Below are 72,089 nucleotides of genomic sequence, written 5' to 3' on the forward strand. Positions count from 1 at the left end.
GACACAGATAACAGATTCAGATAGGCACTCAAAATTGGCATATGGACAGACAAGAGAACGAGTGTGATAAAGTACACCCTCGTCTCCAACAATTAAACAGATTGCAGAGCAAAAATCAAGTTAAACAGCAATGGAGGGGAGTGGTACACTCACCGGCTCAACTTCAAAAGTTTTCACTTCAGATTGGCCTTAGTCGCCAAGAAACCCTAAAATAATCAAAATAAACCAATTGAAGGTTTTACTTCCAGAATCGAGTAAACAGAATGCACATGTGAGGCTCGACTACTAGTCGTATGCCTCGTCAAATAATTACTAATGCAAGGGTGCAAAACATGATTTTCTTGGAAACGAAAAGGTAGCATGAAGACTTAGGCGCAAACAACCCAAAAGCCTTTCATTCTACCAAAAGGCAAATCCAACTTAAAGGAATCAAACGGCCTAGAAAATCGGGCAGCACTTCCCCTAAATTTCTTACTTTTCCAGCCATTAAGGCTTCATTATATCCTCAAATCAGTCCCAACATCTCACACAAAATTCATCTCATTTCCCAAAAGCCGTTCACTAAGCTCAAAGTGGTACAAGTACAAAAGTTAGCTAGGAAACAACCGAAATGAAAGCAAGCCCTAAAAGAGACTCGATAACGAGTCATATAGCCATATCAATTATAACCCTACTAGGGTTTCATATGCATAAATAAGTATCATAGGTAACCAGAAATTAAGAAATGGCTTTAACTTAGGCCTTAACAAAAAAAACGTATTTGACCTCATAATGCGGTAATGACACCACTTTCACTACGGTTATCGGATGGGGGTGCAAGATGCACGGTTTCGAAGCTATGAAACAGAGCTACAACAATGTAGAAGGCCACTCAATCCAGTTCCTAGCACAACTAGGTCAAATATGCCAAATACTAACCCAGAATTCCCAAAACAGGTTTGCAAAACACAGAAAACTGTAATCGGTATATCTCAGTCCATACAAGTCCAAATGCCGAAATTCCAAAGGCATATGTTAGCTAAGACATTCAGCTACATTTCATCAGAAGACACCAACTTCAAAATCCAAACCAATTCCAGTCAAAAGGGCCAATTACTATCGCAGTTTTCGCATTCTGATCAAAGCAGAACAGCTACAGTAAAAACGGCATAACTCACTCTACACTCATCCAAATGACCTGAAATTTTACAGGCACCTCAAACACATCAATACCTACAACTTTTATGTTTTGAGTAAAGTCTAATTCGGCCTCTAACCACATGATATAAAACCGGACAGAAATAGGGGATGATAGAACCCTAACTTTCACTTTTCCTTCCAAATCCAAAATTGGTTGCAATTATCTATCATTCACACCTACCATAGTCATTACCCCTCATTATCAACCATCATAAACAACCACAACACCATGATCATATTAAACCAGAAAATTCCTCAAAAAAATAAAAACTTCACCAATTCATCACAAACCAAGAAATAAATCACATAATCCATCACTTTAGCTCCCATTAGGCACAAATTAAACATCATTAAGTGTAGAAGGAAGTTCAAGTACCACTTACCTAGTAAACAAGAGAGAGATAGTGGTGGAACACCCTAGCTTCTCCAAAAACTTCACCAAGTCACTTACTAGCACCTAATGGAGTGATTTTATGGAGCAAATCTAAGTTTAATTGGTTGGAATGGAAGATTGAGATAGTTTGAAGCTTGTAAATTGAAGAAGTTTTTCTTCCTTGCCCAAGAGAGAGAATCGGCCAACAAGAGGTAAGAAAGAATGAATTTTTAGTCAATTTTTGAGATATTTAATCCATGATAAGAAAAGTCAAAAATGTCCAACAAGTGGACCAATCACATAGTGCCACTTGGCACTTCATTTAATGCCTTCCTATCACTTGGTTCCTCTCACATCAATGCCATGTCACCCTCTACTTATCTCTTAACACCCGATAAATTTCCACCAGTATCCGAAACTTAACCTTATTGGCCGAATTTTTCCGTACTTTTCGCACTAGTGGGTCCCACGTCCAAAATATATTCTTAATTTTCTAAAAACTCACCAATACTAGAAAAATCATCTAAAAACTATAATTACTCATAAAATCTACCAGAAAAATATTCCTAGGCCCGAAAATGCAGAAAACATGCAATTAAGGGGAAATAAACCCTAGGAAAAATATTAGGGCAAAACGGGTTCTCACACTCTCTCCCCCTTAAAAGAATTTCGTCCTCGAAATTCCTTATTAGCGGAATCCATCAAATCTAAGGTACCCAACGGATCGTACCTTCTGCGTCCTCAGACGAGTCAGGGACCTGATGCTACTCTAGAGAATATACTCGAGCTGGTGCCTTCGATCCCGTCCCTTCTCCTTTCGTCTGTCCAGGGTTGCTCTTGACGGGTTGCTGAGAATTGGGCTTGGTTGGTGGCAGAGTCCCTCTCCGCTCGCGCAGGCGAGCTGGACAGTTAGCAATCCGATGTTCAGCGCTTCCACAGCGCAAGCATTTTCCTTCTTTCTTCCAGCAATTTGTTTCCGTATGACTTGGCCCTCCGCAGTATCCACAGGGACCTCGAGTAGCAGTGCCCGATCCTCCCGATGAGACACCACTGGCCACCCCCCGGTTGTCGTACTCCCCCGTTCCCTTTTCCACTCTTAGGGGGTGTGCTCTTATCTTCCTGTTCCGAGCTGCTCCCAGGAAAGCCCCTTTTCTTGGTTTGGAAGTTTCTAACTTGTAGCCTCGCATCTTCAACCCGTTGAGCTTTCTCCACAGCGTCACTAAAGGTACTAAGTTGAGCTACAGCCAAATCCTTTTGAATCTCAACATTTAGCCCCTGAATAAAACGCCTTATCCGTCTTTGTTCGGTTATGATCAGTTCAAGCGCAAACTTAGACAACCGAGTAAATTGACTCTCATACTCGGCTACGGTTTGTGTTCCCTGGCGAAGCCGAATAAATTCATCTTCCTTCTTTTCTTGAATGAGAGGAGGGAAAAACTTGGCATTAAATTCTCTCATAAAGTTCGCCCACGTCCTCGGAGTTTGTTCTCTTTCCCATTTCATTCGAATGACATTCCACCAGGAACGGGCGGCTCCCTCTAGTTGAAAGACAGCAAATGTCACCTGTCTCTCCTCGGTATAGTGTAAGGCAGCGAAAATATCGATCATCTTCTCCAGCCACTTCTCAGCTATGTCAGGATCAGGGCCTCCAAGAAATTTGGGTGGGGAGAACTTCTGAAATCTCTCAAGGGCTCTATCCTCGCCCTCCATGTGATGACCAGGATTCCCAGGGTTAGGGTTAGGGTTTTGACCTTGTTGGTGCACCACTTGGGCTAGCAAAGCAGTCATTTGCTGCATGGTAGCAGCTATTTGGACATTGGGGTCAACCCTAAGTTCAGGGTTTGGTCCAGATGAGGTTTCCCCAGTACCCCTTTCAGGCGTAGGTTGCCTATTTCCACGCCCACGGCCCCGTCCACTCCGTGTACCTTCCATGAGTTTTACTTGGTCTAGGCAATAATACTAAACCAAAATAAGCACGATGCATGTAAGTAACACTCAAAACTTTTATGATAACACACATTTATACATTCCAAACAAGATCAAAACATGTATATACAAGCCGGTCAAAATTAAGCCACACACATACATACAGCCAGTTAAGTCAGGTACAAACATAGACGATCCACCGAGGAATGGCCTTTCTAGTTCACCAAATCCTTTCTAACCTAGGCCCTCATATCTTTTGTATCCGGGCACAAGAATCCCATCTAAGATAATTCACAACTCGAGCCGGCCGGTCCCAAGAGTAAACCATCTTTATTAAGGATTCCTACCCGACATACATACCTAGCTTCCTCGAGTCCCATGGTAATGATTCGTACACTTATCACATGCCCGGTTCATAACTTATGCTCAAACGAGCACTTAGACATATTCATGAAATTAGGACCACAACACCACTTGGCCCAGTCTCACTCCGCGCAGAGACCACGCGACGTGGCTCTGATACCACTTGTAACAGCCCCACCTTCCCCTAAGGCGAACCAAAGGGGTTAGCGGACTGCCTGCCCAGCTCTCGCCAGGACTACGGATCAGATTAGAGCTATCTATAGCGATCCGGAACTTACAAATGAGCGTAAACAAGTCAAAATGGTAAAATAACCCAAAATAAAAAAAATGAAATCCGGAGTCGGCCATGAATAGTAACCGACCCGTCAGAACCCAGCCGAAAAGCTAACAAACATACACAACTGAACTTTAGCGTTTACAAATCAAAATGACATACAAAAGCTTTCAAAAGTTAATACATATACACGGTTTGCCAAATCAGAAGAGAAAACGCCCCAAAAATACACTTAGGGTTTTAATACATGAGCTATACAAAAGATATGTTCAATTAGCTCAATTTGGCAGCCATTTGTCAAGTCCAGACCAAAAGTGTTTATTTTCCTGTAAGGAAAACAAAAGGGAACAGAAAGGGGTGAGCTTGCGCTCAATGAGGTACCAAACATATAGCAGAAAAATCATGGCATTTCACATTTAACAAATCAGATACACATGCCAGATGTAAAGCAAAGGAACCAATGATTCAAATCAGAAGGATACGGGTGGCTCTCAGGAGCCAAATTTCCAGCGCAGTACTTGATCCAAACCGGTTGACTCTCCGTCAACGTATATAGAACCAAACGTCCGTAGACCCCTCTTTACACCGAATTCCGTCCACCAAACACCCCTTTACCGGGCCCGCTCACCGTAACCGAACAGAAATGGTAATACTCGAGTATACCCGGAATCAAGGGTCTCAATACCCAAAATCCCCGAACAGACTACCGTGGTTCGTTATCTAATCGTCCAGGCCCTTGCCGGCCCGACTCGAATAACTTAGCCACAGGATTGAGCTCATAGGTCATAGAAATCCGAACAGATGCAGACACAGATAACAGATTCAGATAGGCACTCAAAATTGGCATATGGACAGACAAGAGAACGAGTGTGATAAAGTACACCCTCGTCTCCAACAATTAAACAGATTGCAGAGCAAAAATCAAGTTAAACAGCAATGGAGGGGAGTGGTACACTCACCGGCTCAACTTCAAAAGTTTTCACTTCAGATTGGCCTTAGTCGCCAAGAAACCCTAAAATAATCAAAATAAACCAATTGAAGGTTTTACTTCCAGAATCGAGTAAACAGAATGCACATGTGAGGCTCGACTACTAGTCGTATGCCTCGTCAAATAATTACTAATGCAAGGGTGCAAAACATGATTTTCTTGGAAACGAAAAGGTAGCATGAAGACTTAGGCGCAAACAACCCAAAAGCCTTTCATTCTACCAAAAGGCAAATCCAACTTAAAGGAATCAAACGGCCTAGAAAATCGGGCAGCACTTCCCCTAAATTTCTTACTTTTCCAGCCATTAAGGCTTCATTATATCCTCAAATCAGTCCCAACATCTCACACAAAATTCATCTCATTTCCCAAAAGCCGTTCACTAAGCTCAAAGTGGTACAAGTACAAAAGTTAGCTAGGAAACAACCGAAATGAAAGCAAGCCCTAAAAGAGACTCGATAACGAGTCATATAGCCATATCAATTATAACCCTACTAGGGTTTCATATGCATAAATAAGTATCATAGGTAACCAGAAATTAAGAAATGGCTTTAACTTAGGCCTTAACAAAAAAAACGTATTTGACCTCATAATGCGGTAATGACACCACTTTCACTACGGTTATCGGATGGGGGTGCAAGATGCACGGTTTCGAAGCTATGAAACAGAGCTACAACAATGTAGAAGGCCACTCAATCCAGTTCCTAGCACAACTAGGTCAAATATGCCAAATACTAACCCAGAATTCCCAAAACAGGTTTGCAAAACACAGAAAACTGTAATCGGTATATCTCAGTCCATACAAGTCCAAATGCCGAAATTCCAAAGGCATATGTTAGCTAAGACATTCAGCTACATTTCATCAGAAGACACCAACTTCAAAATCCAAACCAATTCCAGTCAAAAGGGCCAATTACTATCGCAGTTTTCGCATTCTGATCAAAGCAGAACAGCTACAGTAAAAACGGCATAACTCACTCTACACTCATCCAAATGACCTGAAATTTTACAGGCACCTCAAACACATCAATACCTACAACTTTTATGTTTTGAGTAAAGTCTAATTCGGCCTCTAACCACATGATATAAAACCGGACAGAAATAGGGGATGATAGAACCCTAACTTTCACTTTTCCTTCCAAATCCAAAATTGGTTGCAATTATCTATCATTCACACCTACCATAGTCATTACCCCTCATTATCAACCATCATAAACAACCACAACACCATGATCATATTAAACCAGAAAATTCCTCAAAAAAATAAAAACTTCACCAATTCATCACAAACCAAGAAATAAATCACATAATCCATCACTTTAGCTCCCATTAGGCACAAATTAAACATCATTAAGTGTAGAAGGAAGTTCAAGTACCACTTACCTAGTAAACAAGAGAGAGATAGTGGTGGAACACCCTAGCTTCTCCAAAAACTTCACCAAGTCACTTACTAGCACCTAATGGAGTGATTTTATGGAGCAAATCTAAGTTTAATTGGTTGGAATGGAAGATTGAGATAGTTTGAAGCTTGTAAATTGAAGAAGTTTTTCTTCCTTGCCCAAGAGAGAGAATCGGCCAACAAGAGGTAAGAAAGAATGAATTTTTAGTCAATTTTTGAGATATTTAATCCATGATAAGAAAAGTCAAAAATGTCCAACAAGTGGACCAATCACATAGTGCCACTTGGCACTTCATTTAATGCCTTCCTATCACTTGGTTCCTCTCACATCAATGCCATGTCACCCTCTACTTATCTCTTAACACCCGATAAATTTCCACCAGTATCCGAAACTTAACCTTATTGGCCGAATTTTTCCGTACTTTTCGCACTAGTGGGTCCCACGTCCAAAATATATTCTTAATTTTCTAAAAACTCACCAATACTAGAAAAATCATCTAAAAACTATAATTACTCATAAAATCTACCAGAAAAATATTCCTAGGCCCGAAAATGCAGAAAACATGCAATTAAGGGGAAATAAACCCTAGGAAAAATATTAGGGCAAAACGGGTTCTCACACTCTCTCCCCCTTAAAAGAATTTCGTCCTCGAAATTCCTTATTAGCGGAATCCATCAAATCTAAGGTACCCAACGGATCGTACCTTCTGCGTCCTCAGACGAGTCAGGGACCTGATGCTACTCTAGAGAATATACTCGAGCTGGTGCCTTCGATCCCGTCCCTTCTCCTTTCGTCTGTCCAGGGTTGCTCTTGACGGGTTGCTGAGAATTGGGCTTGGTTGGTGGCAGAGTCCCTCTCCGCTCGCGCAGGCGAGCTGGACAGTTAGCAATCCGATGTTCAGCGCTTCCACAGCGCAAGCATTTTCCTTCTTTCTTCCAGCAATTTGTTTCCGTATGACTTGGCCCTCCGCAGTATCCACAGGGACCTCGAGTAGCAGTGCCCGATCCTCCCGATGAGACACCACTGGCCACCCCCCGGTTGTCGTACTCCCCCGTTCCCTTTTCCACTCTTAGGGGGTGTGCTCTTATCTTCCTGTTCCGAGCTGCTCCCAGGAAAGCCCCTTTTCTTGGTTTGGAAGTTTCTAACTTGTAGCCTCGCATCTTCAACCCGTTGAGCTTTCTCCACAGCGTCACTAAAGGTACTAAGTTGAGCTACAGCCAAATCCTTTTGAATCTCAACATTTAGCCCCTGAATAAAACGCCTTATCCGTCTTTGTTCGGTTATGATCAGTTCAAGCGCAAACTTAGACAACCGAGTAAATTGACTCTCATACTCGGCTACGGTTTGTGTTCCCTGGCGAAGCCGAATAAATTCATCTTCCTTCTTTTCTTGAATGAGAGGAGGGAAAAACTTGGCATTAAATTCTCTCATAAAGTTCGCCCACGTCCTCGGAGTTTGTTCTCTTTCCCATTTCATTCGAATGACATTCCACCAGGAACGGGCGGCTCCCTCTAGTTGAAAGACAGCAAATGTCACCTGTCTCTCCTCGGTATAGTGTAAGGCAGCGAAAATATCGATCATCTTCTCCAGCCACTTCTCAGCTATGTCAGGATCAGGGCCTCCAAGAAATTTGGGTGGGGAGAACTTCTGAAATCTCTCAAGGGCTCTATCCTCGCCCTCCATGTGATGACCAGGATTCCCAGGGTTAGGGTTAGGGTTTTGACCTTGTTGGTGCACCACTTGGGCTAGCAAAGCAGTCATTTGCTGCATGGTAGCAGCTATTTGGACATTGGGGTCAACCCTAAGTTCAGGGTTTGGTCCAGATGAGGTTTCCCCAGTACCCCTTTCAGGCGTAGGTTGCCTATTTCCACGCCCACGGCCCCGTCCACTCCGTGTACCTTCCATGAGTTTTACTTGGTCTAGGCAATAATACTAAACCAAAATAAGCACGATGCATGTAAGTAACACTCAAAACTTTTATGATAACACACATTTATACATTCCAAACAAGATCAAAACATGTATATACAAGCCGGTCAAAATTAAGCCACACACATACATACAGCCAGTTAAGTCAGGTACAAACATAGACGATCCACCGAGGAATGGCCTTTCTAGTTCACCAAATCCTTTCTAACCTAGGCCCTCATATCTTTTGTATCCGGGCACAAGAATCCCATCTAAGATAATTCACAACTCGAGCCGGCCGGTCCCAAGAGTAAACCATCTTTATTAAGGATTCCTACCCGACATACATACCTAGCTTCCTCGAGTCCCATGGTAATGATTCGTACACTTATCACATGCCCGGTTCATAACTTATGCTCAAACGAGCACTTAGACATATTCATGAAATTAGGACCACAACACCACTTGGCCCAGTCTCACTCCGCGCAGAGACCACGCGACGTGGCTCTGATACCACTTGTAACAGCCCCACCTTCCCCTAAGGCGAACCAAAGGGGTTAGCGGACTGCCTGCCCAGCTCTCGCCAGGACTACGGATCAGATTAGAGCTATCTATAGCGATCCGGAACTTACAAATGAGCGTAAACAAGTCAAAATGGTAAAATAACCCAAAATAAAAAAAATGAAATCCGGAGTCGGCCATGAATAGTAACCGACCCGTCAGAACCCAGCCGAAAAGCTAACAAACATACACAACTGAACTTTAGCGTTTACAAATCAAAATGACATACAAAAGCTTTCAAAAGTTAATACATATACACGGTTTGCCAAATCAGAAGAGAAAACGCCCCAAAAATACACTTAGGGTTTTAATACATGAGCTATACAAAAGATATGTTCAATTAGCTCAATTTGGCAGCCATTTGTCAAGTCCAGACCAAAAGTGTTTATTTTCCTGTAAGGAAAACAAAAGGGAACAGAAAGGGGTGAGCTTGCGCTCAATGAGGTACCAAACATATAGCAGAAAAATCATGGCATTTCACATTTAACAAATCAGATACACATGCCAGATGTAAAGCAAAGGAACCAATGATTCAAATCAGAAGGATACGGGTGGCTCTCAGGAGCCAAATTTCCAGCGCAGTACTTGATCCAAACCGGTTGACTCTCCGTCAACGTATATAGAACCAAACGTCCGTAGACCCCTCTTTACACCGAATTCCGTCCACCAAACACCCCTTTACCGGGCCCGCTCACCGTAACCGAACAGAAATGGTAATACTCGAGTATACCCGGAATCAAGGGTCTCAATACCCAAAATCCCCGAACAGACTACCGTGGTTCGTTATCTAATCGTCCAGGCCCTTGCCGGCCCGACTCGAATAACTTAGCCACAGGATTGAGCTCATAGGTCATAGAAATCCGAACAGATGCAGACACAGATAACAGATTCAGATAGGCACTCAAAATTGGCATATGGACAGACAAGAGAACGAGTGTGATAAAGTACACCCTCGTCTCCAACAATTAAACAGATTGCAGAGCAAAAATCAAGTTAAACAGCAATGGAGGGGAGTGGTACACTCACCGGCTCAACTTCAAAAGTTTTCACTTCAGATTGGCCTTAGTCGCCAAGAAACCCTAAAATAATCAAAATAAACCAATTGAAGGTTTTACTTCCAGAATCGAGTAAACAGAATGCACATGTGAGGCTCGACTACTAGTCGTATGCCTCGTCAAATAATTACTAATGCAAGGGTGCAAAACATGATTTTCTTGGAAACGAAAAGGTAGCATGAAGACTTAGGCGCAAACAACCCAAAAGCCTTTCATTCTACCAAAAGGCAAATCCAACTTAAAGGAATCAAACGGCCTAGAAAATCGGGCAGCACTTCCCCTAAATTTCTTACTTTTCCAGCCATTAAGGCTTCATTATATCCTCAAATCAGTCCCAACATCTCACACAAAATTCATCTCATTTCCCAAAAGCCGTTCACTAAGCTCAAAGTGGTACAAGTACAAAAGTTAGCTAGGAAACAACCGAAATGAAAGCAAGCCCTAAAAGAGACTCGATAACGAGTCATATAGCCATATCAATTATAACCCTACTAGGGTTTCATATGCATAAATAAGTATCATAGGTAACCAGAAATTAAGAAATGGCTTTAACTTAGGCCTTAACAAAAAAAACGTATTTGACCTCATAATGCGGTAATGACACCACTTTCACTACGGTTATCGGATGGGGGTGCAAGATGCACGGTTTCGAAGCTATGAAACAGAGCTACAACAATGTAGAAGGCCACTCAATCCAGTTCCTAGCACAACTAGGTCAAATATGCCAAATACTAACCCAGAATTCCCAAAACAGGTTTGCAAAACACAGAAAACTGTAATCGGTATATCTCAGTCCATACAAGTCCAAATGCCGAAATTCCAAAGGCATATGTTAGCTAAGACATTCAGCTACATTTCATCAGAAGACACCAACTTCAAAATCCAAACCAATTCCAGTCAAAAGGGCCAATTACTATCGCAGTTTTCGCATTCTGATCAAAGCAGAACAGCTACAGTAAAAACGGCATAACTCACTCTACACTCATCCAAATGACCTGAAATTTTCCAGGCACCTCAAACACATCAATACCTACAACTTTTATGTTTTGAGTAAAGTCTAATTCGGCCTCTAACCACATGATATAAAACCGGACAGAAATAGGGGATGATAGAACCCTAACTTTCACTTTTCCTTCCAAATCCAAAATTGGTTGCAATTATCTATCATTCACACCTACCATAGTCATTACCCCTCATTATCAACCATCATAAACAACCACAACACCATGATCATATTAAATCGCTACAGCCATCCAGCGGATGGCCGAGTTACTAGAGCGATTGACGAATCAACAAGGCCAGGGGAGCGGTATGGGGAATCCTGGACATAATCCGGGACATAATCCGGGTAATCACGAGGGTGAAGACCGTGCCTTGGAGCGATTCCAAAAATTCGCACCCCCAAAGTTTATAGGTGGGCCTAATCCTGACCTAGCCGAGGGCTGGATGGACCGTATGCTCGATATATTTGCCACGCTTAGGTATTCAGAGGAGCGGCAGATATCCTTTGCTGTCTTTCAGTTTGAAGGGGCCGCTCGAGCCTGGTGGAACGTGGTGAAAACCAAGTGGGAGCGCGAACAAACCCCTTGGACCTGGACCAACTTCACACGGGAGTTTAATGAAAAATATTTACCACCCATCGTGCAAGAGAAACGGGAAGATGATTTTATCCGCCTGCGTCAAGGTGCATTTAGCGTGGCGGAGTACGAAACTCAGTTCACTAAACTTTCTCGCTTTGCCCCAGAGCTGGTGTTAACGGAGCAGAAACGAATCCGTCGATTCGTTCAAGGTTTAAATGTGGAAATCCAGGAATCGCTAGCAGCTGCTCAGTTGAACACGTTTAGCCAAGCGCTAGAAAAAGCACAGCGGATTGAGACTGCTAGAGGACAGGTTAAAGCTTTCCACGACCGGAAAAGGAGGCAACCCAGCTTGAACAACTCCCCGGTTGGACAGAGCTCACGAAGCGAGCCACCCGCTAAGGCGAGTAAAGGCGGAGACGGTCCACGACCGGTAAGAACTTTAAATAATTTTGGGCGAGGTCAGATGGTACAAGAGTCCCAGAGGAGTGCCCAGCGTGGAGGGCCAAGTACGACCACTAAGCCAACCTGTGGCTTCTGTGGGGGCAATCATACTGATGAGAATTGTTGGAAAAATAGTTCAGTCCGGAAATGCTACAAATGTGGAAGCACCGAACACCTGATTGCCCGGTGCCCTAAAATGCAGAAGGATGGACTCAAGTCACCGACTGAAGGGACCACAACTAAGCCGTCAACTGCAGGGGAAAATCGACCCAAAGGGCCAGCAAGAGTCTATGCGATGGGTCAACCTGAGATGACGAATCCTTCGGTGGATTTTGAAGGTACGCTTTGACCAACGAATTAATTTCGAGGACGAAATTGTCCTAAGTGGGGGAGATTGTGAGGCCCCAGTCCGTTCTATGTTAATATATTCATTAGTTGGGCGGTAACGTTTGGTTTCGGGAGTATTTCGAAAACCCTAAGTAGGGATTTAAGATTTAAACCCTAGTTATGTATTGGTTACAAGTTCGAGTGGTGATTAAAGTTAGTAAGGTTAATGTGTGTCTTAGTGTGGGTAAGAATAGGTTTAATCCATTTTGTATAGATTAATTAAGTTTAAGAAGGTTAGAAACCCTAAGTGAGCAAAATCCCTAATGTTATGATTTATTAGAAGTTTTAAGTGGGTTTAAACCTAATTTTGCCCTTGACAAAAAGGTTATTGTTTAACTACTTTTATGTGGGATAAAGTATGTTTAAGTGTAAGTGATTAAGATGAGAAAGTGATTAGTGAAATAATTAAGCGTGATTATATGTTTTAGATTAGATTAAGTTATGACTTATGGAGTAAATTGAAAGGTTATCAAATGTTTGAGGGAAAATGTATATGAAAGAGAAAGTTGAAGTGCAAGGGTGAAAACAACAAATAAAGCATTTATGTGATTGGCTAGCCATAAGAAATATCTTCCAAAGCTTTGACTAATATGTTGTCTTACAACTATAAGAGAGACAAGAGAAATAAAACAAAACAAAAACTAAGAGAATAAGAGAGAGTGAGAGCCGTGAGAAGAGAAAGAAAAAAGAAAAGGAAAGCTTGCTTTGGTGCATCATTTTTGCTCTTCAATCTTGAGTTTGGATCTTGGAGAAACAACTTGAGCACTTGATTGTTGTGGGTGATCATCTACAAAGCTTGAATCAAAGGTAAGAAAGTCTATTTGAAGACTTAAGTTGATTATTGTTTGATGAACTAGTGGTTATTTTGGCATAGGACCTTAGTTGTGCTTGATTGTGGTACCTCTTATGCCTATCACTTGTTTTTATGGAGTACTTTGGTTAATTTTTGGTGATTTATGCTGCTGAAAATTTCGGTCAAGAGAAAGAGAATTAGGGCTTTTTATTGTAATGCTTTCCTTACTTGTTTTAGTTGAGAAGTGGACTTGTAGTGGTGGTGTTTGATGAATTGCCTCATGTGATTGGTTGGTTACTTGTAAAAAATCTGATTTGGGTTAAGAAACCCTAGACTCTATTAGACTAATTTAGCTTAGCTTATGGTTAGTGAGATAGAGTTTGGTTAGTGAGAGGTTGGATTAAGTTCATTGGTGCAAATGAAATTTGGTTAGGGATTGTGGTTGATGATTGTTAAATTTGGACTGTTTTGGGAAGGGAATTTCGGACCAATTAAGAACTAAGTTACATAAGGTTATTTGGTATCAAAATGGATGGAAATCTGGTATAAAAATCGTAGGAACGGACCGTGCGACTTCGGCGTGCGATAACGGCAAAACTGGGAAAACAGGACAGTTTAACGACTGAACTTCGGCTTCATTTTTCTTAATGCTATGTACGGATTTAGGAATTCATCAAAACATGAAAGTCGTAGCCCCTTGAGTCCTGAGTATGCCTGCAAAATTTCGGGTGAATCGGATTAGCGTAGCCTGAGTTATCGACGAAATGCTCAAGCCTGTTTTGACCCTCTGGTTCTGCGCGTTTTCTGATTTTGTTTCTGCCCATGACTTTTCGATTTTTATAGAGTTCGATCTGGGTGCCGACTCCTTCATAAGAAGTTTAGATCTTGATCTCAGCTTCGAAATGGTATAAATTACGTCGAAAACCGAGTTCCGTAGCTCCGGTTATGATCAAAACAATATCGCTCGTCAGAACTGCCTTGTATTTGGACAGTTCTGACGGGTACTTTGGCACTCGAATTTTGTTTTGTTCTGAATAGATTCAGGTCTTGGCCAAAACATGAAAGTTTTAGCCTTATGTCTCAGCTTTCTAATGCCTTTGGAATTTCTTAATTTCGATTTCTGATCCGTGAGTTACGGCCTTGCAAACAGGGCCTGTTTGGTAACTCGCAATGAAACAGCTGGAACTGTTTCACGCAATTTTCACCTATACCCATTGAGATCTGGGTTGCGATGTCTTCATGAACATTGTAGCCCTTCCTCTTAGCTTCTTAACGGTACCTTGATCCGATATTCCTAGCCTAATTTTTGACCAAAACAGTTTGAGATGGCCGACTTGGCCATTTCCGTTTGCCGTTCCGCGCGGACGTGTGCGGCCGTTTTGCCGTTCCCGCACTTGCGCGTGCCAATTTTGCCGTTTTGCTTGTTTTAAGTACGTTAGTTGCCGTTTATGATATATTGTGACATAATCTTCGATTTCAGACAGTGGTGAGCTAGGCGGTGCCGGTGGGGCCCACTACTAGCCAACACACAAAGTGAATTCCGCCTTTATACTACTTTTGGTATTTTGAGTAAGTATTCAGGCCGCTCTTATGTGTTAGTTGTTTATGTGTTTCGTTATGTGTAAAAAGGGTACCTAGGCGAGGGTGTACTTTATCGCACTCGATTTAGACCCTGATTTACGCACCAATTTGTACATGACATATGTATGTGAGAAATTTTGGAACAAAAACCCTTGAGCTTGTGGCTCGGGGTGACTTTTGAATAATTTTGTGAATTTTGTGAGTTTGCGGTTGAACTCAATACCTAGATGGACTATTCGAGCCGGTTAGGGCTTGGTCGAAGTCAGTCCAACTTGGTTTGAGGTCACCAAGTTTGTGACCCGAGCTTATGATTAAAGCTCAAGTTTGTGATTTCGTTCGCTTGGGCAAGTTTGTGAGGTGACTGGCCAGTGAGGGTGATAAGGTGTCGGTGGGTGTACAAGTGAAGTTCTACGGACCTTATTTATGGTCGACGGAGTGTCGACAGGAGATCACGCATGGCAAATGACTTGGCTTTGGAGCCACCCGTATCCTTATTATGTGATGTTACTTTTCTGCTTTTGCTTTACTCATACTGTGTAATTGATGCTACGTGAAATTTACGCTTTTGTCCCTGTTTACTTACTAAGCTTTTAGCTTACCCCATTCCTTTTGTTTTCCTTAGCAGGGGCCGACGCGGGTACGTTTGGGCACACACACTAGTATAGTAGATTGGCTTGTAATAGTTGAACCATTAGGATGTTTGTTTTATTTCCGGTGGTTTGTATTAGGATCCTTCTTAGGGTCTACATTTTGATTTTGGTTGTAACTATACGGATGTAATAGTAAGAGCAGGTATTTTTGGAGAATGTAATTATAACTCTTTTGGGATTGTAAATAGTACTCTTTTGAATTTTCTGGCTTTTACTGTTTTAAGTTTCGAGTTCTGGCGCGAGCTAGGCAGGCGGCCCGCCGATACCCTTGGGTTCGCCCTTGGGAGAAGTGGGGTCGTCACATTTTTCTTAGTCTACAATTGATCATGCTTAATTCTCCAAGACCACTGTACTTTAAAACCAATTATTACCTCGAAAAACGTATATTCACTAATTTTCACTAATCAAGCGATTGAAAAATTAACTTTAAGAGAAAACGTGTTAAAAATATAAAATGAGGCAGCGTAAATGAAATAAATTAATTGGAACAAATAAATAGATAATTAAATAAATAACCCAGTAAAATAAAATAAAAATAAATAATAAATAAATAAAATTCGGGTCCTCACATCCTACCCCCTTATAAGAATTTTGTTCTCGAAATTCTCACCTTTACTCGTATAAACTTGATGCTACAGGATTTTCCTCCAATTCTCAAATAGTCTTCTCTTACTCGTAGTACTACCACAACTTATTTAGAGGGAAAATCTTACCACATAAAGGCTAATATAATATGTTAAGGAAGTTTAACAAAGATGTCAAAATGTGCAGGGTAATATAAGCTTAAAGACCTAATGAAAAGTGAAAACGATAACTACGAAATTTGGTTACTACTTCTACTGGATCTTGAAATCAAACATAGTACACTAACCACATACTATCTTCTCTAATTGCTTTACGTTTCCTTTTAGTATCATGGGAATTTCCTTCACCCCTTTTAACTTGATTACTAGGAAGGTCTTGAGGTGCTACTTAACTAGGTAAATGCACCAATTCAAACTTATTCCGCACCTCTTCTGAGATCTCTTTGTATTTCTTTTCCAATTTCATGTTCTTGTGTAGCAGTTCAATTTTCTCTGCATATTTCTGTTTCTATCGTCCTTCCCAGTAGTCAGCCAATTTCTTTTGAAATTTTACTTCCATTCGAAGGATGTCTATTTCCTTATGCATATCTCCCAAATTTATTATATTACCGATTCTCTTAAGGTCAAATGATAGCCTGTCAAGAAAATCAAAGGATTGAAATAAGTAACTAATCACACTTGGAAACTGTAGCCATATAACTTTTCCATCCTTTTGCTTACAGGTCACCCAAGAAACATAAATCCTAACTATTTCCTGTCGAGGTAAATAAGAAATCTAAACACAAGTACTTACTCTTATTTTTGGGGTCTCCCCATAAAGATTACTATCATCGCTTATACATATAACAAGATATGGAATCATACTCCTTAAAATAGATGTTCAGGGCCCTAACTCACTTTCCATTATACACTCACTTTTAAATTCGTTCAAGAAGAAATTATAACTTCTTAGTCTCACTAGTGCCTAGTACCATCCTCTATCAAGACGTTCATCCTAATTCTATCAAAATTCATATATAAGAATAGAACATATATCCTTCATTTGACAATGCTAATACAAGTGCTTTAGTCAAACACTTCTTCCAACCAAAACTCGTACTTATTGAACTTAGCAAAAAGTTGGTGCTCTCTCAAGGTTTGCAAGACTATTCTCAGGTGTCTTTCATGATCTTCTTGAGACTTAGAGTACACAAATATGTCGTCTCTGAATACCACCACAAATTGATCCAGATACGACTTAAAGACCCGGTGCCTCAAGTCTATAAATGCTGCTGGCACATTAGTTAACCCAAAAGGCATAATTGCAAATTCAAAGTGTCCATATCTCGAATTGAAAGCTGTCTTAGACACATTCGCTTCTAAGATCCTCACTGGTAATAGCTCTGCCTCAAATTCAACTTGAAAAATACCTCGGCCTCTTGCAGTTGATCAAATAACTCATCTATGTGAGGTAAAGAGTATTTGTTCTTAATTGTCACATCGTTCAAGCCTCAGTAGTCTATGCATAGATTCAAACTTCTATCTTTCTTCTTAACAAAGAGTACTGGAATTCCTCACGGTGAATCACTTTTTCTAATAATGTCTCTTTCTAATAAATCTTGCAACTGTAAATTTAACTTTTTTAATTCAACTGGAGCCATCCTATAAGGCGTCTTAGAGATAGGTGCTGTCCTGGAGTTACATTACTCTTAAATACTATTTCTCCCTTTGGAGGTAGAGTCTCTAATTTTTTGGAGCAAAAATCGAAAAATTCCTTCACTACTGGCACGTTTTTCAATTTCACATTATCCCCAAGTGTATTTATAAGAAAGACTAGATATCCTTTAACCCCAGTACTCAATAATTTTCTAACTCGAATCTCTGAAATTAGAGTAGACGATGCTAGTCTACCCCTCATATCTAACTTCAAAATTGCTTCCCTCGGAATACGCAATTCTATTAATTTCATCTTATAATCTAATTGAGCATGGTATTGATCTAATCGATCCATCTCAAGTATTACATCATATTCCTTAATTACTAGACTCACTAAGTCTGCCAACAATTTCGTCTCAGCAACCCAAATCTCACCATTTCTATATACCTTGTTAGCAATTAAGCACTAGTTCTCCGTAGGAGTCTTAACTTTCAAGTCAAAAGATAAGAAATCACACTTTAGATTTACAACCCTAACTAGATGCTCAAGGATATCAGTTATGCGATTAAGGGCCGTAGCCACTTGGTCATTCCTCTCAATCCTAGAATTTTGGTTCGGACCAGTCTTTGATCTCTCATCTCTCTCGAGAGTGTGGGGTTGCTGAAACCCATACCCACGACCCCGTTCACGTCCTCGCTGATGCATTTAGTAAAAGTATAAACGTATAATTAAAAGAGAAAAAATAAGCATAAAAATTTAAAAGCATATGCAAGTTGCAAGAATACTTGAAATTAAAACATAATTCTTTGCATATATTAAAAGTCATGCTACAAATCAAGAGTTCACAAAACAAGTTAATAAGATCAAGTACAGGACATAGGCATCCAAGTGCCACAAAATATAGGGGTACATGCAATAAAATACAAAAGGCCGCAAGGCGAGGATCACCCTTTCTAAATCCTTAGCAAAACTCAAAAGATCAGAAGGTCACTAGTATAAGTGGACTGTACTAGTAGACCCCACATCCTCAAAAGGATCCTTCTCCACGGGTCCATCTCCACCTCATCACTAGGGGCAACATCCCCTGGTCCACCTCCACTCATGGTCTCCTCGATGCGATCGGCCATGGTCGTACACTCCACCATAATGCCATCCACACGGTTCCTTACCTCCTCGACAATCCGAATGAGGTGCCCATCGGTCGTCTGAAATTGAGCATGGGAGGTGTTAGCCCTCTAACGCTCTTCAAAAACTCTAGCCTCCAACTCCTGAATCCTGACAGTCTGGGCCTCCATAGTGGCCCTCATCTCTTCTCTCTCAGCTCGTGTTACCCTGAGGTCATGGGTCAACTGTCTCCTCTCCTCAATTACCCCTAACACCACGTGGTTAGGGTAGGAGAACCTATCTTGGTACGGGCACGTCCTAACCCGCTTGGCGGATGACCACCGAAGGGGGGTCCGCCTCCGACCATACAATATCGGATCACTCGAAGAGATCCCTCGATCCTATCACCATCATTGCCACTGTCCATATCCTACAAACAACCTACAAGGCTCAAGGTTAAATCCTTAAAATCACCGGTGCCACTCAAAAATTTAACTTAAGATTATCACAAATTTCTATGATCGACAGTTCATGACTAAAAATTCCTAACATTATTCCAGGTATTTCAAACTTAGCGCTCTGATACCAACTATGACGCCCCCACATCTCCCTAGGACGAACCCTAGGGTATCAGCGTAACGCCTGCCCAACTCTCATCAGGACTCATGCACTCATTCAAGTTTAATAACGATCCACAAGTCAATCATAGGCTTAGAATTAAAAAAATATTGCAAATGTATAATCCAAATTCTTCTAGGACTACTATTTACAATTACAATCCAAAATTTTCAAATATAACAAAATTTATAATTCAAATGTCTCCAATAACCTACAAAAGGTTCACTAGTTTCAACCAAAAATAGTAGTCTAGAGTTCCCCACTTTCACTTCTAAAATCTATTAAGAAAAACAAACTTAAAGGAACGAACTAATACTCAGTGAGGCCAAGAAAGTCAAGCAAGCAAGCAAGTAGCACAAATTAAATTAAATATCACTCTTAAAAATGATCAATATGAAATTTCATTTATATGCACAAATAGGAAGTAAAACACATGTAAAAGGATACAGGAACTCTCAAGAGTTATTTTCACGTTTGGACCGGTTCAAACCATCTTTGGTTGACCCTCCGTCAACTCAAGTAACAACATGTCCGTAGAGTGCCACTTACTTCCTCCATCCATTATAACACCTTCTCGGATCCGGAACTAAACAAGCACAAGATGACAATACTACTCGAATATACCAAGCAAGATCTCAAAAGATTAAACTTTTTAATTTTTCATAGTTCACCAAACTTCTTGACCAAGTCCTTACCGGCTCGAGTTACGAGGTTAGCCAATGGGTTTAGATGTCCTCACAAGCTTGAGTGGTCGATGAGACAACGCTCCAATCAACTTAAAATCGGTCATAGTACTGAGTCGGTATGAGAGGCACCTCCCACCTGAATAGAGTGTGGTACATGCTGCCGCTCATTACTCACGAGTTACAAGCATGTTTGAGTACAAGTGCAAGTCACGCCATATACAAGTAATGAGTATGTAAAAAGGAGGGGACAAGGGCGATAAAATACACTCTCGCCTCGGCAAGTTCACAAATCATAACAATTTCACATAACACTTGTACAAATATTATTTCAATCATAGTACATGAAACATCACTAAAAAAATTATTTCTTTCGTGACAACTAACCTATTCGTTAGAAAAACCATGCCTTTTTATGATAACCCGTCAAGCAAATGTCCTTAAAAAGGGCTGCTATTTTAAACGTGTTTTTTTATTTATTTCATTGTCTAAAGTTACTTTTCCCATGTCAATTCGTCAGGAAAAGTTTTCATTCTCCCTCCATTTTTTTCCCACCAGATTTTTTCCCCTTTTGGACAGAAAAGGAATTTAGGAGGACATCTTGTCCTTATGACATAGACACCGGGAAACAAGAAGCACTTTTCCCATTTTCATTACCTTTGGAACAACAACAACAAAGTAACACTTTCTCCAAATCTGTAGTTTGTCTTCATCTCCAACAACAAAGAACAACAACTGAACTTGTCTTCATCTCTTTCAACAAGAGAGACAACACGATGGTCTAAGGTGATGTAAAAATCAAATAATCCTTCAATTTTGTCTTGAATCAGCTCCCTTTCTCCAAATCCCCCTTCAATTTTGTCCTTAATTGGTTCTATTTTTATTTTTATAGTGGGTATTTTATTCATTTCTCCCTTTCTCTGTTCGTCAAAACCCAGGATAGGTTTTTGTTCCTTTTTTTTTTGTAGTTATAATGTTGTTTTCTGGTACAATAGCTGCAAGTCTTTTTGTAAGTTTTGTTACTTTGCTATTTAACAGAAAAGTTACAATTTTTAGTTTACCCGTTTGATGAAAGATTTTTTTTTTTAAAGAGAAAAGAACTTTCTTGATTTGAATTAATAGGAGCAAGTACCAAGTTCTTTGAGTAAAGATTCTATCGTGAGATACAGAAGAATGTGTAGCTTGACTAGTATTTAAGAAACAACTGAAATTGATTGTTGATGCAAGGCTAACATGGCTTGAGCAATTGCATCATCCTCATTGATCGAGTCAGCATTGTGTTGGCCCATCCTTTCCTATCACTTCTTTCCCTTACAAGGTGGCAAGGGCCTGCCACATAAACACAGATTATGAGCATAAGTTACTGGAGGAAAGATGTTCAATGGTCTTTCTTGTGGGATCTCACTGCATAATCTGTTGGCCCTAAAGCTTGCGTGTCTCAGCACTTCAATATGTAGCAAGCTGTCAGGGATTTTCCCGGAAAGTGTGTTGATGGACAAATTCAACCACTGCAACTTGAGCAACAATCCTAAACTGGTTGGGATTGTGCCTCCTATTTGGTTCCTTGAAATGTCCAATCGTTCAACCTTAGCAAGGTTGGAGATTGAATTGGGAATGTAACCTGTAAGTTTGTTGCTTGCTATGTTGAGCACTTTCAGGTTCAAGCTAGTGCTGAATTCAGGAATGGTACCTGAAATTTGATTGTTTGAAATATCAACTACCTCCAGAAACTTGCTTGTCTTGTTGCTTAGAATACTTGATAGAGAACCGTAGAGTTGGTTTGAATGGAGGTCAATTCATGAAAATCCATCTGGCAATTTGATTGCAGATACATCAGACTTCCGTTGGTTGTTTGAAAGCTTGGCCTGTTCCAAGGTTGTCATCCTTGTGAAAAAATTTGAAATACCTTCAGTGAAATAGTTATCTGACAGGTCCAAAGAGCTTAATGAATCAGGGGTTGTGAAATTTGGGAGAGTCCCTCGAAGCTTGCAGCCAGCTAAATAAATGTTGGAAAGTTCCCAGCTTCTCATATCCTATGTTCTAACACCGTGGGTAGACTAATTAGCAATTTACAAACTTGTTGAATTTCTTTTCTTTTGTTTCTTTACATTCTTTTCTGGTTTAGTTAGCTCTCATAATTGTCATTATGGGTTGCAATTTCAATCAACATGTGAATGGCCTTTATGTCAAAGAATAATGTGTATATTTTATCTTGTACCATCTTTTGCTCCTTTCACGATTTTAGTTATATACATTGCCAATCTTTACTCCATAAGTTGATGTGTGTTTTGCCATCCCCCTCCCTCGTCTTTTTTTGTCTAGAAAGGGATTGGTTCGAATAGAAGATCAATGGGATAGTTACAATTCTAATCAGGCTTTAGGAAGGTAATTTTGTTTTTTTGTTATGTTACTAAAAAAGTTTTTGATTGTTGTCGGTTATGTATGATGATTTTCTTAAAATATCTAATTTCACATTTCTTCACATTCAGCTGAGCAGACCTGCATACTCACTACTTTGATAGAGAAGAAAGGGTACAACCTGAGAAAAGATTGCATAATTTGAGGTATGTGGTTATTTGGTAGCTTACCATAAAGAATGAAAAGTGTTTATCATGACTGCTAGTTTCGGGCAAATTATGTTTTGGTTTAAATCCTTATTTGTGTAAATCATGTTATGGGTTATGATGTCTAATGTTTTCTTATGTACTATACAAGAGCATATACAATTAAACAATAGGAGAATAGTACAATCAGGAATGTGTATTTAGTTTTATTGAGTAGTATACCATTTGGTGTAATCAGTGAATAATCTAATGTGTTTTCAGTTTTATTGAGTAGTATAGCATTTGATGTATTCAGTGAGTAATCTAAGTAGCTTGGAATTCATAGCTAAGCCGTAAAAAGTAGGTGAATTATGAATAATTCGATGTCTTTTTGCCTCCTTTATCTTTTTATAGCTAGAAATTGTCTTTCCTCCTTTTTGAGTTATTCATTTTGACAATGCCTTGTGCTTAGTAAGTTAAGACTTTTCTTATTCTAGGTATCGGAAATAGATAAGAGCTGGATAAATGATCCAAATATTTTGTCAAGTCATTATAAGTCTGGTCTTAAGGATTTTATTGAATTTGCTAAGACCAATGGTATGGGATTGGATGGAAAATTATTTTGTCCCTGTAAGAGATGTAGGAATTCAAAGAGAAAAAGCATTTCTCAAGTTGAATCAGATTTGTCAAAAAAAGGCTTTTGTATGTATTATAAAAATTGGGTCTTCCATGGGGAACCATTTTCTGCACACTCTTATATGTCAAGTGGAAAGAACAATAACCTTGATGAGGATGGTGTTGGAGGTGAGACAGATTTCATCAATGAAACAGTATATAACGACTTTGGTATGAATGAAAATGGTGAATCTGATGAGTTACCTGATTTATTGGATGAGATAAGAAATGCACATGAATCAGGGACATCGAGTGAATGGGATTCAAAAAATTTTGATAAATTGTTAAATGATGCACAAAGAGAATTATACTCGGGATGCAAAAAATACTCCCTGCTGCATTTCATTGTTTCCTTTCTCCATATCAAAGTGATGAACCATGTGACTAACAAGGCATTTGACATGATGCTAGAATTTTTAAAAGATGTGTTACCAGAAGGAGAAATACTTCCATCTAGTTTTTATGGGGCCATGAAAATTTATCTGGTATAGGTTTGGGGTATCAAAAAATTGATGTCTGCAAATTTGATTGTGCATTGTTTTGGAAAGAAAATGAAAAGATGGACAAGTGCCCTATTTGTAAAGAATCACGATGGAAAGTCAATAATGGCAAGAAAAAAAAGTTCCACAGAAGGTGATGTGGTACTTTCCATTAAAAGCTAGGTTGCAAAGACTTTTTATGTCTTCTAAAACTGCTGAAGACATGAGATGGCATGAGGAGAAACGGGTTAAAGAGGAAGGTATCATGAGAGATCCGGCTGATTCTATTGCTTGGAAGGATTTTGATAAGCAATATCCTAATTTTGCTAAAGATTCCCGAAATGTAAGACTTGGATTGGCCACGGACGGATTCAATCCATTTGGTAACATGAGCAACTCATATAGCATGTGGCCAGTTATTCTTGTACCTTACAATTTGCCTGCATATAAGTTTATGAGAAAGGAATTTCTTATACTATCACTTCTTATTCCTAGTCCACATGCCCCTGGAAAAGAGTTAGATGTGTTCTTAAGGCCAGCAATAAATGATTTGAAAGATTTATTTCATGGAATCAGCACTTATGATGCATATAGTGGACAAAACTTTCAAATGCGTGCAGCAATTTTATGGACTATATCAGATTTCCCTGCATATGGCTATTTGTCTGGATGGAGCACCAGTGGGTATAAAGCATGTCCATGTTGTCTTGATGATACTGTTTCACAAAGACTAAGAGGCAAAATATGTTTCATGGGACATCGTCGCCTTTTGAACCATGACCACTGTTGGCGAAAGCTAAAAGCTCATTTTGATGGAACTATTGAAACGCGCTCCAAGCCAAAGGAATTTTCTGGAGAACAGGTTTTAAGACATTTAAATTCCTTGGCTGGTGTCTTTGGTGAGTTTGGTAAGAACCCAGTTACTCGGAAAAAAGGAGTTGATAAAATTCAGGGTAATTGGAGGAAAAAAAGTACTCCCTCCGTCCCATTGTTAATGTCATATTTCCACTTTTTGCTTGTCCCAAAATTTGAGTCACTTTGAAAAAGTCAAATCACTTTTACAATTATTTTCCAGTTATACCCTTCTATTGACAAGTCAAGATTGCACTAACCAATTCTGATGGACCCAACCACAACACATCATCGGAAGTTATACCCTTCTGATTGTCTTTGCCTTTTAGTCAAAGTGACTTAATGGCAAGTGGTCCCACCAATTTGTTGTTTCACTCCACAAACAGCAAAGGGTACGCTTGGAAGAGTCAGATAAGCCTGTCCCGTAATGCTACTGTACATAAAAAGTGCGTTTCCCAAAAAGCGTCCCAAATTTTGGGACGGAGGGAGTATATTTTTTGAGTTACCATATTGGGAAAAACTCTCCATGAGACATTGTCTGGATGTGATGCATATCCTTAAAAATACATGTGAAAGTTTAGTAGCAACATTGCTGAACATTCCTGATAAGACAAAAGGTACTAATAAAGCTCGTGATGATCTACTTGACATGGGAATAATGCACGAACTACACTTACATGATGATGGTACAAGGAAAACAAAGCCTCCAGCCTTGTATGTGATGTCTTCAAGTGAGAGAAAAGGATTTTGTGATTTTTTTGAGTTTAATTAAGTTTCCTGCTGGGTATGCTGCCAACATTTTCAAGTGTGTTAAAGATGGTAAACTGATGGGACTTAAAACACATGACTACCATGTCCTCTTGCAACGACTTATTCCAGTGGGCATTCGTGGGTATTTGTGCAAAGAAGTCAATGAGGCAATTTTTGAGTTAAGTGAGTTTTTTCGAGATTTGTGTTCTAAAACCCTTAAGATGGATGACTTGGAAAGGTTGGAGAAAAATGCTCCATTAATATTATGTAAGTTGGAAAAAATCTTTCCCCCTGCCTTCTTTGACATTATGATCCATTTGATTGTTCACTTGCCAAAGGAAGCAAAACTTGGTGGGCCAGTACATCCTAGGTGGATGTTTCCATTTGAAAGGTACTTCTTCCTTATTTGTTTGTCTACAAATTTTGTTATTTTACTTAACATTCTGTTTTGGATAGAAAATTAACTCATGCTTTTGAAAAGGCATCTTGGATCCCTTAAAAAGTATGTCCGCAATCGTGCTCGTCCTAAAGGCTCGATTGCAGAAGGATATATTGCAAATGAGTGCCTAACATTCATGTCCAAATATCTCTATGGCATTGAAACAAAATTCACCCGCAAGGGACGCAACTATGACTATAATCAGGATAAGGCAGATGAGCTGGTGGTTTCCTCACTAAGTGTTCGCCCATTTGGACTTGTTACACCTCCTACTAAATTATCTCAAGTTGAACTAGATGTGGCTCATAAATTTATATTGAATAACTATGATGAAATAGAAGAGTACAGAATGTAAGTGCAATATGTATTTCAATTTTATATTTTCGATATTACTTCTTGTGGTTTATTTTACTTTATATTGATAATACAATCTGAATTTCAGTAAGCATAAAGAGATGCTGCAAAGGATTCATCCTAAAAATGTTGATAGCAGACATGAAGATCAATTCACAGAGTGGTTCAAAGATCATGTAAGTTATACATATTATAAAAATAAGTTTATTAGTTATAGAAAACTGACTAATAGAGACTCGTTTTCTATTTTATAGATAAATCAGTTGCACATTGATAAATCATTGGATGTTTCTGAAGAGCTGTGGGCATTAGCAAATGGTCCTATACCTTTCATGACAAAGCATTACTCTTGTAAACGAAGTTTGTTTCCACACAAGAGATCGGGATGATTGCCGTACAACACAGAATAGTGGCTTAGTTGTTGAGGGTGATCATAAAGGAAAACACATTGACTTTTATGGCTTTGTTAAGGCTGTGGTTGAGCTGACCTTTTTTCATGCATACAAGGTAGTCTTGCTTCAATGTGAATGGTATAACACATGTAGCACAAACACAATAAAGAGTGATAGGCACTTTGTGACCATCGATATTAGATCACGTTGGTATCAAAATGATCCATTTGTTTTACCAAATCAAGTCCAGCAAGTCTTCTATATTGGTGATACAAAGTTGGGGAGACATTGGCGAATTGTACAACGTGTTCAACATAGGCATTTGTGGAACCTACCAGATTTGGAAGAGAACGACGGAGATGTGCTCAATGGAGATACAAGTTTTTTAGATGAATTATTGCAGCAAAATGAAACAAGAACTGTTCTGCCTATTGTCGAAGATGCTGAATTAGGCCTCTTAAGCAGACAAGGTGTTGAAATTGAAGTTGTTCTGGAGAATCCTTTGCATACTTGCACAGGTGAAGAAGAGTATGGTGAAGAAGACAATGTTTTTAAAGAAGATGGCTTGCTTATTGAATCTTCTGATAGTGATGAAACCATAGACATGGATATAGATTTAGATAGTGCTTAAGAAATAGCATAGAAGTGTCAAGTGAAAAGGTTTTTGGCATTGTAAAGAAAGTGTTACTTTTTGAGGTTTTACCCAATATTGATCAAATTGATATCCTTTTCATGATTTTAACTCTTTGTTAAGTTTTTGGTATAACTTAAATTTTGATCTCTGTTTATAATTTGACATCAAAATTTTACTAATTTGACTCCTTTTTTATCATATACTGTGTTATTGTAGATGGCACCTTCCGGGAAACTGTTGAAGAGAAACTGCCCACCCAATACCAACTTGCAATCTGAACAACCGCCAACTTCAAACTCAACTTTGGAACATCAATCAGCTACCACAGGTGATGATATCCAGATTAATTCAAATAATAATAATCCTACTCAAGCATTGGCGAATGGTAAGTGAAAATGCTGAATAATGATTTATTTATTACCATTCAATGTATGCATCCTTTTTGTGATAATTAATAATAAGCATCAACTAGAATGTTTAACAATTGTTCTCAGAACAAAGAAAGCAAAAAAGAGGCAGGGGCCCAACCACGGGAAAAGTTATCGAGAAGATGATACGAGCTAATGTAAATGCCATTCAGTACTAAGATGTGTACATATATAATATTACTGTCTATTCAAGATTTTTTTTGTATAATCAATTTCCTAGAATTTCAATTGGGGTATTCCTGAATGATGCTTCATTTGTTAATATTAGGGAGGCAAGCCATTGGAAATTGTCTTTCCTGAAGGATGTTGCAAACCAATCAAGTATGCTGCTCAACTTGCTAGTGGTGTAGGTTATGTTGTAAGGCACCTCTCTTCACTGAAGGACATACGCACATATGATGACATGCCAAATGAAAAAACATAACCTATATGGTGGCTTGATGGTACCAGATTACACCGTTGTCTTTTATAATGACATTCAGTATGTTAATATTTATTTTGCTGACTTGACCAATTCTAAAAATGATCTATTTCTTAATGGTAATTTATAGGAATGGTTTGACTTCAAAGATTGGGAAACTGATCCTAATGTGGAAGAGTATGTGGATGACATGCTTCAGAATAGCTACAGGCAGTGGAGGAATACTATGCACATAGATTATAAGATGTTGAAGGCAGCTGGAAAAGATCCACTTACCTCATGTCCTTATGACTGGATTGAGCAAGATGAGTGGAAAAGTATGTGTGATTGGTTCGAAGATCCTATATTCAAGGTGATTGGTTCTAGTTTTGTTTACTTGCATGATCTTAATTCTTTTGTTGCCTTTTATGTTTTGCCTAACTATCTTTTTGGTATTTAATAGAAAAAATCAGAAGCCAATACAAAGAACCGTGCCATGTTACCCTATCCGCACACTGGCAGTTCAAAATCAAATCATGTTCGAGCACAAGAGATGGTATATTACTGATTTTTTATTTCCATTTTGGCTTATATTTATACTAGGAAGAAAACTAGAGCTAACTCGAGATCTTTTATGCTATAAAATAGGTTCCACCAAGTGCAATTGATGCCTGGACTGCTGCTCACATAAAAAAGGATGGCCAATTTGTGAATAATACTGCAAAATCTCTCGATGTAATTTTCACTATAGTCGGCTGATTCCAGTAACTTTGTTTTTTATTAGTAACAGGACATTTACATATATATATTATACATTTAATGACTCCTTGAGTTATGTGAATCTAATATGTACAGGATGAGTTAAAAGAAGAGAGAAGGCAATGCATCGAGAGTGGAGAAACTGTCAATGAAGTAAAAATTATGGAAAATGTCCTAGGAAAGAGGGCTAGTCGTGCCAAAGGGTTGGGTATGGGGGTCATACCACCCCAATCTTCTCGCAAACCCGAATCTTCAGCTAATAGAGCACTACTTGAAGAACTAAAACAGTGCAAGGAGAAGATTCAATGCTATGAGGAGCGAATTCAAGCACAAGATACCCAAATCCAAAATCTTGTACAAAGCCAGCAAGGGATACAGGAAATGCTGCAAGAATTCCTCATTTGGAAACAGAAGCAGTGTGGAGGTTCTTCCTAGTAATGGTGAGTTTGTAGATCTTTATTCGAAAAAAATGTATTTATGTGCAATTACTTACTATTGTGGAACAACTTGGTTACTTCAGCATAGTAATTATTCTTGTATTGCTTGTACTCATGATTAGGTGGTCCTTAAGAAATTTGTAGTGATCATCCATGCATCATAACAAAATTACATCTTTTCCATGCCATTCTATTGTTTCTCTGATTTCAGATTTTTCTTGGTTTTATTGTACAGGTTTGGGATGAACTTTTGGGACTGCTTTTGGCTTTTGGCTTTTGGCTTTTGAGTTTGGGATAAACTCAACATTGTGGACTGCTTTTGGCTTTTGGACTGCTTTTAGCTCATACTGAAGAATTCCTCTATTTTGATATCATCCATCTCTAGTATTTTGTTGACCATGGAATTGAAGTCCATCTTTTGGTTTTAGCACATGTTAGGTACATGGTAGTTATCTAGGGAGAAATAGCAATATTTATATTGGTTTCAAATCATGGAATGTAATGATATGTCAATATTTGACATGGTTAACTTTTGTGATTTGACATATTATGGTTGCCTACTAATGAAATTTGCAAAGTTTTGGTTGATATTTTGCTTGCATACTTTTATATTTTGATTGGGTGGAGTGTCTAAATAGATGATATTATCACTTTGTTGTCACTAAAATTGCTAGGCTTAAAAAGGCTAAATGGTGAAATTAGAAACTAATATATTATAGTGATGCAGTTGTCGTCATGAAAAATGACATTGAATTGTCATTAAAGTACGTCCAGCAAGTTTCAACGCATGACTTTTCATGACAATCAAAAATTTAGTGACAAAGTTCAGGGTCTTTCCCTAACAAAGATTCATCAAGAATATGAGGTCTTTTCCCGATGACCGAATCATCACGATTACCTTTCTTGATGACACGTCACAGAAAATGGAACTTTTCCTGACGAGAATTCCACTAGTTGTCAGGAAAACCTTTTGCCGACGGCGTATAGGTGACCAATCTTCTCTGACGACATTAGCGTCACGAAAACTTTTCCCGACAACATACGCAACTTTTCTTGACAAAAATTGTTGTCACTAGAAATATTATTTTTTGTAGTGCATGCACTTGACACTCACCAAAAGTCAAGGGCAAAGCAAGAGCAAAAGCGAGAGATGAGACAAGCTCCTCGGCATCCACGTGACTACCTGAGACAGGTACAATCACGATTATCTAGGTATTCGACCAAGGCTAATAAGAAAATATTCTTTTGCTACCCACACTCAAAAGCCACACATTCAAGTCGAATTAAAAGAGATTTTCTCTCCTAATCATTGAAATAACACTCAATGAGAACTCAAAAGTCGTTTTCGAGTCAAGTCGTGGTAAGAAATCTTGATTCCAAAAGAAAATACCACACTTAATTTTTGGAACGAAAATCGAAAAAAGGAAAAATGGTTTTCATGTCTTAAAATTTCTAATCCTATACCAAAGTTTTAGAATATAAAGGAGCGTTCACGTTTTCTAAACTTATGGAGTCAAAATCCATCGAAACGCTACTTATTTTCATAGCAAATATTGAAGTTAAAAATTCCAAATTTCGAATGTAAAACTAGTGCAGTTGCTCAAGAATTACTCTAGCTAAATGCTCCAATTTATGGTTCATTTTTGTGGAAACCAAGGGCATAAGACTAGGGGATGAAATCCATTTCCCAAGTATGAAATAAGGTGCAAATACCCAAGAAAGTTAGATTTGATACCTAGAAAATGCTTACAAGTCGCTTTGAAGTTTTGTCACTTTACAAGGAAAAATTAAGTTTTACCAACCTTTTTGAAAAATTATAACTTGAGGTCCATAAGTCCAAAATTTTCAAATATTATACCGTTGGAAAATAGATTTAATTAGCTAAAACTCTCTAGAAAACACTTTTTCCAGATTCAAATAAAAAATCAGTCAAATCTTAGCTCCAAATCACTGCTTCAGTAAGAACAGGGCAAAACAGTCGTGAATTTCAGAGAATTTTGAAAATTTGGAAAATTTCATAGGAATCGAACCAGCCATTGAAATTTATACACCTGAAAGAACTTCAACTCTATTTCAAATGGATTAAACAGAACTCAATTTGGATTTTTCTACACCAAGATACAACTGTTTTATGAAAGCTGGTTTTTTAAACCTGGTTCACAAAATTCCAACTTTAGAACACCCGACATAGTTTATAAATCAAGTCATAACTAAGGTTACACCCATCCAAAATTAGCGTGGTTTATGGCGTTGAAAAATAGATTCTGAATGGTAAAAATCATTACAAGAAACTATTTTCAAATTCGTTTTGTAAGATGAGAGAAAATGTGCTACAAACTACAAATGTGCTTGTTTCTCGATTAAAACAGTGATGAAAAACAGCCAAATTTGTCAGTTCACTGCATCACTTGATTTTGACTCCTGTACAAATTTTTCTAGTTTCAAAATCCTTGGAGTTTAGTTTCATATACCACAAACACCATTTGATTTTGACTCCTGTACAAAACATTATGGGTTTTTGAGTAAGCACTGGTCGGCTATACTGATCAGAATTTTTCAGGTTTGTTTTCCCCCCTTTAACCTAACTTTAACTCATCCAAATGAAATGCTTTTTGGGAGATAATTTACACACACATAACCAAACATGTAACAAGCATTTTGGCATCAATATAACCACAAAATTTGGAATTAAAACAAGGGAAATGAACCAGCAAAAATCGGACAGCCTTGTACCCCTTTCTCTTCAAATTTTCTTTCCAAATCTTCATACCAAAACCAAACTATAAATCATTAAAACAACAACCAAACAAACAAGAAATCCTCAAGGCCACTGCCTAAGAATCTCCCTCAAGACATCTACCTAAATTCAAGGTTCATGGAACCCATCAACAACCCATACTTAACTAGTTACACACTGACTAAAAACTAACCATAAGATGGAAGAAAAATGAAAGTTTTGAGAGTTACCTTTCCTCCAAGAGTAGTAGGCAAAACCATAAGGAATCAAGCCCTAAACCACCAAGAATCTCTCCTCCTTCAAGTCCTCTACTAAGCTTGAGGATGATCCAAAAGAATGAACTAGGTTGGAGCAAGTTTTGGTGAGCAAAAAATGAAGAAGTTGGAGCTGAAATTTTTGGCTAAAGGGAGAAGGGAGTGGCTGGCCAAGAGGAAGGGAGAAGAGAGAGGTTTTTGAGTGATTTTTGGTGAAGTGATTTGAAGAAAGAAAGATGGGACATAAAGTTACTTTGGCGTAAAAAGTCAACAAATGAATAGTGCCCAATTAGTGCTCCTAATTGAATTTAATTCAACTCACTCACCTCTAATTTCTCAATTAGCTTTTTTTAGTCTAAAATTGATCATTCTTAATTCTCCAAGACTACTGCACTCTTAGACCAAAGATTACCTTGAAAAACGTGTATTTACTAATTTTCACTAATCAAGCGATCGAAAAATTAACTTTAAGAGAAAACGTGTTAAAAATATAAAATGAGGCAATGTACCATGCGAATATAATTAAAATGAATGAAATAAATTAATTGGAGCAAATGAATAGATAATTAAATAAATAAGCCAGTAAATAAAATAATAATAAATAATAAATAAATAAAATTCGGGTCCTCACAAAATGCATCAAGAATCGTCCACTTGGATATCTGTAGGTGGAGAAATGACCAAAAAAATCACTAACTAGTCAATCCCTTGTTCAGCTTTTGAAAGCAAAAAATGCATGACAGTTTTTCAACCTTTTGGCCAAGAAAATGTACGAATTGAATTTTGCTATCTCATAAGATCTATAGGTCTATGTATTATTTTCAAAATGGTTTAAGAATCATCTCAATCCAATACTTGTAACTCAAGATATAGTCAAAAAACCAAAAAGTGTTAAAACTATCAAACTTTTTTTCTTTTGTACTTGGTTGCATCTCATCCTATGAACATTTTACACTTCATGTTCACTTTAAATCACTTCTAATAATCAATAATTATTCAAATATATTCTCAATTCACTCCATTTGATGATTGAGCCATTAAACCTACAAAAACATGATTTTTTTATCACTTTAAACCATAGAAATGCAATTTTTCACAATTGGACCACAAAATGAAAATTTCACTAGAAACCTAGATTTTTTTTTTTACCGACAAAACCCCGTACACGAGGGAGGGACACCATCCCTGATTTTATTTTAAAAATCTGTTAAAGAAATAGCGTCTGATACATAAGAAAAGCATTAAATAACGAGTACTACTCCCTTACATGGATGCATCTAATCCCTGCATAAATTGAAATATCTAGTGAAGCCAGTGTTTGAATATGTTTTGGCAGCTGAGACACAGAATCAAAGAGATATTGCCTTGTATTTGGGAGACTTGCCAAAGCATCTATAAGGGCTCATGTTTTATTCTTAAAATAATTATTTGCCTTAGTATTGGTTAATTATATTATCGTTACATGAATCGTTTTCAAATTTCGCCTTATCGCGCGCGAATCGAAAGTTCGGGTACTTCACGTAAAACAGTTAAATGGAGATTTAAGGAACTTATACTAGACTACTAAAAGTGAATAATTATAGTGTTAAAGGAATTACATTTGGAGGTTTAGTGCACAAGTCTAACAAACAAGAGAGAAAATGGTGGCACGATACTGCACTCGACACTATTCCTAGTTGACTTTTGTAAGATTTTTGGCCACAAATTCCTTAAGCTTCCAAAGGAAGCTTCACAACAACAAAACCCTCTCCCTCCTCACTCCATAGCCAGCCGAAAACATCAAGGGAAAAGAAGAAAGAAAGCTCCACTCCATCTTGTTCATTCTTGCTCCAATTTACTTCTAACTTTGTACCCAACCTCAAAACCACTTGGTGATTAACTTGAGCTTGGAGAAAGCCTTCATTTTGGACGATTCTTGGAGGTTTTTGTTGGTGAAATTTCTGGTTTCTTCAAGGGCTAAGTAGGTAACCATCAACTCTTCTAATCTCTCCTTCTAATACAAGATTTACGGTTGGATTTGCAAGGGTTTGCAACCCTAAGCATGGAACTAGGCAGAGGACTTGAGGAAATTTATTTTTCTTGCTTTTATTGTTAGCCTAGCGGACTTGGTGTGACCTCTAGGTAGCTGCTTTGAGGATTAAATGCTTGTTTAATGTTGTTTATGTGTTGAATGAGAGGAATTTCGGTTAGAAATGGAGAGAAAGTTGAGAAATGAGAGGAACTAGAACTGGCCGAATCTATCCAGTGCTTTTTGTACCTGCCTTTCAAATTTTTGTGGGTTGTTTTGCTGTGAAATTGGTGGATATATGTTGTATATGGTATGTAGAAAGCTTCTACCAAAAATCATTTGAATTGGTTGAGTAAAACTTGAAATTTCGAAATTTGAAGAAAACTGGAAAATGTGTTCAGGCAGTCTAAACAGTAACTCTTTGATCGAACATATTTCTTTGTACAAAAGTCAAAATCGAGTTCCGTTTGTGGCATTTGAAACTAGACATTTGTAGCTTTCCAATGGTATAAAATTTACTTTCTAGTTCAAACTGAGTGAGCTGTAGTGATTCAGCAAAATTTGCTGTCCGGTTCTGATGGTCTATCCGAGAGAAAGGTAGAAGCTGCAAATTGTGGCTTGAATTTGAATTACTTGTGAACTGATTTTGAAAACGACTTGTTCTGATAAAATGTAGAGTTTTGAATCTAGTTTCCAACGCCATCAACCATTCTCAATTTCAAGTTGTATTGAGTGAGATATGGTTCAATTTCCAAACTGTGATAAAGCTGGAAATCTGGAAATCTTTCTCTTCTTGCTAGCCGCATGGTTAGGTTTGGTTTGGGACTTTTTGTTTCAAAACTTTTGGTGTCAATTACCTACCAATTACTTATTATATGCTATAATACCTTGGTTTCACAAATGAACTGAATTGGGACTGATTTCATGGTGCAAAATGTTTGAAAAAGGAAACGAAAGCAAGAGGACAGATTTGCTTTAAGAATTTCCTAAACTTTGGTAGTTTTGTTAACTACCTTCCCACGTGAGTTTTTGCATGACATTTGATACAGGGGTAGTCTATATATAGAGGTTTAAGTGTACCAAAATTGGTGTTATTCTAATACCATTTTGATACCCAAATGATGTCCCAAAATTTGCTTTTCAAACCTGGAAAATCCCTGACCAGTGTTCAAATTTCAGCCAACTTTCGACTACTATATCTTGATGCTCAAGGCTCCAAATTTAGTGCCGTTTGTTGTGTTTGAAACCTTGAATAGATTTCTTATTGCGTTATGAATTTCAAAGGCTAGTTCACTTTCTGTGAATTTTACTGAATTTCCAAATATTGCCGAAAAACATGACTAAAACTGCCTTGCTTGTTCAGATCAGCCACTTTGAGTTGAAAATTGAATGCCTTCCATTTAGAATCTTGGAAAAATGTCTTCTAAGAACCTTTAGTACTTTGAACCAAGATTCCAACGGTGTAAAGTTTTCCAATTTTAGACCTGCCGAATACAAGTTCTGATTTTTCTAAATTTAACACGCAAAACTAAAATTTTCCGACTTGATGGGAAATGAGTTTTTGGAAACTTTTCCCTATTCTTTGATATTGATTGATCATTTTAAACTTGATTTCATGAAGGAAATCAGTTTCTCTTCTGTTATTAAATTCTCACTTTTGAACCTCAACTTTGAGTGATTAAGGTTCCCTTTTGAGACTTTAATTTAGTCTAAATAAGTGAACCCTCTTTCTTGATTAATACATAATTGTGAGTAAAAGTACTTGTTATATTGTTCAGGCGCTCAAAGAGATCTTCAAGAGAATCTCGAAGTGGATATCTAAAGACTTAATTGCTCGCTCACTCACTTTTGTTTTGATCTGGTGAGTGTCAAGTGTATGAAGTGTTATTACATGCTTAAGTGTTTTCATTAATTGAGTGTTGTGAAAATGTCGAGTTGAGTGTGTACTTTATCGCACTCGTTCTCGTTTAAGTGAAGCGTATTTGAATTGCTTGAAGTGAATTGCTAAGTGAATTAAGTGAAGTGTAATTGAATTGCTTGAAGTGAATTAAGTTAAGTGTTGCGAAAGTGAATTATGCTATGGTTGCATATGTCGATTGGAGTAAATCACCTCGATTTATAGTGATAATAGTGGGGGACGCCCAAAACTCATCGGCCGACCTTGCGAATCGAGCCGACATGGGCTTGGTCATGAAGTTTGATGAGCCATAAGAAAATTTCATAAGCTTGATCTATTGGAGAGATCTCGCTTGGCATACTCGAGTAGTATCGCCTTATATAAAAGAAGTACGGGCCCGGAGCAGGGGATGTAACGGTGAACGGGGAAGTGTAAGTGAAGTTCTACGGAATTACAACCTACCCGATTGACGGAGTGTCAACTCGTGGAAACACTGGATCAAGCAAGTGGAATATAGTTCCTGAGAGCTCCCATATCCTTATCAAGTGTATTTTATTGTTAATTGTGAACTATTTGAATGTTATAGCTTTCATTCTTGTTTAAGTGCTATTGTTATTTAAACTGCGTGTTTTGCATGTTTTCTTGGCCTCACGAGCATCCGCTCACCCCGTTAGATTTGTTTTTCTTAACAGGAGCTGAAATGCAAGGATTTATGGAGAAGCCTAGATGATAGCTCTTTTGATTAGAATTTTTGATGTACTGATTAGACGACTTTTGGAAGATGTACATTTTGGAAAAAATTGATGTATTTTGAAAACTTGTGATGTAAGATTGAACACTTGTGTATGGAAACGATTTAGTTTTTCAGTTCGATTTTTATTATTTTGGTTATTTATCTTAAGTTTGGATTGATATTGTATCGAGTCCTGGCGAGAGTTGGGCAGGCATCTCGCCGATACCCTTGGGTTCATCCTTGGGAAAAGTGAGGGCGTTACAGCATCTGCAAGTACATTTGCTTCCCTATAATTGTGTTGAACACTCCCACTAGAAACCTAGTTATTTAACTATAAAAATGACTAAAACACACCAAAATTTAAATAATAAAATATGCAAAATACACATTTATCAAATTTCACCAAAACTAAGGGTTTAAGAGGCTCGAAAGCAGTGCCTAATTCCTCTCAAAATTGCGGTAATAACAGCATATTAAGTTAAGAGAAAAGAGTTTTCTTTTGTTAAACTTCGAAAGCTGTTATTTTTTAATTGCAGATGATGGAAATTTCTTATTGATCTCATATCTAATAATGGACTAGAAAGTGAAAAGAATGAGTTGGATCATGCATACAGTCAAAAAATAAAAATGTAATTTAGCTTATTTTATCTTGTTTATGGTGAGCTATAGTTAAGGGGTACTTGTGAAATTAAAAAATCATCCCTCTCTAAAAATTATTTTTTTTATTGTGTCTTTTTCTGAATTGAGCTGAATTGTTATAAGAAAATTAGTTTCAGGGAGATTAATAATATTTTCAAAACCTTAGGGGAGGACAATAAAAATTGTTAAAAACTTCAAGTGAGGAATGTGCAATTAATATTCCAAAATCTTGGATCCCCACATTTTAGAGTTTTCTCTGGATATGATGCAGACCTAGAGCGGGTTGAATTTTTCCGAAGTCCAGAATTGCAACGGCTGGAAAGTGGAAACAACTCATTGCGGTGATTTTATTGCTTTAAAAGTAAAAAATTACAATAAAAATTTTCCGATGCTTTTAAGAACGGACATTTTTGTGAGCAGTATAGCAAATATTGTTCTAACGATTAGATTTATAAGTTTTTTATTAAACAATTCAAAATTTCATTAAATATTAAAATCTGCACTAATAACAGAAATCACATCTAACAAACATACGCACATAAAACAAATATGAATAATAATATATACTTCAAATAAAAAAAATTAATAAAAATTTTTAACGTAAAGTTCCAAATATATTTAAACACCAAAGAGAAAACTATAGTACCAAAACATCTACGAATGTTTCCTACCATCACATCTTCTAGTTAACTACTTCAACCTCAGATGTAATGAAGAGAATAATTACATTATCCCCCTTTAACCTATAACTAGTCTCCAATAATTAATAGAGATAATTTCAGATACATTCCTGAGGTTTCTGACAATTTCATTGAGCTCCCTGAGTTTTGAAAAACTACACCTACTTCCCTTGATTTGATAGTGTTAGTAACAAAATCTTAAAATAATATTTACTTGGTCAAATTTTTAAATGAATACCCAAATATGCGCTTGTGTAATGCGTTTTAATATTTACTAGTCTCCAATAATTGATACTAACAACTACTGATCCATTGCATCACTAGTGGTTCTCGGCAATTGTTAATTGTGATTTTATAAATTTAAGAATAGGATTCAAGATGACAACAAGGCGGGTATTCATAATCAACAAGGTCGAGGGAGATTTTTTCCTACCGCTTTAAATGGGGTGGGAGGGAGGGAAAAATACCCCTATCCCGTTTGCCGCTAATAATTTAATATTATATATTTATATATGTAGAACGTAAAAATATACAATATAATAAAACTCTATGTATGTAATATTAATATTAATAACGGGATGTTTTCTTGTAATAAATTAATTTAATATTTATTGTTAATTTATTGTGATTAACCAATAATTTTGTTACGTTTGTTTATGTTTTCTATTTTGATGTTGTTTTTAGATCTATAAAAAAAAGTACGATAATTGATTGATTTTATATAAAATCAGATATACATAAATAGATTCACGAGATCAAAATAATTTTTAAACTTTGTTTCACATTGGATAAATGTAAAACAATTATTAGCAAGTTCATTATTAGTGTATTACATATATAAAAAATTAAAATCAAGCAAAAAAAATAAAAATGCTAGAGGCGTAGGAAGGGGGTACCTAGAGGTAGTAGGGTGCAGGGGGCCAGAGATACTGGGGATGGGGAGGGGGCTGGGACTCTTTGGAGAGCGGATTAGTGGATGGCACTTCTCCCATTCCAAACCCATCCCATTGCTATCCCAGAATAGGATTGTAGTAACATGAAGGACATTGTAACTTTGAAAAGTTATAAACAGATATAAAACTCTCGCAATGTTACTTCGCATCGCACTTTATCCTTGAACTCATTATAAAGTAAGAGTACTCTTGTTCTAAAACATCAAGTAGGGGGACAACATGCCTATTTAATGAGTTGAAATGCATAAAGTTGATAAAGTTGAAATCCTAGAAACATGGTAGTTTTGATTTCTACTCGGGTAAATTCCATTTTGTCCCCTCGAACTATACTCAAAATCTCACTTCAGTCCCTAAACTTCAAAATGGGACATTTAAATCCTTAAACTATATAATCCGTCCCACTTTACTCCAAATTTTGACGGAATGCACAAAACCTAACAGAATAGTTGACAATTCTGTTAGTTATTATTATAATTTAATTTAACCAAATCTAAGAGGGATATAAATGTAATTTCATGAGACCCAATATAAATTCTGAACAGTTTTAAAAAAAAATGCAGCCCAGCCGAGTTATCTCACTTTCTCCAGCTCCTAGTTTCACCAGCCACTCTTCTAGCCGACTTGCAGAAATTGCTGCTCGAGTCGTGGAAGAATTCCGCGCCGAAAACCATGATTATGACGATGATGGCGAAGATTATGGTGGTGCTGATTCATTTCTTACAGATTATGAGGAAAGTTTACGCGAAAATGGGTTCCATTTTCACATAAAACTTATGATTGATGAGGGAAAAAATACTGATAAGAATGGTGGCGAAGATGAGGAGGACAAGGATGATGATGAGGAAGAGGATGAAGAAGAATTTGAGTTTGCTGTTGTTGGCCGGGATTTCATTTCGTCCCCGACTCCGGCGGATGAAATTTTCTATAACAGACAAATCCGGCCTTGTTTTTCGCTTTTTAATCAGGATTTGTTGTTAGACGGCACTGAGGACGAGAAAGAGGAGGTGGGTTTTACTCATCAGAAGCCTCCTAAGGAAGTTCTGCGGCCTCCGGCAACGGCGGCAAGGAGGTTGCCATTGAGGAACCTTTTTATAGAAGACAGAGACCCTTCGTCGTCGTGTTCATCCTCGGAAGCTGATGAGCTCGACGGAGTTCAGCCTGATAGTTTCTACATGTAGAACCTGAAAGTGGCAACGGCAGCGGCCGCGGCGGAGGAAGGGAGGTGCAAGAAGAGTAGTTCCACCGGTTCGTGTTCGTCTAAGCGGTGGACGCTTCAGAACCTTCTTCATTGGAGCAATAGCAACGGGAAGGACAGTTTCATCTTTTTATCTCACTCAGAAAGTAGAAACGCCAGGAAAAGAGAGGGAAATATCAAGAAAATTGAAAAGTTGTCAGGGGTTGCACCAAAAATTCCTAAGTCGGCTGCGGAAAAAGTTGCACCGGAAATTCCAAAGGCGGCGAGGGGAAAAGTTGCGCCGGCGACTACAGTGTCTGTGAAGAACTACGGGGAAAAGATGAATAGTTCATATCCAAAACAGCAGCAGAAGGTAGTCTTGATGAGATTCAGATTGGATTTGGGAATGAGTAATTATGTTGGAGTTGGAGGAGATTCAGATTGTCTACGGCTGCAGGTTGTCCAAACGGAGTTGCATGTCCTAAACCTTGTAGTGTTTATCTCAACTCATATCTTTTGATGATTACAAAACAAATGGAAGTTTCTAATACCTTTTGTAGAGATCCTTTTCAGAAATGAACCAAACAGGTCTGTGGATTTAAAACAGTAAAAGAAGATCAAAAAGAATGAAGACTGCTGAGGATGATGTCGGACGCACAAAAGGAGAGTATCGGGCGTCCGACATTCTTTGAGTATCTTCGGACGAGTGAAGAACTCAGACTCGGACGTCCGAAGAAGACAAGCCAGGGGTTCTATGATTATTGATCATGATCGGACGCTCAACACCTGTGTATCGGACGTCCGGCAAGTGTTGCTGCTCTTCGAACGCAACACTCTAGACGCATCGGCCGTCCGACGGGATTCAAGAAAACTTCCAGAACTTATTGATCTAGTTCGGAAGCATAAAAACTAAACATCGGACGTCCGACAGCACCAACGGCTAGTTGACTCTTCAGTTGCCTTCTACCCGTTGACAGCATTAATTGAAGAACTTTCTGGTCACCTATAAAAAGAACAAAGTCAACCACCTCAGAGTAACTTTGCACATCAAGCCTACATCAGATCGTGAGTGATTCAAGTGTTAGAATACTCAAAAGGAACATTTGTACTCTTTGCTTGTGCAATCTTCGTGTAGGTTCTCAAGTGTGACACAGCTTCTTCAATAGTGTAGATCAGTGAGGGTTATTCGAGTGTTTGTAAAACTTCCTTGCTTGACCAAGTGTGGTTTGGGGCAAGAAGGAAGTGATCCTTCCCTTATACACAAGATATTGGTTGCAAGTTTGTTCAGTTTGAAGTAACTTGATATATAAGAGTTTTGTTCAAACCTCAGTTGTGTTTGAACCCTGGTTTGGTTCTTTACTTTCATTTACTGCTTTTATACATAAACTGTTCTCCTCTTCATCTTACGAATATCTGTGATCTCTTGTTACCTGGTCCATTGGGTGGTCCTTAAGAAAAGAAAGGTAGATTGTGAAAAAAGGTGGCTTATATCTTAACTGGTTTTTGAAAACCTAATTCACCCCCCTTTTAGGTTGTCTTCGATCCTTACATGTAGCTTGTTAACAATGATCCCAAAAATGTCAGACCCTCCGGAATTGTTCATACCTAGCACGTTCTTTGAATTTCTTCTTTCTTTTTTTTTCTGTTGTAAAATTTTGTTGATTTTGATTTGGTTTCTGATATTAAATTTTTTTTGTTATTATGTTACCAGAATTAACAAATAGAAGGTTGCGAGTCAAGGCAGGAACAGAGCTTCTAGCAGCAAACGGTGGTAATGGGTGGCATGGGCGGTGTGTGGCTGGGATGAAGGAGGAGATAGGGTGTGTGGCTGGGATGAAGGAGGAGATAGGAGGAGATAGGGTGTGTGGCTGGGATGAAGGAGGAGATAGGGAGGAAGAGAAAGTAGATGGGTGAATAATTTTTAAAGATTTGGAGTGTCTCAAAAGCTTTGGATTTCATGAAATTACATTTATATCCCTCTTAGATTTGGTTAATTAAATTATAATAATAACTAACAGAATTGGCAACTATTCTGTTAGGTTTTGTGCATTCCGTCAAATTTTGGAGTAAAGTGGGACAGATTATATAGTCTAAGGATTTAAATGTCTCATTTTGAAGTTTAGGGACAGAAGTGAGATTTTGGGTATAGCTTGAGGGGACAAAATGGAATTTACCCTTTCTACTCGATTCACTAGTGTGGAAGGCGTCACATCTGCTTTTAATGTAAACAGATAAGACACACGTGGCGTGCGCTGCAAGCTAGGTAGAAACCAGAAAGATGAAGGTTGGATTCCCATCTTCAACCCACTGGCCAAAGTCAACAAAGAAAGTGAAAGAAATGAAAAACGCAGAGCTGGTTTTCGTTACTATGCCGGCGATTGGCCACTTGGTATCATGTGTTGAACTAGCAAAGCTTCTCATTGAATGTGATGAACGATTATCGATCACCGTCCTGATTATGAAGCTGCCCTTTGATCCAAAAGTCAGTAGCTACACAAATTCGTCGTTAGAAACACCGAATTTGCACATAAGGTACCTTGAGCTCATGAAAGAAGAGCCTTCTTCTCAATTGTCATCTTCTCTTTCGATTCTGTTTCGATTTATCGACAACTATAAAAGTTGTGTGAGGGAGGTTCTTGCTGAAATATCCAATCGTGTTTCGTCGCATCTTGGTGGGATCGTCATAGACATGTTTTGCACCTCTTTGATTGATGTAGCCAGTGAATTTGGGGTTCCTTCCTATATATTTTGCCCAGGCGGTGCTGCACCGCTGGGCCTTTTATTCCAGTTGCAAAGTCTGAGAGATGATCTCAATGAAGATGTGAGCCATTACGAGAATTCAAACGATGAATTAGCTTTGCCTACTTACATCAATCCTGTTCCAGCTAAACTTTTGTCACCTGCATTTTTTGACAAGGATGGAGGTGGCGACATGCTCCTCGATCAGGTCAGAAGATTCAAGGAGACCAAGGGAATCATAGTTAACACTTTCCTTGAGCTAGAATCCCATGCGATTCAGGCCTTGAGCAATGATAAAACCATCCCACCAGTATATGCAGTAGGGCCTGTATTGAATCTGAAGGGAAGCAATAGTCAAAATCAAGAAACTGAGATGATTATGAAATGGCTCGATCTTCAGCCAGAATGTTCTGTTGTGTTCCTTTGCTTTGGTAGTGGAGGTAGTTTTGATGGCGACCAAGTGAAGGAAATTGCCTATGCACTCGAGCGCAGTGGATATCGATTCCTCTGGTCATTGAGAAGGCCTTCACCTAAAGAAAATTTTGAGTTTCCAAGTGAGTATGAGAGCCTGGATGAAGTCTTGCCAGAAGGGTTCTTGCAGCGAACAGCTGTGGTTGGAAAAGTTATTGGATGGGCACCACAGGCAGCAGTTCTATCCCATCCTGCTGTGGGAGGCTTTGTTTCTCATTGTGGGTGGAACTCAATATTGGAAAGTGTTTGGTGCGGTGTGCCAGTGGCAACATGGCCACTTTATGCTGAGCAGCAGATGAATGCGTTCTTAATGGTGAAGGACTTGGCAACGGCAGTGGAGATCAAAATAGATTTCAAAAGGGATTTCGTACTGGGTATGAGTAGTGAGATTTTGAGTGCAGATGTGATTGAAAGAGGGATTAAACATCTGATGGATCCTGAGAATGAAATCAGAGACAAGGTAAAGGAAATCAAAGAAAAGAGCAGGTTGACTCTAAATGGAGGAGGATCATCCTATGCTTCCTTGAAGTTGTTTCTTGAAGATGTAATAGATAGTATTCCATAATTGTTTGTCAGATCTGAATTGTTATAATGTATTGCATAATTGCTTCTTTTTCTTAAATCCATAGCTGAAGATCAACCATTACTAATATCCATTAACTCTGCTATAACCAATTTTACTCTGAAAATCAGTGCTTTTTTCTGTTTTTGCTTGTTAGGCTTTCTTCTGTTTTCCCTTTCACACTTTCTTTTGCTATTCTAATCTTCTACGTGGTACTTTGTAGGTCAAATACAATCCGTGACTGTGAAATGGACTAGCAAGGGCAATGTAGACTTACAATTCAGTTAATAGTAACAGTCAATGGCTAAACTTATTAATTAAACTTCGGAGTTGGTAAAAGTTTAGGGAGTATTATAGTGCTAAACCAAAAATGATGGGACCAAATTGTGACAATTTTACTGCGGCATTGAGAGCAGAGTATGTCTTTTGCAGCATTTACTCACACCTAGTTGTGGTGCGGGCTGTTCTACTTGCAATAATTGGTACTTACTGCATACTGCCTTTCACTTTTTGATTGCAATTAAAGCACAGTTTACTCTTATAGATGGAGCCAATCAAGATACCTGCCATGCTTGAGAAGGTGGTACGGTTTTAGTAGGAGGATTGTTGTCGTGCAGATTTTTCATTTGGTGGTTCAAGATGTGGTGGTTCCATTAAAACGTGTCATTGGCATGCTAATTGGAGAGATGTCATTACTGCATTGACATATCATCGGCCACCGGTGCTCTCTAAAATGGTTAAGTGGCAATTTCCGTCTCCTGAGTTTGCTAAACTGAATACAGATGGTTCGGCTGTGTTGCAAGAAGGTGTTACTAGTTCATATGGTTCGCAATATCGGCCGATACCGATACGTATCAGCCTAATCGTAACCGGAACGAAGGGGACAGAACGTAGGTTTGCGTATTGAAACGGCATCTGAAAAAAGAGAAAACATAGCTTAATGTGATTTGGTCACATGCGAATATTCAAGACTTTTCTCCCAGCATCTTCTGATCGTATATTGCTGCATCCACCTAACTTGATAATTTAGAGAGAGGCGCTTTGCATACATGTCACATCAGCATGTTATTTCTCCACCTAGTACTCATGTAAAGGGTAACATATTGTTCATACAGCCATTATCGGTGGCCTTTAATGTCATTATCATTGAAATTTCTAAACAAAAGAAGATTATCTCTATTCTTTGATTGATCATAGTAGGTGCTGAAGTGTACATATTTAAAGTAGACCCAATTTAGAGGGGCAACGTGTAATTAAATAACCTCAAATTTTCCATGAAACTGCAGAAATTAGAGCATAGCCAGTTCTGCTAGAAGTTGAGATACAATCGGAGCCTATTGGACGGTGATACAACTATGTTATGCAACCGTGACACAAGTATTTCATGTGATATAAGCCACAACTTGGAAAGGATTTTTTTGGGTCAATATTCCCTTTTCCTTATATTATTGGGATAATTTTAGAAACTGCCATCGAGGTTTTGACCATTTCATATTGTCTTCTAAAATTGTAGAAACATTACTTACCTTCATGTTAGTTATTTGGGATCCAGTGCCTACATCATTGACTCTGCTACCTTTACAACTTAGTTGGTTTTACATAGTTTTGTCCATAGAAAAAAATTAAGTCATTTGTTCATTGCATTAGTCATAATTTGAAATGTGGAAACATAACCAATTTATCATTGAATTGAAACGAGTGCCAAATACTAGGCACCCTTTTTTTTAATTGATATGCTTGACAAAAAATAGGAATAAGACATGAGAAGCTTGCTTGGACAGAGATACTGGTTAAAAAGTCAAAACTAGGGGTTTGAGAGGCCAAGGCAAGGTCTAATTCCTCTCAAAATTGTGGTAATAACAGCGTCTTAAGATAGGAGAAAAGAGTTTTTTTTTTGTTAAACTTTGAAAGCTATTATTTTTTAGTAGCAGATGATGGAAATTTCTTTTTGATTATAGCTAATAATAGACTAGAAAGTGAAAAGAATGAATTGGATCATGCATACAGTAAAAAAAAAAAAAAGTAATTTGGCTTATTTTATCTTGTTTATGGTGAGCAATAGTTAAGGGGCACTTGTTAAATTACAAAATCTTCTCTCTCCTGAAATCAATTTTTTATTGTGTTTCTTTCTAAATTGAGTTGAATGGTTACAAGAAAATTAGAGTTTCAAGGAGGTTAATAATATTTTCAAAACTTTACGGAGGACAATGAAATATATTAAAAACCTCAAGCGAGGAGCCTGAAATTAATAGTCCAAAATCTTGGATCCCCGCATTTTGAAGTGGGTTTTCTCTGGATATGTTGCAGACTTCGAGTGGTTGAATTTTCCGGAAGTTCACAATTTCAATGGCTGGAAAGTGGAAACAACTCATTGCGGTGATTTTACTGTTTTAAAAGTGAAAAAATCACAATAAAATTTTTGCAATGCTTTTAAGAACGGACATTTTTGTGAACAGTATAGCAGAAGTTGTTCTAACGATTAGATTCATAATTTTTTTTTATATAAAACAATTCATATTTCATTAAATATTAAATCTACACTAGTAACAGAAATCTAAAAATTTAACAAAAATTTTCACGGTAAAGTTCCAAATATATTTAAACATCAAAGAGAAAACTATAGTACCAAGAACATCTACGAATGTTTCCTACTATCAAATCTGCTAGTTAACTACTTCAACCTCAGAAGTAATGAAGAGAATAATTACATTATTCCCCTTTAACCTATAACTAGTCTCCAATAATTAATAGGGATAATTTCAGATACCTTCCCGAGGTTTCTGACAATTTCATTGAGCTCCCCTGAGTTTTGAAAAACTACACCTACTTCCCTTGATTTGATAGTGTTAGTAACAAAATCTTAAAATAATATTTACTTGGTCGAAATTTTAAATGAATACCCAAATATGCGCTTGTGTAATGAGCTTTAATTTATTTCTGTATAACAATTATAAGATTATCTAATATAATTATAAGGAAAATGTACCAAATTTTTCATGTCCATACCTACTATTTGATAAACAACTATAATAACAATTTTATCACTATGATAGGATACTTTTGATGGTATTCTATTATGGATTTAGATTATAAGATAGAAAAGAAAATGTTGTTATAATTCATTTAGAGTTTATGAATTTTTCGAGTAGTGGGATAATCATAATTTAGTAGTAGTTTTGGGCCATTTCTTTTGTATTTATTGTTAATTTTAATACCAAAAAATTAGAAAAAAAAAAGATCAGTAAAAACATTGGATTACATATAAGTTAACTCATTAAAAAATTCACTAATTTGACATTTGGTTATAGTGGAAACTAGAGGGAATAGTGGTAGTTCTACAGTTTTATTGGCAAAAAAATTAAAAAAATGAATAAGATGGAAAAAGAATGAAAAAATAATTTTAAAAGTAATTTTAAGTATAAGCATACCAAACAAGGAAATTTCATTAAAGCATTTAAGGTAGTATTATCATTTTAAACGACAAAAGAGATATATGTAATTTTCAAAAGCTCAAAGAAGCTAAATGAAATTGTTAAAAACCTCAAGGGAGGTTTTTGAAATTATCCCTAATTGGTCCTAACAAGTAACAACTACAGATGCGGTGCATCACCAGAGGCTCTCAGCAATTGTTAATTGTGATTTTATAAATTTAAAAATAGGATTCAATATGACAATAGGGTGGATATCCATGGGCCATGGCCAATAAGGTCGGGGGAGACCTTTCTCCTGCCGCTTTGAATGGGTTGGAAGGACGGGAAAAATACCCCTATCATGCTCCCCGCTAGTAATTTAATATTATATATTTAGATATGCAGAACGTAAAAATATACAATACAATAAAACTATATGTATGTAATATTAAAATCAATAATATGATTTTTTTGGTAATAAATTAATGCAATATTTCTAGTTAATTTATTGTCATTAACCAATAATTTTGTTACGTTAGTTTATTTTTTCTATTTTGATGTTGTTTATAGATATATAAAAAAAAGTACGATAATCGATTGATTTTATATAAAATCAGATATAGAGAAATAAATTCAAAAGATCAAAATAATTTTTAAACCTTATTTCATGTTGAATTTTCGAGCAAAAAATGTAAAACAATTATTAGCAAGTTCATTATTAGTGTATTACATATATAAAAAATTAAAATCAAGCAAAAAAAAATAAAAATGCTGGAGGTGCGAGATAGGGACACCCCAGAGCTAGCAGGGCGCAAGGGGGAGAGATAGTGGGCATGGGGAGGGGGCTAGGGAGTTTTTGGAGACCGGATCAGTTGAGGGTGCTCCTCCCATTTCAAATTTGCTCCGCTGCCATCTTTAAATAGGAATGTAATAACACAAAGGACACTATAACTTTGGAAAGTTATAAATAGATATAAAACTCTCACAATGTTACTTTGCATCGCACTTTATCCCCTGAACTTTTAATATTGGTTAGAGTACTTTTGTTATAAAACATCAAGTAAGGGGACAAAATGCCTATTTAATGAGTTCAAATGCATAAAGTGCAACTGCAGATAAAATTGAGGAGAGTTAAGTGCATTTAACCCTAAATAAATATAATTAAATATAAAAACGAGAAAGAAACTACTTTATATTGACTTTGATGATTAGCTTGATTACTGATAATAAAATTTCACAATTCAACACTGCTAAGCCATTTATTGATAGTAAATTTAAATTTATCAAGTAAAAATCCTGGAAACATGGTAGTTTTGATTTTTGTTCGATTCACTAGTGAAAGGCATCACATCTGCTTTGCATGTAAACGGATAAGATATACGTGGCATGCGTTTGCAAGCTAAGTAGAAAGTAGAAACTAGAAAGATAAAGGTTGGATTTCCATCTTCAATCAACTGGCTAAAGTTAGCAGAGAAAACGAAAGAAATGAAAAAAGCAGAGCTGGTTTTCGTTCCTCTTCCAGGGATTGGCCACTTCGTATCATGTGTTGAACTAGCAAAGCTTCTCGTTGAATGTGATGAACGATTATCGATCACCGTCCTGATTATGAAGCTGCCCTTTGATCCAAAAGTCAGTAGCTACACAAATTCGTTGGTAGAAACTCCGAATTTGCACATAAGGTACCTTGAGCTCATGAAAGAAGAGCCTTCTTCTCAATTGTCATCTTTTCTTTCGATTCTGTTTCGATTTATCGACAACCATAAAAGTTGTGTGAGGGAGGTTCTTGCTGAAATATCCAATTCTGTTTCGTCGCATCTTGGTGGGATCGTCATAGACATGTTTTGCACCTCTTTGATTGATGTAGCCAATGAATTTGGGGTTCCTTCCTATATATTTTGCCCAGGCGGTGCTGCAACGCTTGGCGTTTTATTCCAGTTGCAAAGTCTGAGAGATGATCTCAATGAAGATGTGAGCCATTACGAGAATTCAGACGTTGAATTAGCTTTGCCTACTTACATCAATCCTGTTCCAGCTAAACTTTTGTCATCTGCATTGTTTGAGAAGGATGGAAGTGTCGACATGTTCCTCGATCAGGCAAAGAGATACAGGAAGACCAAGGGAATCATAATTAACACTTTCCTTGAGTTTGAATCCCATGCGATTCACGCCTTGAGCAATGATAAAACCATCCCACCAGTATATGCAGTAGGGCCACTATTGAATCTGAAGGGAAGCAATAGTCAAAATCAAGAAACTGAGATGATTAAGAAATGGCTAGATCTTCAGCCAGAATGTTCTGTTGTGTTCCTTTGCTTTGGTAGTGCAGGTAGTTTTGATGGTGACCAAGTGGAGGAAATTGCCTATGCGCTCGAGCGCAGTGGATATCGATTCCTCTGGTCATTGAGAAGGCCTTCACCTAAAGAAAAATTTGAGTTTCCAAGTGAGTATGAGAACCTGGATGAAGTCTTGCCAGAAGGGTTCTTGCAGCGAACTGCAGCTGTTGGAAAAGTTATTGGATGGGCACCACAGGCGGCAGTTCTATCCCATCCTGCTGTGGGGGGCTTTGTTTCTCACTGTGGTTGGAACTCAATATTGGAAAGCGTTTGGTGCGGTGTGCCAGTGGCAACTTGGCCGCTTTATGCAGAGCAGCAGCAGAATGCATTCCTAATGGTGAAAGACTTGGCAATGGCAGTGGAGATCAAAATAGATTTCAAAAGGGATTTCGTACTGGGTGTGAGCAGTGAGATTTTGAGTGCAGATGTGATTGAAAGAGGGATTAAACATCTGATGGATCCTGAGAATGAAATCAGAGAGAAGGTGAAGGAAATGAAAGAGAAGAGCAGGTTGGCTCCTAGTGAAGGAGGATCATCCTTTTCTTCCTTGAGGCGTTTTCTTGAAGATGTATTAGATAACATTCCATGATTGAATAGTATGTCAGAATTGAATAGTGATCATGGATTACAGGATCCCTTGTTTTTCATAAATTCATAGCTAAAGATCAACTACTACTACATTCATGAACTCTGCTATTATCAATTCTGTTTTGGGAGTCAGTGAGAACTAATCAATTAATGGAGTCTCGTTCCTTTATCCACCTGTTTTTCCTTTTCTGCTTCCTTTTTGGCTATTCTGATCATCTATAATTGCACATGGTTCTTCGTTTCTTGTGATGTGCTCTGTGTTCCTTGCTGGCTCTTACCTGATACGATTTTCTTTTTTCTTGTACCCTTTTTATCCCCCTTTTCCTGAAATTTTAGTATTAATTACATTTACCCCCCTATGGTTTCATCAAATAACAAATCAGCCCCTCATTTTTAACAAAACTATGAAAAGGTCCCTCAAACTCAAAGCTCCAGAGCAAAAACATCCGTGTCAGTCAACTAACGATAACGAAGTGATGTCACGACAAATATATGACAAAACTCCGAGAATTCCCATAAAAAATCTGTTACCAGTTATCTTTCTTCTTCGTTCCCCTTATGCAATCAATTACTAAAACCATAATTTGTACGTTACAACTTATCTTTCTTCATCCTTCCCCGTATACAGTATACAATATACAGTCAGATACTAAAACCGTGATTTGTCCTAACAAGACGCCAGAGTTGAAGCATCCCGCTCCAATTGCCAATGTCAGTTTTAAATTTTTTTTTTGTCAAGGTTTGAGCTTTAAAGTTTGAAAATTTTAATAAACTTGATATGAAAAAAAACACACAAAATGTGGGTAAAAACGTGCTTAAATCGAAACTAAATTCTTCCAAAGTCTTCAGAAAACTCCTAGAAATATTAGAAACACACACTGATGCAACAGCTCATATTCAATCATAAATGGACTCAACAAAAATCACCCATTAACAAATATGGGTAGATCAGATTCTGGATAGAAAATCATATTCCAATTAATAGAAGGGTAATTTCCTGGGCAATTAAATTCCAAAACAAATTGTTACAAGGCCTGTTTATCATTGTCGGTGTGTGTTTGAAACAGAGAAAAAGGGATAGCGATGAAATATGAAAAATGCAATGGAGGCAGTGGCGATTGACAACAGAGTTGGCGGCGGCAATGGTATGGAGACATAACTTGTTCTTGGATAATTACTAGATTGATTCATATATGAGCTTGTTCTCCAAATTTTTGTGGTTGTTTAAATAAATTTTGGTTGAATCTTTGGTTTTGACCTGGGGGGAAGGGAAATAAGGAGAGACCCAATCTATGGTTTTGATCACTAGTATTCTTTTTTTTTTTGGCACGTTATATATTTTATTCTATATTTGCTCTCACTCTATGTTAAGGAAAGGGGGATCCAAAGAAATCAAAGGGAGGGGAAGGAGGAAGAGGGGAGGAGACTGCTAGGGAGAGGGGAACGGGGGACCCAAAGAGGTTAAAGGGTGAATTCAGAGGAGACTGAACCACCATCCAACTGATGAAATTTGTTGGGGAGGGGGAGTGGGGGAATTGGGGGATCCAAAGGGGTCAAAAGAAGGGGGAGAGAGAAGTGGGGACCCAAAGGGGGGATTTGATCCTACATCCAAGGAGAGTTTTAAAACTCTCCCCGGTGACCAACTACTCTAAAAGTAGTGGTTTGACCACTAGTACTTAGTTTCTTTATTCTTATTTTTGTTTTCTTTTTTTTTCTCAATCTTTCCTTCTCTAATTTTTTTAATCTTTGTTTTATCTTGTACTATTGTCACCTTCACTTGCTTTTTCTATTTTTGGTAAAATAAATCTTAGAAGTAGCGATATGTAGCCTTATACAAAGAATGAGAGAGGATTTTTAGAAGATAAGAGATGGTATATAATGGTTGGTATTGAATTCAAGTTGTATTCTTATATAGGGTTTTCTTTCATGATAAAAAATAGATTTCTATTTGTGAATATGACGCCTGAAAGGAAAAGAAACGAAAAATTTTGGTGGAAAAGGTGAGGACCAAATCTAGCCAGTTCTTGGCCGGATTGCCAGCCGGATTGTTGGTGCATTTTGAAAAAAATAAATGGGATTTCGTTCTGCTTTGAATCCGGCCTGGAACCCGGCCAGATTCCGGCCGGATTGTGACGTGGCACAGGCAGCAGCCAGGTTTGATTGGCTATTTTCTTCATTTTTATCTTATTTTTTGGCTACAATATCTTCCATTTCTTGCTCCTTCTTGGCCGTGCATCATAGAGAGAAAAGAGAGAAAGTTCTTCATTTTCCTAGCTTCAATCTTTGCTCACATCTTGAGATTTCACCGATGGTTTTGGAAACCACTCCATACAAGTGTGTGTTTAGGAGGTTTAAAGCTTTTTGGTGGAGTGATCTTTGAAAGGGAAGCTATAAGTTGCTAGCTTTCTTGAGTTTTGAGGTAAGTTGGATAAGAAAGTTCTCTCTTGCTTTAATAATGGTTGATTGGTGGTTTGTAGAGGTTTGATATGCTATTTTGTGGATGATTTCATGATTTTAAATAAAGTTGGACCAATTTCTGATTTATTAGGGATTTTTCTGCTTTTATATGATAATCATGGGTTGGCCTTGGAATGATGGATTGATATGGGATAAAATGAAATTTGTGTATATTAGTTGTGATGGGTTGCGAAAAATTTCCGTTGGAAGGGTAAATTTCAGTTCTAGGGTTTCGAATTGGGGCTTTATTGTGATTAATTATGGAGCTATCTAATGGTTGTATGTGAAGGGTGTTGTGACCCTAATTAAGAGTATTTAATAGTTTATGATTTGTATGTGTAATTGTGATTGAGTTGAGATGTGATTTGTAATGTCTTGTAGGATGGAAAATAAGGAATTTAAGGGGAAGTGCTGTCCAATCTTTGAGAACGTTTAATCGTTGTGAGTTTGGATTAATTCTTGGTAGAATGAAGAGCTTGGATTTGATCGAGAAAACTGTCTATGATGGATGACGATTATGAGCTGTGGTTGGTGAGTGACCCCAAACTATTTCCAAAGCCATTATTTACTCGATTGCATATCATGTGTGCTTGAATGTGAGTTCATGACATGATTTGGCTTCAATGAGTTCTTGGGAAGTCTTGTGCTTAGAATCAACGTCTCCACCACTGTTTACTGTTTATTTGGAGCACAAATGGCTCCCTATTCCTGTTTCACTGTTACTGGACCTATTTGAGCGTTGGATGTTTAAGTACAATGATTTCACTGGCTCATAAGAGCAATAAACGTATATTTGATTACTGATTCATGACATCATTGAAATGAACTGTTCTGAAACTTATTTGACTACTAATTTTACTAGTTATTCGCTGAGCTTCTAACTCACCCCAAAAATATTTTATTTCCCCTCCACAAGGTTCGAGGCAAAGGAAGCTTGTATTAAGTTTTCCGTGTGAATGGTTGGAGTATCTCCTATACAAGTTGGCGGTTTAGTTTTATCTTGTGTACTATTTGAAACTGCGATTGTACTTGTAATTATGTGAGAACTAAGGACCTTTGTCTTATTCGGGAAATTAGTATTACTTTTATCTCTTGAGGTTTTAGTTTGTAGTACAATTGAGAAGTATTCGCTTCACTTATGATATGTAAATTTGTGGAACATTTGATGTATATTTGAGCTTTATATTGTAATTTATTTGAGAGCTGTAATGAGTGAGTGAGTGAGTCCCGGCGAGAACTGGGCAGGCGGTCCGCCGAACCCTTTGGTTCGCCTTAGGGGGAGGTGGGGCTGTCACAGTTGGTATCAGAGCTTAGATTTTAGATCTCTGTAGTGTATCATAGGTTTAAAGTTTAGGATACCGGACTGTGGGTCTGGTTTGAAATATAAGTGATTTCTTGTAGGAATGCAAATCAGACAAGTGGGATTAGGCTTGCTTGGAAATGCTTGTTTGACTTTTGTGGGATATCTTGACTTGATTAGTACAAGTTGGAATGTCGAGGACAACATTCTTTTAAGGAGGGGAGTTTGTGACGCCCGAAAGGAAAAAAAAATGAAAAATTTTGGTGGAAAAGGTGAGGACCAAATCCGGCCGAAAATCCGGCCAGTTCTTGGCCAGATTGCCGGCCGGATTGTTGGTGCATTTTGAAAAAAAAAATGGGATTTCGTTCTGTCTTGAATCCGGCCGGATTGTGACGTGGCATAGGCCGCAGCCAGGTTTGACTGGTTGTTTTCTTCATTTTTATCTTATTTTTTGGCTACAATATCTTCCATTTCTTACTCCTTCTTGGCCGTGCATCATAGAGAGAAAAGAGAGAAAGTTCTTCATTTTCCTAGCTTCAATCTTTGCTCACATCTTGAGATTTCACCGATAGTTTTGGAAACTACTCTATACAAGTGTGTGTTTAGGAGGTTTAAACCTTTTGGTGGAGTGATCTTTGAAAGGGAAGCTATAAGTTGCTAGCTTTCTTGAGTTTTGAGGTAAGTTGGATAAGAAAGTTCTCTCTTGCTTTAATAATGGTTGATTGGTGGTTTGTAGAGGTTAGATATGCTATTTTGTGGATGATTTCATGATTTTAAGTAAAGTTGGACCAATTTCTGATTTATTAGGGATTTTTCTGCTTTTATATGATAATCATGGGTTGGCCTTGGAATGATGGATTGATATGGGATAAAATGAAATTTGTGTATATTAGTTGTGATGGGTTGCGAAAAATTTCCGTTTGAAGGGTAAATTTCAGTTCTAGGGTTTCGAATTGGGGCTTTATTGTGATTAATTATGGAGCTATCTAATGGTTGTATGTGAAGGGTGTTGTGACCCTAATTAAGAGTATTTAATAGTTTATGATTTGTATGTGCAATTATGATTGAGTTGAGATGTGATTTGTAATGTCTTGTAGGATCGAAAATAAGGAATTTAAAGGGAAGTGCTGTCCAATCTTTGAGAACGTTTAATCACTGTGAGTTTGGGTTAATTCTTGGTAGAATGAAGAGTTTGGACTTGATCGAGAAAACTGTCTATGATGGATGAGGATTATGAGTTGTAGTTGGTGAGTGACCCCAAACTATTTCCAAAACTACTTATGAACTGTTTCTTGCATTATTTACTCGATTGCATATCATGTGTGCTTGCATATGAGTTCATGACATGATTTGGCTTCAATGAATTCTTGAGAAGTCTTGTGCTTAGAACCAACATCTCCACCACTGTTTACTGTTTATTTGGAGCACAAATGGCTTCCTATTTCTGTTTCACTGTTACTAGACCTATTTGAGCGTTGGATGTTTAAGTACAATGATTTCACTGGCTCACAAGAGCAATAAACGTATATTTGATTACTGATTCATGACATCATTGAAATGAACTATTCTGAAACTTATTTGACTACTAATTTTACTAGTTATTCGCTGAGCTTCTAACTCACCCCAAAAATATTTTATTTCCCCTCCACAAGGTTCGAGGCAAAGGAAGCTTGTATTAAGTTTTCCGTGTGAATGGTTGGAGTATCTCCTATACAAGTTGGCGGTTTCGTTTTATCTTGTGTACTATTTGAGACTGCGATTGTACTTGTAATTATGTGAGAACTAAGGACCTTTGTCTTATTCGGGAAATTAGTATTGCTTTTATCTCTTGAGGTTTTAGTTTGTGGTGCAATTGAGAAGTATTCGCTTCACTTATGATATGTAAATTTGTGGAACATTTGATGTATATTTGAGCTTTATATTGTAATTTATTTGAGAACTGTAATGAGTGAGTGAGTGAGTCCTGGCGAGAACTGGGCAGGCGGTCCGCCGAACCCTTTGGTTCGCCTTAGGGGGAGGTGGGGCTGTCACAGTTGGTATCAGAGCTTAAATTTTAGATCTCTGTAGTGTATCATAGGTTTAAAGTTTAGGATACCGGACTGTGGGTCTGGTTTGAAATATAAGTGATTTCTTGTAGGAATGCAAATCAGACAAGTGGGATTAGGCTTGCTTGGAAATGCTTGTTTGACTTTTGTGGGATATCTTGACTTGATTAGTACAAGTTGGAATGTCGAGGACAACATTCTTTTAAGGAGGGGAGTTTGTGACGCCCGAAAGGAAAAGAAATGAAAAATTTTGGTGGAAAAGGTGAGGACCAAATCCGGCCGAAAATCCGGCCAGTTCTTGGCCAGATTGCCGGCCGGATTGTTGGTGCATTTTGAAAAAAAAAATGGGATTTCGTTCTGTCTTGAATCCGGCCGGATTGTGACGTGGCATAGGCAGCAGCCAGGTTTGATTGGCTGTTTTCTTCATTTTTATCTTATTTTTTGGCTACAATATCTTCCATTTCTTGCTCCTTCTTGGCCGTGCATCATAGAGAGAAACGAGAGAAAGTTCTTCATTTTCCTAGCTTCAATCTTTGCTCACATCTTGAGATTTCACCGATGGTTTTGGAAACCACTCCATACAAGTGTGTGTTTAGGAGGTTTAAAGCTTTTTGGTGGAGTGATCTTTGAAAGGGAAGCTATAAGTTGCTAGCTTTCTTGAGTTTTGAGGTAAGTTGGATAAGAAAGTTCTCTCTTGCTTTAATAATGGTTGATTGGTGGTTTGTAGAGGTTTGATATGCTATTTTGTGGATGATTTCATGATTTTAAATAAAGTTGGACCAATTTCTGATTTATTAGGAATTTTTCTGCTTTTATATGATAATCATGGGTTGGCCTTGGAATAATGGATTGATATGGGATAAAATGAAGTTTGCGTATATTAGTTGTGATGGGTTGCAGAAAATTTCCGTTGGAAGGGTAAATTTCAGTTCTAGGGTTTCGAATTGGGGCTTTATTGTGATTAATTATGGAGCTATCTAATGGTTGTATGTGAAGGGTGTTGTGACCCTAATTAAGAGTATTTAATAGTTTATGATTTGTATGTGTAATTGTGATTGAGTTGAGATGTGATTTGTAATGTCTTGTAGGATGGAAAATAAGGAATTTAAGGGGAAGTGCTGTCCAATCTTTGAGAACGTTTAATCGTTGTGAGTTTGGGTTAATTCTTGGTAGAATGAAGAGCTTGGATTTGATCGAGAAAACTGTCTATGATGGATGACGATTATGAGCTGTGGTTGGTGAGTGACCCCAAACTATTTCCAAAACTACTTATGAACTGTTTCTTGCATTATTTACTCGATTGCATATCATGTGTGCTTGCATATGAGTTCATGACATGATTTGGCTTCAATGAATTCTTGAGAAGTCTTGTGCTTAGAACCAACATCTCCACCACTGTTTACTGTTTATTTGGAGCACAAATGGCTTCCTATTTCTGTTTCACTGTTACTAGACCTATTTGAGCGTTGGATGTTTAAGTACAATGATTTCACTGGCTCACAAGAGCAATAAACGTATATTTGATTACTGATTCATGACATCATTGAAATGAACTATTCTGAAACTTATTTGACTACTAATTTTACTAGTTATTCGCTGAGCTTCTAACTCACCCCAAAAATATTTTATTTCCCCTCCACAAGGTTCGAGGCAAAGGAAGCTTGTATTAAGTTTTCCGTGTGAATGGTTGGAGTATCTCCTATACAAGTTGGCGGTTTAGTTTTATCTTGTGTACTATTTGAGACTGCGATTGTACTTGTAATTATGTGAGAACTAAGGACCTTTGTCTTATTCGGGAAATTAGTATTGCTTTTATCTCTTGAGGTTTTAGTTTGTGGTGCAATTGAGAAGTATTCGCTTCACTTATGATATGTAAATTTGTGGAACATTTGATGTATATTTGAGCTTTATATTGTAATTTATTTGAGAACTGTAATGAGTGAGTGAGTGAGTCCCGGCGAGAACTGGGCAGGCGGTCCGCCGAACCCTTTGGTTCGCCTTAGGGGGAGGTGGGGCTGTCACAGTTGGTATCAGAGCTTAGATTTTAGATCTCTGTAGTGTATCATAGGTTTAAAGTTTAGGATACCGGACTGTGGGTCTGGTTTGAAATATAAGTGATATCTTGTAGGAATGCAAATCAGACAAGTGGGATTAGGCTTGCTTGGAAATGCTTGTTTGACTTTTGTGGGATATCTTGACTTGATTAGTACAAGTTGGAATGTCGAGGACAACATTCTTTTAAGGAGGGGAGTTTGTGACGCCCGAAAGGAAAAGAAATGAAAAATTTTGGTGGAAAAGGTGAGGACCAAATCCGGCCAGTTCTTGACCAGATTGCCGGCCGGATTGTTGGTGCATTTTGAAAAAAAAAATGGGATTTCGTTCTGTCTTGAATCCGGCCGGATTGTGACGTGGCATAGGCAGCAGCCAGGTTTGATTGGCTGTTTTCTTCATTTTTATCTTATTTTTTGGCTACAATATCTTCCATTTCTTGCTCCTTCTTGGCCGTGCATCATAGAGAGAAAAGAGAGAAAGTTCTTCATTTTCCTAGCTTCAATCTTTGCTCACATCTTGAGATTTCACCGATGGTTTTGGAAACCACTCCATACAAGTGTGTGTTTAGGAGGTTTAAAGCTTTTTGGTGGAGTGATCTTTGAAAGGGAAGCTATAAGTTGCTAGCTTTCTTGAGTTTTGAGGTAAGTTGGATAAGAAAGTTCTCTCTTGCTTTAATAATGGTTGATTGGTGGTTTGTAGAGGTTTGATATGCTATTTTGTGGATGATTTCATGATTTTAAATAAAGTTGGACCAATTTCTGATTTATTAGGAATTTTTCTGCTTTTATATGATAATCATGGGTTGGCCTTGGAATAATGGATTGATATGGGATAAAATGAAGTTTGCGTATATTAGTTGTGATGGGTTGCAGAAAATTTCCGTTGGAAGGGTAAATTTCAGTTCTAGGGTTTCGAATTGGGGCTTTATTGTGATTAATTATGGAGCTATCTAATGGTTGTATGTGAAGGGTGTTGTGACCCTAATTAAGAGTATTTAATAGTTTATGATTTGTATGTGTAATTGTGATTGAGTTGAGATGTGATTTGTAATGTCTTGTAGGATGGAAAATAAGGAATTTAAGGGGAAGTGCTGTCCAATCTTTGAGAACGTTTAATCGTTGTGAGTTTGGGTTAATTCTTGGTAGAATGAAGAGCTTGGATTTGATCGAGAAAACTGTCTATGATGGATGACGATTATGAGCTGTGGTTGGTGAGTGACCCCAAACTATTTCCAAAACTACTTATGAACTGTTTCTTGCATTATTTACTCGATTGCATATCATGTGTGCTTGCATATGAGTTCATGACATGATTTGGCTTCAATGAATTCTTGAGAAGTCTTGTGCTTAGAACCAACATCTCCACCACTGTTTACTGTTTATTTGGAGCACAAATGGCTTCCTATTTCTGTTTCACTGTTACTAGACCTATTTGAGCGTTGGATGTTTAAGTACAATGATTTCACTGGCTCACAAGAGCAATAAACGTATATTTGATTACTGATTCATGACATCATTGAAATGAACTATTCTGAAACTTATTTGACTACTAATTTTACTAGTTATTCGCTGAGCTTCTAACTCACCCCAAAAATATTTTATTTCCCCTCCACAAGGTTCGAGGCAAAGGAAGCTTGTATTAAGTTTTCCGTGTGAATGGTTGGAGTATCTCCTATACAAGTTGGCGGTTTAGTTTTATGTTGTGTACTATTTGAGACTGCGATTGTACTTGTAATTATGTGAGAACTAAGGACCTTTGTCTTATTCGGGAAATTAGTATTGCTTTTATCTCTTGAGGTTTTAGTTTGTGGTGCAATTGAGAAGTATTCGCTTCACTTATGATATGTAAATTTGTGGAACATTTGATGTATATTTGAGCTTTATATTGTAATTTATTTGAGAACTGTAATGAGTGAGTGAGTGAGTCCCGGCGAGAACTGGGCAGGCGATCCGCCGAACCCTTTGGTTCGCCTTAGGGGGAGGTGGGGCTGTCACAGTTGGTATCAGAGCTTAGATTTTAGATCTCTGTAGTGTATCATAGGTTTAAAGTTTAGGATACCGGACTGTGGGTCTGGTTTGAAATATAAGTGATTTCTTGTAGGAATGCAAATCAGACAAGTGGGATTAGGCTTGCTTGGAAATGCTTGTTCGACTTTTGTGGGATATCTTGACTTGATTAGTACAAGTTGGAATGTCGAGGACAACATTCTTTTAAGGAGGGGAGTTTGTGACGCCCGAAAGGAAAAGAAATGAAAAATTTTGGTGGAAAAGGTGAGGACCAAATCCGGCCAGTTCTTGGCCAGATTGCCGGCCGGATTGTTGGTGCATTTTGAAAAAAAAAATGGGATTTCGTTCTGTCTTGAATCCGGCCGGATTTTGACGTGGCATAGGCCGCAGCCAGGTTTGACTGGTTGTTTTCTTCATTCTTATCTTATTTTTTGGCTACAATATCTTCCATTTCTTACTCCTTCTTGGCCGTGCATCATAGAGAGAAAAGAGAGAAAGTTCTTCATTTTCCTAGCTTCAATCTTTGCTCACATCTTGAGATTTCACCGATAGTTTTGGAAACTACTCTATACAAGTGTGTGTTTAGGAGGTTTAAACCTTTTGGTGGAGTGATCTTTGAAAGGGAAGCTATAAGTTGCTAGCTTTCTTGAGTTTTGAGGTAAGTTGGATAAGAAAGTTCTCTCTTGCTTTAATAATGGTTGATTGGTGGTTTGTAGAGGTTAGATATGCTATTTTGTGGATGATTTCATGATTTTAAGTAAAGTTGGACCAATTTCTGATTTATTAGGGATTTTTCTGCTTTTATATGATAATCATGGGTTGGCCTTGGAATGATGGATTGATATGGGATAAAATGAAATTTGTGTATATTAGTTGTGATGGGTTGCGAAAAATTTCCGTTTGAAGGGTAAATTTCAGTTCTAGGGTTTCGAATTGGGGCTTTATTGTGATTAATTATGGAGCTATCTAATGGTTGTATGTGAAGGGTGTTGTGACCCTAATTAAGAGTATTTAATAGTTTATGATTTGTATGTGCAATTATGATTGAGTTGAGATGTGATTTGTAATGTCTTGTAGGATCGAAAATAAGGAATTTAAAGGGAAGTGCTGTCCAATCTTTGAGAACGTTTAATCACTGTGAGTTTGGGTTAATTCTTGGTAGAATGAAGAGTTTGGACTTGATCGAGAAAACTGTCTATGATGGATGAGGATTATGAGTTGTAGTTGGTGAGTGACCCCAAACTATTTCCAAAACTACTTATGAACTGTTTCTTGCATTATTTACTCGATTGCATATCATGTGTGCTTGCATATGAGTTCATAACATGATTTGGCTTCAATGAATTCTTGAGAAGTCTTGTGCTTAGAACCAACATCTCCACCACTGTTTACTGTTTATTTGGAGCACAAATGGCTTCCTATTTCTGTTTCACTGTTACTAGACCTATTTGAGCGTTGGATGTTTAAGTACAATGATTTCACTGGCTCACCAGAGCAATAAACGTATATTTGATTACTGATTCATGACATCATTGAAATGAACTATTCTGAAACTTATTTGACTACTAATTTTACTAGTTATTCGCTGAGCTTCTAACTCACCCCAAAAATATTTTATTTCCCCTCCACAAGGTTCGAGGCAAAGGAAGCTTGTATTAAGTTTTCCGTGTGAATGGTTGGAGTATCTCCTATACAAGTTGGCGGTTTCGTTTTATCTTGTGTACTATTTGAGACTGCGATTGTACTTGTAATTATGTGAGAACTAAGGACCTTTGTCTTATTCGGGAAATTAGTATTGCTTTTATCTCTTGAGGTTTTAGTTTGTGGTGCAATTGAGAAGTATTCGCTTCACTTATGATATGTAAATTTGTGGAACATTTGATGTATATTTGAGCTTTATATTGTAATTTATTTGAGAACTGTAATGAGAGTGAGTGAGTCCCGACGAGAACTGGGCAGGCGGTCCGACGAACCCTTTGGTTCGCCTTAGGGGGAGGTGGGGCTGTCACAGTTGGTATCAGAGCTTAGATTTTAGATCTCTGTAGTGTATCATAGGTTTAAAGTTTAGGATACCGGACTGTGGGTCTGGTTTGAAATATAAGTGATATCTTGTAGGAATGCAAATCAGACAAGTGGGATTAGGCTTGCTTGGAAATGCTTGTTTGACTTTTGTGGGATATCTTGACTTGATTAGTACAAGTTGGAATGTCGAGGACAACATTCTTTTAAGGAGGGGAGTTTGTGACGCCCGAAAGGAAAAGAAATGAAAAATTTTGGTGGAAAAGGTGAGGACCAAATCAGGCCGAAAATCCGGCCAGTTCTTGGCCAGATTGCCGGCCGGATTGTTGGTGCATTTTGAAAAAAAAAATGGGATTTCGTTCTGTCTTGAATCCGGCCGGATTGTGACGTGGCATAGGCAGCAGCCAGGTTTGACTGGTTGTTTTCTTCATTCTTATCTTATTTTTTGGCTACAATATCTTCCATTTCTTACTCCTTCTTGGCCGTGCATCATAGAGAGAAAAGAGAGAAAGTTCTTCATTTTCCTAGCTTCAATCTTTGCTCACAACTTGAGATTTCACCGATAGTTTTGGAAACTACTCTATACAAGTGTGTGTTTAGGAGGTTTAAACCTTTTGGTGGAGTGATCTTTGAAAGGGAAGCTATAAGTTGCTAGCTTTCTTGAGTTTTGAGGTAAGTTGGATAAGAAAGTTCTCTCTTGCTTTAATAATGGTTGATTGGTGGTTTGTAGAGGTTAGATATGCTATTTTGTGGATGATTTCATGATTTTAAGTAAAGTTGGACCAATTTCTGATTTATTAGGGATTTTTCTGCTTTTATATGATAATCATGGGTTGGCCCTGGAATGATGGATTGATATGGGATAAAATGAAATTTGTGTATATTAGTTGTGATGGGTTGCGAAAAATTTCCGTTTGAAGGGTAAATTTCAGTTCCAGGGTTTCGAATTGGGGCTTTATTGTGATTAATTATGGAGCTATCTAATGGTTGTATGTGAAGGGTGTTGTGACCCTAATTAAGAGTATTTAATAGTTTATGATTTGTATGTGCAATTATGATTGAGTTGAGATATGATTTGTAATGTCTTGTAGGATCGAAAATAAGGAATTTAAAGGGAAGTGCTGTCCAATCTTTGGGAACGTTTAATCACTGTGAGTTTGGGTTAATTCTTGGTAGAATGAAGAGTTTGGACTTGATCGAGAAAACTGTCTACGATGGATGAGGATTATGAGTTGTAGTTGGTGAGTGACCCCAAACTATTTCCAAAACTACTTATGAACTGTTTCTTGCATTATTTACTCGATTGCATATCATGTGTGCTTGCATATGAGTTCATGACATGATTTGGCTTCAATGAATTCTTGAGAAGTCTTGTGCTTAGAACCAACATCTCCACCACTGTTTACTGTTTATTTGGAGCACAAATGGCTTCCTATTTCTGTTTCACTGTTACTAGACCTATTTGAGCGTTGGATGTTTAAGTACAATGATTTCACTGGCTCACCAGAGCAATAAACGTATATTTGATTACTGATTCATGACATCATTGAAATGAACTATTCTGAAACTTATTTGACTACTAATTTTACTAGTTATTCGCTGAGCTTCTAACTCACCCCAAAAATATTTTATTTCCCCTCCACAAGGTTCGAGGCAAAGGAAGCTTGTATTAAGTTTTCCGTGTGAATGGTTGGAGTATCTCCTATACAAGTTGGCGGTTTAGTTTTATCTTGTGTACTATTTGAGACTGCGATTGTACTTGTAATTATGTGAGAACTAAGGACCTTTGTCTTATTCGGGAAATTAGTATTGCTTTTATCTCTTGAGGTTTTAGTTTGTGGTGCAATTGAGAAGTATTCGCTTCACTTATGATATTTAAATTTGTGGAACTTTTGATGTATATTTAAACTTTATATTGTAATTTATTTGAGAACTGTAATGAGTGAGTGAGTCCCGGTGAGAGTTGGACAGGCGGTCCGCCGAACCCTTTGATTCGCCTTAGGGGGAGGTGGGGCTATCACAATGAACATAAATTCAATTATGGCATCGAATCATGTTAGGATTCAAGCGCGGAACACACAATAATTTAATAAAAAATAAGTCACAAGTATGAAAGATAAATAACACACAATATTTAAGATAGTGCGACTCCGCCATTGAAGCTACATCCACAGAGAGAAATCCGCTCTTTATTATAAGAGAAAAATCCTATACAAGAATACAACTTGAATCTAAACCCAACTTTCGTATACCATCTCTCATCTCCCAAGAACCCTATCTCACCACCCATGTATAAGGCTATATGTCGCTTCTTTGTGTGCTCTTATGTATCTCTTACGTAGTATGTCAACCTACCTATTTACAGATAACATTATTTGGCTAAAAATCCAAATAACAACATAAAACTTCTAATTTTAAACAAAATAAGAAATTCTTTGGCTACTACTTTAAGTAACTAAAATCAATTAGAAAACTATTTGCTTTCACACAAAATAAGAAACATGTCTAAAAGAAATTAAACCAATTTCCTATCAAATCTCCACCTTCACGAAAATTTCTTTTAGCAACCATTTGCCTTCAATTATCAAATAATATGTTACTGAATTATACACCTGGATCAATACAGTCCTGACACAAATGAACATCTGTAGTTACCCCAAATCCAACTTCCAATTGACTCATGAGAAGGTGCCTTAATTTACCATATCCCTTTATAAGATTTCTTCTGACCACCATTTGCAATCCGAGATCCCCTTCTGTGAGTTCTATCCCTAATCATTAAGGCAATCAAGTATAAAATCACCATATTTCTTTCCATTCTCAGGACTGTCTCGCCATGTATGATTTTTAAAACTTCACCCAAAACAAAAAAATTGTAACTGTCAAAATCTTCTGGCGCCTGGAAATTAAATCTCTTTGTTTTTCTAGAACACATGCCACACCACCTAAAGAATATAACCGAGATCTAAAAGCCACTAGCATGAAATATCAACCGTTGGAGGTGTGAGAAAGTCTCCACCGATTCACATCCAAAATCAACATTGGACTCCACTTTTTTCTTAACACTTGAATCACCTGCCTAGATTCACCGTCAAGTGTCTCCATGCTTTTCAGTTTCCCATTTTTCACCATCAATGCTTTTTGCCAAACTATTGAAACAAGGATATCACTCATTAAATTATTTAATTAGTAACAACTATCAATCCATTTGATCTCAATAGTTAACCAGGATCCAACATTGAACCACCAAACTCTTGATCCAATCATTCAGTTTGTTGGGATCCAAGTGCTTGTGAGTAACCCAATCTCACAATCAAACTCTGATACCACTTGTTAGGATCCAAGTGCGAAACACACAACTATTGAGATATCAAATACATAACAATTTAATGATAAATAAGCAACAAGTATAAAAGATAAATGACATATAATATTTAACATGATTCGCCTCCATCATTGAACCTACGTCCACAAAGAGAAACATATTCTTTATTATGAGAGGAAAATCTTATACAAGAATATAATTTGAACTCAATTCCAACCATTGTATACCATCTTTCATCTCCTAAGAACCCTATATCATTACCCATGTATAAGGCTATATGTTACCTCTTGTGTACCCTTGTGTGTCTCTTGTATAGTATGTCAACCCACCTATTTATAGATAGTATTATTTGGCAAAAAATCCAAATAACAATAGGAAACCAGTACTAATTCCTAAACTTGTACAGAATAAAAAATGACTTCTAATCTTAATCAAAATAGGAAATTTCTTAACTACTATTTCAAGTAACTAAAACCAGTTAGGTAACTAGTTACTTCCACACAAAATAAGAAATCTGTTTAAAAGAAATTAAACCAATTTCTTAACAAATCACGTTAAATCTTGTGTGTTATTTATCATTCATGTTTGTTGCTTGTTTCTAATTAAATTGTTGTGTTTTTTATTTTTCAATAGTCATTTGTTCCGTGTCTCAATCCCAAGGGATCTCTCTTAAAGGTGTTTCTGCCTAACAAATGGTATCAAATTTTCTGGTTATGAATTTGAATTACTCATGGACAAGTGAATTTTTCTCAGAATTGAACTGATAAAAATTCTCTTCTGGGTGGTGGACCAAAGTATCATGGAGTTTGACTGGTGTTGATTCAGGTGCGCTATGGATTTGGCAGAGGGTCCAGTTGGCGTTAGACCAAAGAGTCAAGGGTTGGTAGGGGTCCAAAATCCAGTTTAGATGTTGAAAAGAGTTGGTCCATGAATGGAAAATGAGGTGACCTTATGTGTTAAGATGATTTTGTGTTAAGTATTAAAGTGAGCTCAGAGAAGAGTTTGTAAACTTGGATTCAATGTGAGAGGCTACTTATGAAAGGAAATATTGTTAGATTATGTGTAAGGAATTGTATCCCACATTAGTTGAGAGATAGAGAAAGAGTATTTAATATATAAGTAAGGATCCAAAATCTAAAAGGTTAAACTTTTAGCTCAGAATTGAATTCCTGGCTTATATTTTAGGCTTTTTGATGGCCTCTCTCTAAGATGTTTCTCCCTAACAACTGAAGACTTGGAATGTATTCAGAACACAATATATGAAACCGTTAAATCTATACATCAATTTTTTACATGCATGGACATTTTTTCTCATTATTAGGGGTGGGCACGGGTCGGGTACCCGCCCCGAACGGTAATTAGCTGACCCGACCCTAACATGTCGGGTCACTATTTTTTTGACCCTAATCCGCTCCGAGCTCCCTCGGGTACCCGATCCTCGGATACCCGAAAAATAGGGGCGGGTCATAGGGTACCCGCCCCTATTTTCAATCTATAAATTGCTTTAAACCAATTTATAAACCAATTCCACAATTCCAATAGTCATTCTCTGGTTATATACTAGCTCGTTTGGGTTTGATACGCATACATATCTGTAGTATGCTTTGCATTTTGCAATCACTGGATAGCTAGCAAAAGTAAACACAAACAAATTAAAGAAAAGATAATTGCATCATTAGGGAATGGTACTTCAACCCCTGACCACTCTGTATTATGGCACAGTAGTATTAAGTAGGAAGGCCAGAGTCACGGAGTACCCTATCAAAAACCAAAAGCAACTGCCTGAAGTGCGTAATCAAAATGATTAACAAAACAGATTGATTGTGCAAGGAGCATAGAGAAGCTGGAGAATTGCCAAACACATAACAGGGACCTAAACAGAGGTATTGTGTCGAAGCAATATTAACACAAGGAGTGGAAGTGCCAAGAATATAGAAAGCCATCAAAAGAGGTATTGTAACAACAATTTCACACCTCCTAGCATCGAGCAAGGAGTAGTGTACTGTAATCACTTCAACCAAAATTTTAATAAAGTCCAAACCTACACGTAATATACACCATCACCTGAAGAAGCTGGATAGCCATCAATTAAAGAAGGTCCAAACTTGCAGATGAAGAAGGTCGGCGTTTTACAGCTTCTGCTTGAGGCTTGAGAAATCGAAATCGAAACACTGTTGAATCGTCTGCTTGAGGGCTGAGGCTTGCAGGCTTGAGTTCAACTTGACAAAATTGAAGAGATGGACAAAGGAGGTCGAGAAGCAGAAGAAGAAAATGAAATGAGTGAAGACGGAAGAGTGTCGGCTGAAGCTGAGGCTAAACTCTGAATGGATGACCGATGGATTGATTTAGCTTAGGAACTTAGGGTTAATAACTTAAAATATTATACAATTATCCCTATATTTTTAATATTTATATATTATACCCCCGGGTCGGGTACCCGCGGGTTTTCACTTTCACGATCCGTATCCGTATCCGAATATTTAGGGTACCCGACCCTATCTGATCCGCTGATTGAAATCGGATCGGGTATCCGATTTTTCGGTGCGGATCGGATCGGATCTCTCGGGTTTTCGGATTTTCGGATTTTTTTGCCCACCCCTACTCATTATAAAGGTTGTTTTGAGTGTCAAAACAAGTGCATTTGAATAGGCATTATTTACAAAAAAATATTTGTTTGCATCATAAAATTCAATTTTTTTATTTTTTAAGCTATCTTTTATTTCACATACATCAGATCATTTAAAAAATGCTACAATAATTATTCTAAATAACATTTAAACCAATCTCCTATCCCAACACAAATATTGAAAAAAACATAAATAAAGAAAAACATAGCTTTAGGTTTGGTTTTCTTGTGTGAGAAATGAGAACACTCAAATGTTCTCTCTCAACTATTTCTGATCAATGAATATTATTGGATCCACCCTAACTTGATAATTTAGAAACAGAGAGTGGAGCGTTGCATATTTTAAAGATTCCTAGAATATTTTTTATTCTTTGACCATACAGCTATTATACTTGGCCGTTAATGTCATTATCATTGAATTTTTGGATAAAACATTATCTATATTCTTTGATTGGTCATTGTAGGAGCTCAACTGTATATACTCAAAATATTTGGAAGGCAAATTGTTTCTAAGACCCAATTTAGAGGGGCAAAGCGTAAATTAACGTCAGTTTATCCATTAAATTGTAGAAGGTTGAGCTAAGCCAATCCTCCTCAAAGTTGAAATAATTGCATGACTTAATTACTGGACAGTGACGCAACTATATTGATTTGATCGTGAATCAGGTACCATGACTTCAAGCGGGATATCTTAGGTTGGACAGAGTGTAGGGACGATTGTGAACCCTAATAATTCATCGATCCAAATTTGTTAACAAGGCAAAAAAATTTTGAGTTGTAAGAATCAGAAAATAACACGTAAGTCTAATATAACTATCACGTGCGGACTGATATGAATAGTAGTAAAATGTAATTTCTTTGTTATATTTTAAAAATTTCTTGTTAGGATCCAAACACGGAACAAACAACTATTGAGACATCAAGTACACAACAATTTGAACAAGCCACAAGCATGAGAGATAGACAACACACAATATTTAACGTGGTTCGGCTCCACCATTGAGTGTACGTCCACGGAGAGAAACCCGTACTTTATTATGAGAGGAAAACCTTATACAAGAATACAACTTGAATCCAAATCCAACCCTTGTATAACATCTCTTATCTCCCAAGAACCCTCTTTCACCACCCCATGTATAAAGCTACATGTTGTCTCCTGTATGCCTTTGCGTGTCTCTTTGTAGTATACCAACCGACCCATTTATAGAGAACATTATTTGGTCAAAACCCAAATAATAATAGGAAATCAATTCTAATTCCTAGAGTTGCATAGAATAGGAAATAACTTCTAATTCTAAACTAAATAGAATATTCCTTGACTACTATTTCAAGTAACTAAAACCAATTAGGAAACTAATTATTTCCACACAAAACAAGAATTCTATCTAAAAGAAATTAAGCCAATTTCCTAACAAATCTCCACCTTGACGAAAATTTCTTTTAGCAACCATTTGTCTTCAACTACCAAATAATATGGTATCGAACTACACACCTGAATCAATACAGTCCTAACACCAAATTGATTCAATCGGCAAATGAACATGTGTAGTTACCCCGAGTCCAACTTTTAGTTGACTCGTGAGAAAGTGTCTCAATTCAGCATCTCCCTTTGCAGGATTTCTTCTCACCACCACTTACAATCTGGGATCCCCTTCTATGAGCTCTAACCCTGATCATTGAAGCAACCAAGTGATAAAATTACCATACTTCTTCCCATCCTCAGGATTGTCTCGCCATGTATGGTTTCCAAGACTCCGCCTAAAACAAAAAACTCGTAACTATCAGAGTCTTCTGGCGCATGAAAATTAGATCTCTTTATTTTTTTGGGACACGTGCCATACCGTCCAAAAAACATAATCAAAATCTAAAATTCACCGGGATGAAGTATCGACTGTTGGAGATGTGAGAAAGTCTCCATCGATTCACGTCCAAAATCAACATTGGTCTCCACCTTTTCCTTGACCCTTAAATTATTTGTCTAGGTTCATCGTCAAGTATCTCCATGCTTTTCGACTTTTCATCCTTCACCATCAATGTTTTCTGTCAAGTCATTGAAACAAAGATATCACTCGTTAAATTGTTCAATTAGTAACAGTTACCAATCCTCTTGATCTCAATAGTTAATTAGGATCCAACCACGAATTTTGCTCATTGCCCAATCTCGCAACCTGAAGCTTTGATAGGTTCATGAGTAAAGGATTGTGTCCTACATTGATCCGAGAGATGGAAAAAGAGTGGTTAATATGTAAGTAAAGGTCCAAGATCTAATAACTTAAACTTTTGGGTCAGAGTTGAGTTCTTGACTTAAATTTTGGGATCTTTGGTGGACTCTCTCGAGGTGTTTTCCCCTAACAAATTGCTATCAGAGCTTCAGGTTGTGAGACTGGGCTACTCATGGGCAAGTAGATTCTTCTTGGAGTTGGACCAGGTGAAAATTCTCTTCTTGATGGTAGACCGAAGTGTCAAGGAGTTCGGTTGGTGTTGGACTAGGTGTGCCATGAGTTTGGCAGGGGGTCCGGTTGATGTTAGACCAAGAAGCCAAGGGTTGGCAGGGGTTCAGAATGCAGTTTAGATGCTGAAGAATAGTGGGTCCATGTTTGAGAGAAGATGTGACCTTGGTGATAAAGGTGGACTTGCATTAAGTATTAAAGTGGGTTAGAAAAAAGGGCTTATATATTTGGATTTAATGTGGGGGTTACTCATAAAGAGGGAGATTTGTTAGATTCATGACTAAAGGATTGTGTTCCACAGTGATCCGAGGGATGGATAAGAGCGGTTAATATATAAGTAAGGGACTAAGACCTAATAACTTAAGCTTTTGGGTTAGAGTTGGATTCCTGACTTACATATTGGGTTTTTTGATGGATTCTCTCGAGGTGTTTCCCCTAACATTTCTATTATAAAGATGTACAAGTTATTTACTGATGAATTACAACTTGTTAAAGTACTCTTACATCATTTAGAAATACTTACATCGATAACTTTTCCTACCACTCTCCATCTCGAGTCAATATGTTCCCTTTCCTTATATTATTGTGCCCCAATATACCAAAAATCTTGGAACTCCGCATTTCTATGGATATGATGCAGACTTGGAGTGGGTATTCTTTGGAATTTGGATAAGATGTAGACTTGGCCTGGGTTGAGACATCCACAAGTTGTAGAGAATTAGACATTACAATGGACATTACGATGGCTGCCAACAACGCAAAAGGATCAGGAATAAATTTTGGGATAATTTCATAAACCATCCCTATGGTTTCTAACAAGATTATTTAGCACCCTTAAAATTTTAAAAATATCATTGAATTCCCCTATTTTAAACTTTTTTTTTTACATTCTCAACCCATTTTAAAATATATCATTAGAATATTTATTTTAAGAGAGAAGATAACTTGTTTCAGAAAATTGCCCTTTTCTTGTGGTTCTTTAATTGTCAAAACATACAAATTTAATCCCTCAATATTTCAAAACTTGACCAATGTAATTCGTTAAGTGAAATTATAAGTTTTTAACTGGGTAGAGTGATTCTTTAATAGTTTTTGTGTTATGATTTGGATACAAAATTCAAACTTCTACAAAAATTACAAATTTCATAAATATGACCTAAAAAGCTATAAAGATTAAGAAAGTAGCTGTTTGTACCTTAAGAAAAATCTCAAATAAGTTTTTTGGTATAATTTTCAGAACTTTTCTTTTTCCTTTTAATACTCAAGCCATTGATTGGGATAACAAGAATTTTAAGATTCTAAACAACTATAAAACTCCTTCGGTTAACCAAAATGCCTATACATTTAAGAAAGTTATTTGATGCTCTATTGGCACACGATAAGCACATAAAAAATGAAATTGGATCCA

General features: G+C 37.5%; 4 protein-coding genes across 4 annotated transcripts; all 4 read left to right on the forward strand.

Moving 5' to 3' along the window:
- The first annotated feature begins 23,935 nt into the window (after positions 1–23,935).
- LOC140007190 (uncharacterized) lies at positions 23,936–27,196 on the forward strand. Its single transcript, XM_072049879.1, has 6 exons — positions 23,936–24,731; positions 25,447–25,771; positions 25,862–26,170; positions 26,262–26,349; positions 26,428–26,491; positions 26,535–27,196. Exons 1-6 carry the CDS (start codon positions 23,936–23,938, stop codon positions 27,194–27,196), a joined length of 2,244 nt encoding a protein of 747 aa, XP_071905980.1.
- An 826-nt stretch (positions 27,197–28,022) lies between these two features.
- On the forward strand, positions 28,023–29,221 carry LOC113689931 (uncharacterized). The gene is made up of 5 exons (XM_072049880.1): positions 28,023–28,070; positions 28,179–28,400; positions 28,491–28,583; positions 28,676–28,762; positions 28,883–29,221. Exons 1-5 carry the CDS (start codon positions 28,023–28,025, stop codon positions 29,219–29,221), a joined length of 789 nt encoding a protein of 262 aa, XP_071905981.1.
- A 13,398-nt stretch (positions 29,222–42,619) lies between these two features.
- Positions 42,620–44,130, forward strand: LOC113690996 (anthocyanidin 3-O-glucosyltransferase 2-like). The gene has a single exon (XM_027209162.2). The coding sequence runs from the start codon at positions 42,637–42,639 to the stop codon at positions 44,071–44,073; it is 1,437 nt and encodes a 478-aa protein (XP_027064963.1). The 5' UTR covers positions 42,620–42,636; the 3' UTR covers positions 44,074–44,130.
- A 4,742-nt stretch (positions 44,131–48,872) lies between these two features.
- On the forward strand, positions 48,873–50,425 carry LOC113689930 (anthocyanidin 3-O-glucosyltransferase 2-like). The gene has a single exon (XM_027207752.2). It carries the CDS (start codon positions 48,966–48,968, stop codon positions 50,400–50,402), a length of 1,437 nt encoding a protein of 478 aa, XP_027063553.1. The 5' UTR covers positions 48,873–48,965; the 3' UTR covers positions 50,403–50,425.
- Positions 50,426–72,089: the final 21,664 nt, after the last annotated feature.

This window comes from Coffea arabica, chromosome 5c (assembly GCF_036785885.1).
Source record: "Coffea arabica cultivar ET-39 chromosome 5c, Coffea Arabica ET-39 HiFi, whole genome shotgun sequence".
NCBI lineage: Eukaryota > Viridiplantae > Streptophyta > Magnoliopsida > Gentianales > Rubiaceae > Coffea > Coffea arabica.

Coding starts and splice junctions, on each gene's coding strand:
- LOC140007190 (XM_072049879.1), top strand. CDS start 23,936: ATGTGGTACTTTCCATTAAAAGCTAGGTTGCAAAGACTTTTTATGTCT. Junction 24,732..25,446: donor AGGAGTTGATAAAATTCAGG/GTAATTGGAGGA, acceptor AGTGTGTTAAAG/ATGGTAAACTGATGGGACTT. Junction 26,350..26,427: donor CAGAGTGGTTCAAAGATCAT/GTAAGTTATACA, acceptor TCTATTTTATAG/ATAAATCAGTTGCACATTGA.
- LOC113689931 (XM_072049880.1), top strand. CDS start 28,023: ATGATGACATGCCAAATGAAAAAACATAACCTATATGGTGGCTTGATG. Junction 28,401..28,490: donor TCGAAGATCCTATATTCAAG/GTGATTGGTTCT, acceptor GGTATTTAATAG/AAAAAATCAGAAGCCAATAC. Junction 28,584..28,675: donor ATGTTCGAGCACAAGAGATG/GTATATTACTGA, acceptor GCTATAAAATAG/GTTCCACCAAGTGCAATTGA.
- LOC113690996 (XM_027209162.2), top strand. CDS start 42,637: ATGAAAAACGCAGAGCTGGTTTTCGTTACTATGCCGGCGATTGGCCAC.
- LOC113689930 (XM_027207752.2), top strand. CDS start 48,966: ATGAAAAAAGCAGAGCTGGTTTTCGTTCCTCTTCCAGGGATTGGCCAC.